General features: G+C 42.5%; 2 protein-coding genes and 1 pseudogene across 2 annotated transcripts; 1 reads left to right on the top strand and 2 right to left on the bottom strand.

Annotated features, from left to right (window-relative positions):
* Positions 1-12,564: 12,564 nt before the first annotated feature.
* On the bottom strand, positions 12,565-13,458 carry LOC127218655 (small integral membrane protein 10-like protein 2A). Its single transcript, XM_051179671.1, has 2 exons — positions 12,882-13,458; positions 12,565-12,615 (listed from the first exon to the last, which is right to left on the bottom strand). Exon 1 carries the CDS (start codon positions 13,456-13,458, stop codon positions 13,222-13,224), a length of 237 nt encoding a protein of 78 aa, XP_051035628.1. The 3' UTR covers positions 12,565-12,615; positions 12,882-13,221.
* Positions 13,459-25,587: 12,129 nt separating this feature from the next.
* Positions 25,588-41,112, bottom strand: Znf449 (zinc finger protein 449). Its single transcript, XM_051179670.1, has 5 exons — positions 40,904-41,112; positions 39,242-39,687; positions 37,279-37,483; positions 26,935-27,048; positions 25,588-26,767 (listed from the first exon to the last, which is right to left on the bottom strand). Exons 2-5 carry the CDS (start codon positions 39,593-39,595, stop codon positions 25,884-25,886), a joined length of 1,557 nt encoding a protein of 518 aa, XP_051035627.1. The 5' UTR covers positions 39,596-39,687; positions 40,904-41,112; the 3' UTR covers positions 25,588-25,883.
* Positions 41,113-56,448: 15,336 nt separating this feature from the next.
* LOC127218657 (60S ribosomal protein L21-like) lies at positions 56,449-56,910 on the top strand (annotated as a pseudogene).
* The last annotated feature ends 641 nt before the right edge of the window (positions 56,911-57,551 follow it).

The following is a 57,551-nucleotide window of genomic DNA, read 5'->3' as shown; positions in this document are numbered from 1 at the left end:
GAGACTTCTTCCAAGCAGTAATGGAACCAGGCTTCCTACTGCTTTCTTGGGCTTCCTGGCCTAGGAAGCAGACAATCCAGGAAAATGAAAGGCAAGTGAGACTCTGACCGTTCCAGACATCTGTAAAACCATCATCCATTAGCTGTTCAACACGTGTCATTCACAGACAAGGCTACTCAGAGTGGAACATGAACTCCTCCATACTGAATGCATATAGTCAGGAGCAGTTTGGGTGTGGTCAGTTCCTTCAGACGTGATCCGGGCACCTCCACTGCTTGCTGTAGAAATCTTTCCTAGATTAAAGGAGTATCTTCAAGCCTTTGAAACATAGTAGTTATGGGTTATGTCAATTGTTTTCATCTTGTAAATAGAACACCCAGAACCCATCTGCTTTATTTAAGAACAATCCCAACCCAGCTATGCTTTGAACATTTCTTTGTTTCTGGCATATGCTGATTCTGAGATTCTTTGCAGAGGCAGGTGGATCTCTGAGTTCAAGGTCAGCCTGGTCTACAGACCAAGTTTCAGGACAGCCAGAAACCCTGTCTCAACTCCCCTCACACCCCCCACCATAAAAAAAACAAGAAAAAAAAGGATTGTGTCTGGCCCTCTGCACCCAGGGTCTGTGTTGATGTCTGAGGCTCCTGTTTCCATCAAAGACTGTGGAGACCCCTGAGGTCTGTGGCCATGCTGCTGTTCAAGGGCCACACTATGGCTGGGGCATGATCTGAGAAACATGCACTGCCACATGGGACAATGGTGACATCCAGACTAGGCTGACTGATGCTGAGGACTAGGTCTGGGTCTGTGCTGAAGTCTGAGTCCTGTATTGCCACCAAAGCTCACTTAGAAGCCCAGGTCTGGGGCCACAACCTGAGGTCTTGGTGGTGTCCGGGGACCATGCTGCTACCAGAACCATCCTGACCTGAGTGGCCAGTGCTTCCACCCAGAGACAGGATGTCATATGAGTCCATGTGTGGGTCCTTGGTCCAGTTGCAGCTCAGGTCTGTGTTGTCTGTTTGTGGCTGATGCCCCCTCAGGGGACCATAGGAACAATGCAAGATGAAATCAGAGGGCCATGCTGAGCCAGCCAGCCCCGCCCATGGATAGCTGGCCTTACCTTTTGCTAGACACTGCAATAAGAGAGCTGGCCCCAACTCTCATGGGAGAGATTGTTCCACCCCTCACCACAGTCGAAGATGAACTGACCCTAATGGCATGGGCATAGGGGAGCTGGCCCCGCCCTTCGCCTGAGGAGGGTGGCCAGATGGCCTGGGCTGACCAGCTCAACTCCCACCCAGGCCCACAGCGAGGCCTGGGGTGGGCCCACTCTGATATCTGCCCCATTTAGGACCTGCTGGAGCTTGTGAAGGGACTCGTCCTGTGGAATGATAACAGCAGTATCTCCATGGCTCAGGGCAGCCACAGGATATCCAGGAGGAGTTTGGGTGAGGGTCCAGTGATGACAGGGTACCAGAAATCAGACATCTTGCAGCAGACCAGTGACTCCTTGTAATGAACATTTGCTAGTAAGGCTGAATGGAGGGAAGGGTACAGTGTGTGCCACACCTCAGCTCCCAATGCCAGCAGGACAAACGAGGTGTTGGAGAGGCAGGAAAGGAGAAGCAAAGAGTGTTTTTGTTTTGTTTTTATTCTTTTTTGTGTGTGGGGGGGAGAGTCTTGTTTTTGTTCTTCCTCTGCTTGCTTTGTTTTGGTTTGATGTTTTGAATTTTCTTTTGTGCGGGTTGCAGTGGTGAGGGGGAGGATATGGGGGACTGGGAGGTGAGCAGAATTGGGGTGTATGATGTGAAACTCCCAAAAGAATCAATGCAGAAGTTAAATTTTCAAAATATAAAAACAAAATTGTGAGCCTGTTCTCCCTTCCAAGATCTCTTGCATGAAGATTTTGTTTTACTTGTTTCATACATGCCTCTAACATGTAATGCTATCCATTTTGAGTTCTCATCAGCATCTACTGCTGGCACCAGGCTCTTTTTTTGCATTTATTTATTTATCCACATACATACACATAAGTAACAATAACAAAGAAACAGAGGGCATTAATTTGAGGTGGGATTGTGAGGAGGCATGAGAGGGGTTGGAGGAAGGAGAGGAAGAATAATGTAATTATATTTTAATTAAACTTTCAGAAGAAAGGAAAAAATTGGGAGAATTCAGGAGTCGACAGACAGTAGAAAACATGGTATGCCAAAATATTTGAATGTATGTCTTCTGTGATGAATGAAATAGTGTAGCTTGGCATCCTTTTATCAGGTTAAGACAAAACAAGAGCAAATACTGAGCTGGAATTGTTACATTTGCCTGTCAGTCAGCATATCCTGGGCAGTTTGTACTAGCCTTCAAGTTAGCATCTCTGCTCCTCCCGACTGCCAAGGTCTTTGGCTTTTTAGAGAGACTTAAATTTTGGAAACATCTCCCAAACAATCTTCCAGGTAAGAAGGGTAGCCAATTTGGTGAGTAAGTATGTCACCATGCTTCTGCCAAGCTTGGTAGTGAAGCCTCAGATGCAAGCCTAAGGCTTCTTCCTCTGCTTTCGAACACTTTGCAATGCCCACCAGACAGGCTTTCCTACAGTTTGAAGTTTTCATTCCAAAGGGTTATGAGTCTGTTGTGGTAAAGCAGCATGGAAGCAAGCAGCAGACATGTTGGGTGAAGCAGAGGCTGAGTGCTCACAAAAGGGAGAAATCTGGGCATCATGAAGAAATGTTGGACCAAAACAAGACAGACACTCAGCAGGGCAAACACCAACCCCCGTAGGTCCATGTGTGATGTCAGAGGGCTTAGATGGCTACAGCTCTTTAGCTTTGTTGCCTATAATGCCGTTCTCTTGTGATGGCACCCCTTTTATGTGGCAAATACCCCATAGTTCTGGTACCTGTAGCATCTTGTGATCTCCAACAAAGTCAAGTTTCATTTTCACAGCTTCTAGCAATGGCTTCTCAGGGCCTCTGATTCTCTCAGAACCTTCATGCAGGGACTGCCTTGCCACACATCTCCTAGCTTCAATGGCTCCCCTTAACTGAGGAGGAAGATTTCACACCCCCATTCCTTTCCAACCATTCATGATTCCAAAGCCAGAACCATATGGACAATACTTCCAAGTTTGGCCGCCAGATTTCGACTAGCTTTTGTTTGTTTTTGTTTTGAGGCAGGATCTCTCTACATAGCCCTAGGTACCCAGGAATTCACTATGTATAATTAGGATAGCCTTGAACTCACAGAGATCTAAGTGCCTCTGCCTCCTAAGTGTTGAGATTAAAGGCATGTGCCACTCTGCCTTGCTCAAAATGTGTAGCTCAGGCTGTCCTGGAACTCTTGATTCTCCTGTCTTCTACTAGTGTGCTCTACCACAACCAGCTTGGTGCTTTTAACATGAAAAAAAAAAAACTCAAACAAAGTAAAAAACTCTTTAGGTCTTTTCCCTTTACAAAGTTTTCCTTTACAAATTCCCTTGTCAAATCTCTGTCTCTGTCAGCCCAGACCTTGCTCCAACATTCAATTCTTGGTGTCTTTTTTTCTCCTTAAGCTGCACATCTTGTATTTATTGCCCTACTTGCTGTTTTTTTTTTTTTTTTTTTTTTCCTTTCGGACTTCCATAAGAGTGATTACAAAAAACCATGCAACAGAATTGGGATGTCAACACTGGGCAGTGTTTAAATCACCCCCACTCAGGGAACCATGCAGGTATCCAGGTAGGGAAGCAACCTTGAAGAGATGGAAACTCATCCCAGGTGGTTTATTCTCAACGAATTTAAACCCAGTACAATTCATTTAGTACAATCTCTGGTGCACAAGGAAACATAATTACATAGTAACTTGACTCGGGGTACATGCCATTTCTTCCAAGAAGATAGGTTCTAGAGATAGGCTGCCCGTACTAGCTTAAGGGCCTAGGGAAGGTCTGGTCTGGTTTTGGTCATACAGATAACTTAGAGATAATTTAGGCTATTAGCAACATCTGGTTCTGGTTGAGGGAACTTGTGGGAGCTTGGGGAGCCTCTGGCTATACAGATAATCTAAGGGTTATTTAGACTATTAGGTATCTCTGGTCCTGGTTGTGGGGGCTTGGCCCAACAGATAACGCAAATCACTAGGCTATTATTAATCACTGCCAGTTCCAAGCTTTCTTTCTGGATGGAAAAACAGGTTTTTGTTGTTGTTGTTGTTGTTGTAGTAGTTGTTTTGTTTTTGTTTTTGTTTTGTTTTGTTTTTACATCTTTTCCATTGCAAAGACAATCCTATATGCTTAACATTCCTGGTTTCCCTGGTGGTCTGTAGGCACAAGGACCTTCATGTAGTGCTCCAAATACCCATCAAAGAAATTAGTGTTACTTTTCAATTTAACCTCAGGGAAATTTTTTTTTCTTTTTTTTCTTTCTTTTTTTCTTTTTTGGCACCAGGCTTTTGGAACTCCAAAACCATGAGTCAAACTCTCTGGGCTCACAAAGTCACTCTAGCCCATATCTGGCCTTCAGGAAGTTGCTTTACCTCTCCTAGTCTCAGTTACTTTAACTTCAGAGAGGGATTCTGCACTATATCTTGGAGCCCTTCTACTATACTGTCTAGTGTATGAGATGTGTTTAGAGGAGTACCTGACATAAAACAAGTTCTAAAGCTGTTAAGCATTATTTGTCACCGTCTTTGTGTACTAATGTCACGTGTTGAAGTTTTAAGCCTTTATAAAATGTGGTATTAGTATACTTTAATTGTACAGATTGTGATATTTTCATACATATGTAGAAGATGCTTTGGTCATATTCACTATCTCAAATACCTTATCATCTGTCTCTCTACATTTATCTGAACTCCTTTCTTTCTTCTATGTAAGTCTCAATCATTCCATCTTCGTGAGCTTTTTCCTAGACTTCACATATGTGGGAGAAAACACTTGACACTCTGAATCCTCCTGCCTGCATGCACCACCACCATCCGGCTTGAACAACATTCTTACAAGTACTTTTCCATATTTTTAAATGTATATATTTATTAATTCTTTGAGAAATTCATATAATATATCTCGGTCACATTCATCTTCCACTCCTCTCCCAGAGCATCTCAGGTCCACACTACTTCCTTACCTCCTCTGAATTTTTTGACTTAAGAAGGAAAGAAAGAAAGAAAGAATGAATGAATGAATGAACGAACCTAGTCTGATCTGTGCTTACTAGATACTCCCAGGTTTGGCAACCATCCACTGGAATATTGGTGACTTACCAGGGATCACACCCTTAAACTAGCTCCTTTTCCTCTCTAGAAGCCATCAACTGTGAATACCTCCTCAGTTAAGGGTGGGGGCTCATGAGCCATTCCTTTTCCAAGGTTTGGTCTCTAAAACACTTTTTAATTATTTTATAAGTATACTTGTTTTGTCTGGCTGTATATCTCTTCACCATGTGTGAGAAATGCCAGAGAAAGCAAGGGTGTCAGATCCCCTGGAGGTACAGACAAGCTGTGCATCACCCTGTGGGTGCTGGGAGAGCAGCCAGTGCTCTTAACTGCTGAGCCATCTCTCCAGCCCCAAGGTTTGATTTTTCTTAATGGTTATTTTATTTTTAATTATGGGGAGGCGAAGGATAATATACCCATGAGTGAAGATACCAGCAGAAGCCAAAAGAGGAGCTTGGATTCTGTGGGTCTAGAATTTCAGGCAGTTTTAAGATGCTCAACATGTGTGCTGGAAACAACCTTGGGTTCTGTACAAGAACAACGTGCACCCTTAACTACTGAGCCATCTCTCTAGCTCCTTAAGTTTGGTCTTTTTAGTCATGGCCCAGAACTCTTGAATAGTTTGTAAGTGAGAAAGAAAACCGTGTGTGTGTGTGTGTGTGTGTGTGTGTGTGTGTGTGTGTGTGTGTGTGTGTTTCAAGACAGGGTTTCTCTGTGTAACAGTCTTGGCTGTCCTGAAATTCACTCTGTAGACCAGGCTGGCCTTGAGTGAGATCTGACTGCCTCTGCCTCCTGAGTGCTGGGGCTAAAGGTGTGTGCCACCACTCCCAACCCAAGAAAGAAAATGTTAATGAGAAAATACTGTCTCCATTGTAGTGTTTGTGTTTCAGTGGGTATTCACTGCCCCTGACACTCCATTTCTGTTTGTGTCTTCTTGGGCTGTGTACCCATGGAGAGAACAATTGGGAAGATAAGTGTTTGGGGATGAAAGCTCATTCAGATGGTTGCAGTTTCCATGCATGCTTTTACGAGGCAGCATGGAATCAAAGTTCCCCAAGCTGCAGTTCATTCCAGCCAGATTAACTCCCTGATGCCACAGAGCTCATCTGATAGCCTTGCTACACATCTGACTTTCAGGCATCCACCCAAGCCCACATTGAGGGCGAGGCAAAAAGTTGTTCTAGGTACAGAACAGCAGTTCCTGCACTTCCATCATCTGTCACTAGAGACTTCCAAATCCAAGTATGCCTAGTCAGTCTCCTGCTAGCACCACTAGTAATAAAGCGAAGTGAGTTCTATTCTTGTCTGTGTTTCTGACTCAAATCCCACAGCATATAATTTTCAGTGAACTTGCTTCAGTGGAATACTGTTAGGTCCTTATTGAGCCATAGCTATGTGCAGTCAAGCTTGCTGAGAGTCCCATGGACAAGAAAAATGCAAGGAATTGATGTTTCTCAAGGTAGAGTTTGAGTAGACCATTTAGAATGGCTGTCCTCATGGTATCACAGTTTTGTGTTGAGAAACACAGAGTCATTTTCAGGCACTGGCCTGCTCTGAAGGTCTGGGGTTAACTAAGTTCACACTGCCTTTGTGTTCTGCATTTGTTTCTGTGTTGGTTTTGCTTACCACATCATCCTCTCCTTTTTCTTATCTATCTTATTTGCCAGGTTCCCACACCACCTCAGGCTCCATGCTCTTTGCTGATCTCTGATTCTATGACCAGACTCTTCAGGTTCTCCAAATCCACCCATCCATCCATCCACCCATCCATCCATCCCTGATGTTCAGCACAGTCAGTCACCTACCTCACTGATTTTTTCTTTGCCTGTCTTGATTCTGAGTCATGAAAATCTAGAAAGTTCTAATCTACTATTTTGGCTCCACCTAAAACCTTTTTTAGTGGGTATTTACTTGCTATTTTTGTAACTCTTCCTCTGGGGTTTCTTGTTCTTACTGCTAACACATTAAGACTTAATGGATAGTAAATTCCTAAGCTCTTACATTTACTTGTCAGGTGTTCATCTCAAAGCCATGTAGGAACCCTATGTTAACAAAATGTTTCTCCTGGAGATTGAATCTTGATGGTGAGTCTGTTTCAAGCCACAGTTTGGACACGGCATTAACTTTCCTGAGTCACAAGTGAGCAAGTCAAGGTATCCTGGTTCCCGTTCATGACAGGTAGTCCCTTGGAGTTTCAGAGTCCATATAAATCACACAGTTGCAGCCTCCACCCCCACCCTCATCCTGTAAAGTGTGCCTGTTTGTTGCTGGCTGGCTTTCCCGGCCTCTCAGACCTGCTTTAAGGCCTAACTTCCAAGGCCTGGACAGCATTCTATTCCACGAATCATGCTATATGCCTGCCGATTTTTCTGTTTCACTTTTGAGAGCAGCTAGTGCTTCTAAATGATGACACTCATTCTTACCATGTGTTAGTAGAGAAGGTGGCATACAGAATGAGCTGGACTTGTCTATGGAGCACATTCAGGCTGACATCCTGGCCTGAAATTATTTTCCACTAGTCAATGTTAGAAAATAACACCTCATTTCCTCTTTTTAAAAACGTACTGCTTCTGTTTGAAAAGAGAATTACAAGTGGCCAATAGATATATGAACACATACTGCCCTTATATGTATTCAAAGGAATCTAAAATGATGTCTTATAGACAATGGATCAAGTTCTCTTTCCACAGAGACTAGGAGACCAGACTCATTATCTTTGGCCGTGAATGGTGGGGGGGGGGAAGATTTTAGGAAAATAATGAGTTCAGGTTAATATACTGGTCTTACAGAGTGAAAACTGCATCCAGCTTGAGGCAATGAAAGACTGTAGCATTCTTAAAGAGCTGTCGTACCCCAGAATGGTGACACTCTCCTCAAAAAATACTCTCATCCCTGGTTGAGCTGAGGAAAGTATGCTGATATCACAAGCCTAGAACTGAACAAAAGCCTCAAACCATGCCTACCATTTCACCCACATCTAAAAGAGTAGCTTTAGAAAATGATTATGAATATGCCACATATTTATCCTCAATGACAGCTGCCATTTCATCACCTATAAAATTGTATAACAACAAACGAAAATCCCAGCAAACAGAAAAACTATGAACAGCAATGAGGGGTTTGACAACACGCTGAGAAATGCGAAATGCCTTCATACAAGAGGCCGAGCCGGCTTCGAATGCAGAAAAAAAAATCAATACGGAATGAGAAGAAGTGGGAGGAATGAGGAGTAGGGGTCAATACAACTCCATTTCACATTCCGCTCCCGCACACCCACACACACAGTCATCCCAGACTCAGCAGCCTTTGCTGGGTGTACGGCAGGGTGTCAGGGCCATGAGTGTTCGCTTGTGACTCATTCTTCTCACTTTATACATTTTGCTCTGTTTATCCTACAACTGCCTGATTCTGCTCTCCTCTGACTCATCACTTAGATTGGAAGTTTCTGGGGGTAGCATGGAGAAAAGGTAGCCCATCTCTGCAGGGTCCCAGCTACTCCCATAAGCAGCTCCATTTGGAGCACGTCTGTTCCCCAAAGCCTGGGCTTTCTCATCTGAGTCCTGGACCCCACACAGAACAGACATTTTTCCCTTTGCTAGTCCACCGTTTTCCCGCCTATCTTTCTATTCCTACACAAGGACAGGGGTCCAGGAAATGTGCTTCTAATTCATGGTCCATTTTAGACTCTGCCTCTTTTGTGGACACAGGACAAGGGTGTGGGACTATGCTGACATTCAGAATGCACAGCATGTGTCACAGTGCAACCACCCAGCAGAATCTCCTTGGAAGTCAGTTTGCATCACTTGGTTCCCTTTCCTCCCAGTAACTAAGCTGCTCCATGACCTGCTAACAAATGTTGATCAGCTTTTACACCATTGGGTGCCTACAAGCACATGAAGGTCATTTAACAAACCAATGCATGTTGTGCTCTACCACTGTACCAGGGATCGCGCAGAACTAAGTCGGAGAACCTGGACACCACCTATCACCATTGCAGGCCAAGCCTGCCTGCATCCTCTGCTTTGCTGGACCATGTGATCTGAGAGTGCAGCCTAAGGAGGTGAGCAGGATAGAGTAGGCTCAGATGCCACAGTGACTCACATCAGCGCTACTAGGAGTGCTGTCCTTATCAGTGTTCTCTGACCTTAGGGGGCCCTTGGAGACATGCAATGAGTGTAACCTGAGCCCCTAAACTCAGGCTCTACTCCTCAGCTGGAGCATGCCTATTGAGTGTATGGTGGACACTCCTCCCACAAGCTTATGCAAAGGCTTCTGTCCTTTTCCAGAGGGACACCAGCCTTGATCTCACCCTCCAGTCTCCCATATTGCTCTCTAGCCCACCCTCTCCTTGAGCCCTACTCCCTCTATTTTTAGTCTTGCCCAACTTCTTTTGGTGGGGGAGTTCTTCAAGACAGGGTTTCCCTGTGTACCCCTGGAACTCTGTAGTTCAGGCATCAGAGATCCCATTCCCTATGCCTCCCAAGAATGCCATCACCACCTGGCTTTCTCAAATTCTTAATCTCACCTATAGTGTTTTTGTTTTGTTTCTCCGAGACAGGGTTTCTTTATATAACAGCCCTGGCTGTCCTGGAACTCACTCTGTGGACCAGGCTGTCCTGGAACTCACAGAGATCAGCCGGCCTCTGACTCCCGAGTGCTGGGATTAGAGGCTTCATCTAGTTTTTTGACTGCCAAAAGCCTTCTCATCTCAACTCTACCAGTCTTGCTTTCTCTGGGGAGCCCAGGTGGGAGTGTTACACTGAATGGACACACTGGATCCTAAGGCCAAGAGAAAGCAGGCATATACCACCTCTGCCTAATGGGTGATTTTTCTTTTCAGGAATCTCTGACCAGCAGAAAACCACAATTACACTTGCCTTTACCCTGGAAGTTCACATTCAGTTAAGCATTTCTGCCACCAGCAAAGAGAAGACTTATGTTTCTAGACCAGCTGGAACATTCTGGGCCTGGTTCGACCATTCCCCACTTGTTGCAGGGGAGCACAGGGTGGTTGATGGTCCTGTCAAAGGGGCTCTAGAAGGAGGCTCTGATGATGCGGTTTCCCTGTTCAGCTCTGGATGGAGCTTGCTGTCCCGAACCACAACCACTACCCCACCCAGGGAATGGCATGGCACCCAAGAAAAACCGGACGCATCCAGGCAGTATTTGGTGTACTGAACTCAAGGGGTTTCTTTTAACTGTGGGAGACAATGAGTGACAACATCAGACACTGCATCTGTGACCAGTCAGCGCTGGCAGTGCAGTTCGTCACACATGGAAATAAATGTACGCGCATCCAGGTCAGGTCTCTGAATTGCTTGAAGCTCTGCTGCCTGCAATACAGACTGCAAGTGAATAAAGTGCATCACGACCCCATCACACAGCCAGGGCACCACGGAGGGGCAAAAGTAGCCAAGGCGGCAGGGAAAGCAGACGCTCACAGACTACTGAGGGCCAGAATGGGTCAGGAACACAAAGCCGATCCTAGCTCCTGGCTGACACTCAGGGTCCCGGGGGCCAGCCCCAAAGCCAGTGCCTCTGACCTCACAGCATAGCCCATGCCTGGGCGTGGGCAGGGAGGGCTTCCCTGGAGCGGGAGGGCTATGAAGGCCCGGCCTCAGACTCCATACTCATTTCTCCCCGTAGGTGTAGGTCAAGGTCCTCCTTCTACAGCAAGGGCAGAACACCTGTGAAGCTCCTCCTCAGCTGTGCCATCCCCAACACAAACATGTTCACACACAAGTATTTATACATACACAGACCACTCAGTGCAACCTGGCAGAAGCAAGAAAGTTATCAGTCCTGGGCTATTCCAAAGAGCAGAGATCACGTGGAAGCCACTTTTCAGCTTGTGACCTTCAGCCGAGACAGACTGACATCTTCATTTGGGTCCCTGACTCCAAAGAGAGAGTTGGGCAACTGTCCCCAGAGATGGCAGGCATACTCAAGGTTTCCGGATCAAGAATGGAATGCATGGACCTTGAGATACCAGTGCCAGAGAAGCTGGGGAGTGCGGGTTAAGTAGTAAACGTATGCCTTGGGACACCCTTCCTTGGGCATTTGGGGACTCTAGCCTATACAGGGCCTCCTGGACAGGCTGTCCTAGGCCTGTCTGGACGAGATTTCCCCATGTGATGGGGCTGCAAGTCTGGGAACAGAGAAACGGGCCACTCCATGGGTCTCTGCCAGCAGCTCGCCACCCTCCCATGAACCACCATGCCATCATGGCAGTCCACTGTCAGACAACTGCCAGGGAGCCCATTGTCAAGCACCAGAGAGTTGAGGAGGACTAGACATTTCAGGAAGTTCATGGACCTTCTCTGTTCACAAGCTGAACGATTCACCTGTCTTCTAGGAAAGGAAAGACGGATGCCCAGCCTCCGTATCCCACGGTCTCGCTTTCTCCCTCGGTGCCCTGGCAACTCTGCTCCCTCCCGACATCAGTGTCCTGTCAGGTCGGGAAGAAGCCTGCAGGGGTGGGGGATGCAGGCCCAGGGCAGGTGAGCCCCTCTCTCCTCTGGGTGTAACAAGGACAAATCCCAGGCCCTTCCTTGAGCGCCATTGAGCACTTGAGGTGGGAGAGTCCTCTCCCTCACAGTGTTGCTAGGAGACATCATACCCAGGGTACACTGGCATGGTTTGTATGGTGGGGCCAAAAGACCTGAGCCTCCCCACCCCTCTAGGCCTCTTCCAGAAAGACCCCTTCCTCTTCTTGGTGGGCTCTTCACTCAGCTGCTCCCTGGGCTGCTGCAGAAACAATGGTAGGCATCTCTACCTAGGGATCCATCTTGCAATGACCAGGGAAGGGTGAGCCATCCTTCACCTAGAAGGCCAAGGCCTGGAAACAAGAGGGAGACTTCAGTTGTCCTGCAGTGCACTCCCCACCCTCCCCCCCCTTCTGACAGCAGAGGCCTGCTCCTGTAGCCCTTCCCACTTCCCCAGACCCTGTTCACACAGCTGCCAGGCTGCTCGTGGCTGGTGGATGGGCTTCTGGGTCTTACCACTGTCATGGCAGGTGCTGCCAGGAGCCTGGGCAGACAGGGAGGATGGAGGACGCAGGCTGTGGGGGAAAGAGAGGACTGTAACCAACCGTTTCAGTTCTTTCAGGTCTGCAGATGCAGAGCCTCAGGAATGCCCCAGACCCGGTTATGGGAGCAAGAGGGAGAGCAGGAGGAGCAGGCAGAGAGGACAGTCCCCTGCCCCCTCCCCACAGTGCACGAGGCTGTCTGCAGAAGGGCGCGCAGACCTGCAGAGACTACCTTTGGGCCTCCAAGCAAAGAAGGGGCAGACTTGCCGTCCGGGTCAGAAAAGAACTCATTTTTTTTTCTGACCACCAGACACGGGACAAATCCTTACTCTTGTAGGACCTCCCTGCTGGCTCACTGCCCATTTCTCCCAGTCAGGGTTCAGGTGACATCTCAGGAAGCTCTACAAAACAAATAGGGACTTGAGGTCTGGAGGGTGGGTAGGAGGGGCTCTGTATGTGTGTGTGTTGGCGGTGAAGTGACCCTCCATGTCACCATGGCCGACCAATGCCCTATCATCTAACCACCACCAGGGAACATGGGAGGGCCTCGCCTACCTTTGCAGTTTCCCAGCGTGGCTAAGCAGCAGGTGTGTGTGTCATGGTGTATTCCCTATTCCCACAAACGAGTCCAGCCCACCACCCTCCTTTCCAACCTGTCTGCGCCTACCTTCCTGCACAGGGCCTGGTGAATCCTGCGGTAGCATCCCCTCTTTCGGGCTTCCCCCCTTTCTGCCAAGGGGAGGCAACAGGTTTGCCAGGCTCGGGTGATTCTCTGGATGCAGCGGTGGAAAAGGACGGGGCTGTGAAGGTTTTTTGCGGTATGGGATGCGGTACCTTGTGCCCCCAGAGGAGGCCTAAAACGGAGGGGCCCGGGCCGTCCCGCCTGCGCCCCCCGCCGCGGTCTCGGGGCACCGCGCGGCCACCCACGGTCCTTCATGCGGCCCTGGCGCGGGTGACACGGGTGGCGCGGACGGTGCCGAGGGCCCGCGGCGGTGGCGGGCGAAGGCTCACTCGATCCGCACCTGCAGGCGGACGTTGAGCATCACCGAGGCCACCATGTAGAAGTAGGGGAAGTTCACCCGCAGCCGCCAGGCCAGGTCGAAGAAGGTGAGCAGCGTGCGCGTGAGCCCCTTGCAGAAGGCGCCATAGGAGCCGCGCGTCGCAGCCCAACGCGAAAGTCGCATTGCCAGGCCGGATAGGGCTGCTGCCGCCGCTGCAGCTGACAGGGCCATTGTCACCGCCATCTGCCTGGTTCGCCCGCTGCAAAGCCCGCTCAGTGCGCTGCGCCGTGCTGCACGGAGCCACGCTTCCCCACGCTGTCCGCAGCCCCGCCCTCGGGCTCTTGGGTCCGGGCAGACTCCCGTGCTCCACCCACCAGGCCGCCTCGGTTGCTCTCTGCCTTGGCAGACCTGAGGCTGCTCAGCTCCGCCCTACTTGCTGCAGGCTCTGGGCAGAAGACCTCCCCCTAGTTCAGCAGGTATCCTTGTTTCATCCAGACTCCTGCTTCTGCAGAGTGGCCTCAGTGCCTGGACCAGGCTTGTTTAGCCTCAGTGCCACAACCCCACGGATGGGAACCCTCTCTCCATGAAGTTTCGCACCTCCCAAGTGCCTGTCCCACCTGTTCAGCTTGCTATTCTTACTAGAGTGCACAAATACTGAGTGGCATGATTGGTGTGCTCCTAGGATTCTTTCTTGGGGAATACTCTAGAATGGAGTGGATTGAGTACTAGCCCTTCTGGACCACTTTTGCTAATTCTATATGAAACCATATCCAGAAGTTCTCTCCTATGCACGCCAATACCCTTCTTCCATCATCTCCCAGGCCAAAGTACTCATTGCAGCTTTCATTATTCGCATAGTGCACTTAACTGTCCAACGGAGAGCCATCTAATCAGTGGTGCATACATTTTTCCTTTTCTCTTGTATCTGCTGCTTGCCCTTTCATGTTAACATCTAATCTTTATATCAATAGGTTCAACCAAATCCAACCCAAAGCCAGATCATCTCTGGCAATGCCAGGCAGTGTTCAGTCACCTCTGCAATAGTGCGGGGAAAACAGACAAGATTCCACGTTTCAGCGTGTTGCTCAGCTACTGTGTTCAGTGGGTTAGGTGCAGTTCATCTTAGAATATTTTCAATTTAAAATTGATTTATCCAGTTATAACCTCAGTGTAAATCAAAGATCATCTGTATGTATTAATATGGAGTATAGCGATTCCTCTATGTTCAATTTTTATTTTACAGTACATCCCTAGTAATTCTAGAGGCTGTGCATATCCATATAATTTTAGAATGAAATTGTGAGTACAAAAGTCATTGCTCAAAATTGTGTTAAATATACCTATTTGGGGGAACTGGTACCATTTCTATGCTGATAGTTTCAAGTCGTGAACATAATCTGTCTGCGTTTTTTTTTTCTTTTATTGAAATGTTTGGCATGTAGCTCCTTTAAATATTTGTTATAGGTACTCTAAAATACTACTTTTCTTTGAAAGCATTAGAAATGACTTTGGACTTTTGGTCTCAGCTTCAGCTTCCATATACTGTTCATTATTTCTATATAGAAATGGATCTTTGTGTGTATGTATATGTGCATGCATGTGTCTGTATTCCTGTGTGGATACACACACAAGTATAGGTGTTCATGCACTTTTGTGTATGAAGGACACACGTGGAACACTTCACTTTAGTTTTTGGACTGTCTCCTAATGGCTAAAGAGCTCTCCAAGTAGACCAGAAGGGCCCTTGAGCTCCAGGGATTTGCTTGTCTCTGCCTTCCCAAGGTCTGGGATTCAAAACATGTGCTGCCACCAGGTATGATCGCACATATCTTTGATCCCAAGCACCGTGAAGGCAGAGGCAGGCAGACCTCTGCAAGTTCGAGGCCAGCCTGGTCTACCTAACAAGTCTCAGACCAGTCAAGCCTGGCTTTTTACCTGTGTTCTAGGGATTTAACCTTTGTGCTTTACTTTGTGAGCCATCCTCCTACCCTGTAAATACACATTTCTATGCATTCATCTTGTGTCCAGTGAAGAAGTTAAACTCTTTGTTTCTAGGGATCTTTTTGTCAAGACTGTGAAACTTGGTACAAATTAGTGCAGTTATTTATTTATTTTTTGTCCTTTCCAATCTTTATATCCGTACCCTGTCTCATTGCAGTGAATAGAATTCAGTGCTGGGCTGTGTCGGGCACACGAGCTAGTCAAAGATGGCACTGAGGGGAAGTCAAGAGGGTGAGTCCTGAGTTACTTACAAAATAAAAGATGATTGCCTAGATTGAACCAGATTAGGTCACTGAATGAACAGCGCATGATCACTAGGCATGTGATAATAGACTGACCTTTAAAACCATTCACTGGCTGTTTTCCGCCCCCCCCCCCGCGTTTTTTTCCTTTAAAAGATGTTTGCTATGGGACAATAAACAAGCTCCTACTTGACTAGACTCCCTGCTGAGTCTGCCTCCAAGAATCTTGGAGGCTAAGGAATGTCCAGCCGGCAGCAAGCCTATCTTTCCTTGGACCTAGCTCAGCTTGCCATGGCTGGGCTAAGACCCCTGCAGAGCTGAATGAAGGGAGTTGGATACCCTAAAGTGTGGGTATCAGCAAATGCATTTTCTAAGCCACTGATGTTGAATATATTTAAAAAGTATTACTATATCTATATATATTTTAAAAAGTCAGTCAGTGGTGGTACACACTTTTAATTTCAAACCTCAGAGGCAGAGGCAGGTGGATCTCTGTGAATTCAAGACCAGCCTGGTCTACACAGAGAGTGCCAGGACAGGCTCCAAAGCTACACAGAAAAACATGTCTCGAAAAACCTAAAAATAAAAATATTATTATAATGTCAGGCATGCTGGTGCACATCTTTAATCCCAGCACTTGGGAGGCAGAGACAGGTAGCTCTCTGAGTGTGAAGCCAGCCTGGAACACAAAGAGAGTTCAAAGATAGCTAGGGTTACACAGAGAAACCCTGTCTGGAAAAACCAAAACAGTATTATTATAAACTTTCATATATCTAACTTTTTGATTCAGTCTCAATCTGTAGCCATATTTGTCTGGAGCTCACTATGTAGCCTGGGCTGTCCTTACATTTTTGTTACTATTGTAATTATATTTGAAATAAACAATGGTTCTTTTTTGTTGTTGTTGTTTCTGAAGCAGGTCTCTCTTTAGCTTTGGAGCCTGTCCTGGAACTCGCCCTGTAGACCAGGCTGGCCTCAAACTCACAGAGATCCATCTGCCTCTGCCTCCTGAGTGCTGGGATTAAAGGCGTGAGCTACCACTGCCAGCACCACTGCCAGGCTGAACAAAAACGTGTCTATGTATGTGCATGCTTGCAGGGGCCTGTATGTATGTGTGTGTGTGTGTGTGTGTGTGTGTGTGTGTGTGTGTGCGCGCGCACATGCAGATGCATATGCTTGCACATGCAGAGGCCAGAAGAAGTTGCCTATCTCAGCACTAGAGTTACTTATAGGTATTTGCTACATACCTGGAATATTATGTAGTCGTGGGAGCTGAACTCCATTTTTCATTATTGATGTCTTCATGATTGTACATCAGTTGTTCTTAACTGCTAAGCCAGCTCTCCAGTCCCTAGTGAAAGAATTCTTTCAAGTAGTATTGCATATGAACTACAACTTTACTTCAATTATTTTCAGTCATAGTTCTAGACTTTTCAGTCTACATAGCGCCTAAGCATGAAAATAGAAAACACCAGAAGATACATGAATTTGTGTCATGATTGTAGTTAAAAAAAAAAAAAAAAAACTTCAAACAAGCCTTAATTTTTAAAGGAGGTAAATAGAAAAAATAAGCATGGTAGTATATGCTTACTATCCTGGAACTTGGGAGGCTGAGGCAGGATGAAGCTCAACGTGACCTACATAGTGAGTTCAAGTCCATCCTGGAGCACATAGCAAGAACTTGCCTAAATATCTGCGGGTTAGATCGCTAACAAAGGTATTTATTAAGTTCTTCAAAGTAGTTTCTTTTGAGTGTTATCAATCAGCTCTTAGAGTATGATATTAGTTAACTGATATATAAATAATAAATATCTTTATCTTTCTAGATCAGCACCTTTATTATAAAACCTCCTTTCTATAATCCTATTGAGATAAAGTTTTCTACTGAGAGACTGCAAAGTTTGGTTCAATATAACCCTCCTTATACTCGGGGTCTCCCATGGACTTACTGAACAGATCAAATGATAATTACCTGAGAGAATTAAGCTTTATGTAAGTTCCTTCTGCATTTGACAGTTCTGGTGACAGTCAGGCTAATGTTTTCACCTTGAATATGGGCTGTTAGTTCCTCCAACTATGTCAGAAGTAAAGACTGGGAACCGGAAGGAAGACAAGTAGAAACGCCACAAACACTGCCTGTTTTCTCAGCTTCTCTCAACCATTTCCTGACAAACAGAAGCATTTGACTTATTTTTATTGCCCTAAAAATGCTGGTTGAAATGATTTGCCAATAGTTTTACTGATATTTTTGAGGAGAGAATTATATGTGGCTTTTACTTTGTCATTTTTAGCTTGTCAGGTTTTGATGAAAAAAATGGACATTAAAAGAATACGGTAGCGATTTTAGACATCAATCCCTCTTGTGTTTATTGTTCTTGTTGCTTAATTATTTCTTGAGTTAATTGACTAGATTATTTTATCACTGTTATTTTCCTTGTAACTTGGAGAATTTTGAGCAACAATGAGTAAATACTTTATAAAATGTTAGATCAATTTAGTAATTATATGATATTGGAAAGTATATGTATATTATATTACTATATAATTGAATATTGGATATATATGATTTTTGGAAAAGTAACATACAAGTAACATTATATAGACTAAGATTTTACACACACACAAACACTTTCTAAATTATTTTCTATTTAAATCTCAGGTCTGTCTTTTGTTGACATTATTCAGTTTGATCATTTTTTTAAAATCCACTAAGGGGACCTAGAGAGATGGCTCAGCAGTTAAGAGCACTGCTTAGTCTTCTAAAGGACGCAGGTTTGATTCCCAGCAATCACTTGGTCACTCACAACTCCAGTCCTAAGAGATCTGATGCTCTTTTCTGGACTCTGTGGGCACTGCACACATGTGGTGTACAGACATGTATGCAGGTAAAACACCCAAAAAGAAAAAAAAATCACTGGGCGTTAGTGGCAAATGCCTTTAATCCCAGCATTTGGGAGGCAGAGGCAGGTGGATCTCTGTGAGTTCGAGGCCAGCCTGGTCTACAGAACCTGTTCCAGGACAGGCTCCAAAACAATACAGAAAAACACTGTCTCAAAAAAAACAAAAATAAATGAATAAAGAAAGAAAGAAAAAGAGAAAGAAAGAAAGAAAAAGGAAAAAGGAAAAAAAATCAATTCATGCAACTAGGGTTTGGGAAAAGGCTCAGTGGTTAAAAGCTCCTCAAGACAGCCAATGCGTAGCTTCACTGGGGCCTTTCCCCTTTTCCAGCATACTTTGCAAGTAGTGTTTAAGTTTTAGCTGCTAGCTGTCTTTGTTAAGTAAAAATTGTGTGTCATGGGATAACATCAATCTTTACACACACTTTTACAGAAAGAGAATCTTGTATTTGTTTTCTAAACATTGTGTAGATTATTACATCATAAGTAGGTCACTGAGGACAAAACTTTCCAAGCTTGTATAAATTAAAAGTATATGTGTAATAAATTAGATTTAAAACATTTGATAGGAAACTGTAGAGATCAATATCTTCAGGGATTTCAAGATATGTATAAAATGAGATCTTACACAAGGGCTGTTGAGAGAAAAGAGAGGCATTGTAATACCTATATGTGCCATTAATCCATGCTAAAAAATTTTATAATTTTATATTACTATTCCAGAAATGCATTGGCTAAGATATTTTAAGTGTTTAAACAAAACTGCTTATATGACACAGTTTTCATATCAGTTTGACTATAGTATTCAGAACAAAAATACTAAAACTGTAACTCACAAATATATTTTTTTTACAGTGGTGGGAGAAACTTTGGGAAAGTTTAGTCTCATTTCATGATACATGATACATGTATCCTAGACAGTGACCTTCTTTACATTTTTCTAATTTATATGCATATATACACCTGCTGTATGCACACATACACAGGCTCAGGTCAGTTTCTTGATTCCAAATGTTTTTATGACTATGAAGCATTTGATTAAAAACAAAACAAAAAAGCTCTTCAAGAAGACCCAGGTTTGAGTTCCAGTATCCACGGGTCGTATGGCCTTCTCAGGCAACAGGCATGCACTTGCTTCTCAGAATATACACGCAGGCAAAAGTCATTAACATAAACTTAAAACTTTTTAATTAATGTGACTACTAATAACACAGGATGTACAGTGTCCATTTTGCTCTTTTCTGTGTTTGATATCTTCTGTGTCTTACATCCTCAATGTTTTATTGCCTTTTATTTCAAGTAGATGTTTTTCTGGCACACAATTTCACTTTATTTTGAGTGTACGTGTACGTGTGTGTGTGTGTGTGTGTGTGTGTGTGTGTGTGTGTGTTTGCTTGCCTGTATGTGTGTATGTGGAGGCTATAGATTGACACGGGGTATCTTCCTCTATAGCCTTCCCTTTAGTATTTTTTTTTTTTTAGAAAAGGTCCCACAGCTCACTATTTTCTAATCAGCTACTAGGATCCACTTGTCTCCACCCACTGTCCCCTGCTGTTTACATGGGTGTTGGAGATCAGAGCTCATGTCTTCATGCTTGTACAGAATGCTTTACTCACTCAGCCACCTCCTCAGCCCATACCTTATGTTTGGAAACTGGGTCACTCATTTATGAAAGCTCACTGAATAGGATAGGCTGCCTTGCTAGTGAGCCCCAGAGATTATCCTGTCTGCCTTCCCAGTGCTGACACCATCAGCATGCGCCTGAGTCAGGCTTTTTACAATGGTTCTAGGGATTCAATCCATTGTCTCATGCCTGAGCAGCAAACACTTTACTAAATGAGCTATTTTCCTGCTCCTGTGGTATTTTCTTTTGTTTTTTTAAAAGGGTCTCACTATGTAGTACACACACACACACACACACACACACACACACCATTACCTATTGAGTTCATTTAGTGTTGCATGTATGTACATGTGTTTGGGGTTGACCATCTTGGGATTGATTTAAGAGAGCTTGTCCCTGGAGAAAAATGTTCGTTTCTTTCAACGGCCCTTGATTGCCGGCAGCTCTTCATCTAGGAGTGAGACCTTGTGAAATTCCTGCCATCTGTGTTGGCATGCAACTGGTGTTGTCATTATGCAGGTCTTTGTTGAGATCCCGTATTGGTTCAGCTTCTCTGTCATGTCTGGAAGCTGCTAGCAGCAGGTACCCTGGTCCTCTGTGACTTTTAAAATTCTTTTCACCCCCTCTTCTGTGATGTTCCCTGAGCCTTAGGTTTATCAGTTGCATTGGCAATGTAGTAACTGGGCTTGGACTCAAGACTGTCACTCATTCTTTGTATTTTGATGAGATAAAGGTTTTTAAAAACTGTAGTTTTAGGCCAGTTTCTCAGTGCCTACCCTGGTGATTACAATTAATGTCTTAATTTAAAACAGCAGTCTAATTTGTATCCTAACTTCAGGATTATAATAAATAAATTTTTATTACTTTATAGCTCCGAGAGATTGTATGTGTCCCCTTCATAATGGTAGCTTGGGATCCAAGTGTTTCTAGTGAACAAGTGGGTAAAACTGTAATGTCTCATGGCCTCATCTCAGAATACGGTGTCACATCAGCCACATTCCTTTTATAGCGATCTCAAACGTGCCCAAAATCAAAGGCAAGGGACATAAACCGTATGTGTTTGCAAAAATGTTTTCTAACTGTCACAACAGGTTAAGAAACCGAGCCTTGGAGCTTTTGCCAAGGTCATTTGTTTGGCAAACATTGGACATCTCAGTACTGATCAGAGCATTTCTTTGTTTGAAAAGTGGAGGAATTGGAATAAGAAGTACAGATTTCCTTTTCTCCCCGTCCCCCCCCACTGTGAGCGCGTGTGTGCTTACATGCGTGCGTGCAAGCTTGTGTGTGTGTGTGTGTGTGTGTGTGTGTGTGTGTGTGTGTGTGTATCACTATGTAAACAGCATCTTAAGGCTAGGGATTCCAACTTTCTCAGGATAAGTTGTCTCTACAGAGTGCAAATCAAGATGAAGGGCCTAGATTTCTGCTACTTTTACACTTACATAGGGAGGGAACTCGGTAGACTAGGCTGGCTTCCAACTCACAGAGATTCACCTGCCTCTGCCTCCCACATACGGGGATTAAAGATGTATGTCACCACTGTCTGGTTATAGACTGTGTTTTAAAAACAAGGGTAAATAGCTTTCTTCTGGGCCAACAGGTATGTTTTGATTAGAACAGAAGAACTTGAAATTTCGAAGAACTCTCCAGTACTTCATACATTGTTATTACTATGCTAGGGACATAAAGAAGTGCATGTAGCTCAGGGTTGAGTAGCTGCTTCTCTTCCAAGGACCCAGGTTTGATCTCTAGCATCCATACAGGAGTTCACAATTGCCTGTAATACCAGTTCCAGGAGATCCACTGCCTCTTTGGATATCTATGATTTCATGCAAACAAACATGGTATACATATACACTTAGGCACACACATAAAATAAATATTCTTTAAAGAAATGTATTCAAATGATGTGACAGACTTTGATGATTCCCCCGTAGGCGGCCTCACCCTCCCTGAGGAGTGTATGGGGGTGGGATGGGGATATGGGGGACATGGGACAATGGGAGGGAGAGGGAACTGGAATGGTATGTAAAATAAGATTGCTTTAATTTAAATTAAAGTTAAAAAGAAATGTATTACATACAAGTATTTTGAAATATTGTAATGTTTTAATGTCTTAGTATAGTTAGGAACTGCGAATTTACTTTTGTCTACATCCTTGAGAAGCCCCACCTAACAATGTAAGCTGGGAAGGACTTGATAAAAGGTAACCTATTTTGCTGAGTGGAGAAAGGAATCTAGTCCCTTGCGGAAATTGCAGTGGTTAAGTGCCTGCATTGGGGGACTGAGAAAACCGATTATCAAGGTTGAAAGACTGAGGTGAATTATTTTTCCATCACGTTACACATGTGCTACAGATGACTGTAGAAGAAGGGGCAGGTCTGGGCTGGAAAGCCAGGAGACAAGCACTGACAGAGGATAAAGGGGTGCAATCTGTGCCATTTCTGGAAGAGCCCAGCACGGCTGTGGGGACTGCAGGTGCAAGCGGGGGCAGTGTGTAATGCCTTCCTTGCACCTCCTTGTGGTGAGCCAGCAGATTTCCATATTTGCAGTCCTTGGGTGAACAATCTTGGCAAGCAATGGAACAAGCCGTGCTGATTAGGAGGCTAGGGTTGTGGAAGACCTTAAAGGGACTCCTGTGGGCTCTGTCTGCTCACAGGAGAGGCGAGGATGGAATCTAGGGGGTAAATGTTGTGAGCCCTCCTTGGAGAGGCCATGCTACTCTGAGTTCATCTGATCTCTGTTTACTCAGACTATTCAAATTGTAACATATATGTATGTATACATATATACATACATACATTCATGTTCACAGGACATTAAAAAAAATCCCCCTTAACCAAGGGAAAGTGGTGTGCATGGAGACAGAGTTAGGAGCAACCCAAACTCTATGTCCCTGTTCCTTCACAAGAATGATGACAAAGATATTAAAACAGTAGAGAGGCCAGGACTCTAAATATTGTGTCCACAAATGAAACCTTTAACTTCTATAGTTTTTAGGATGCCTAACAAATTTTATAAATACAAGTCTTTTAGAAATGAGGTTTAAAAGCTGCAATGGAATGAAACCAATTTTTCAATTGCAATACAGCAAAACAAAAAATGAAAATGAAAATGGCATCACTGTACAGCTAGCTCTTGGGCTAAAAAGGGGGAATTGCAATGAGAACTATCACAAACAATTTTATAAGCAAGAAAATTATGTCTAAAAATTATAGAATGTGACTAAAGCCATACTTAAGAGAAAAATCCATCATCTTAAATGTTTTTATTATTACATTAAAAAGAAATAAAGTACAATATGTCTGATATTTATTAATGCTGATACTGTATAGAACCTGAACAAAATATATTTCATTTAGTCTTCTTAGTACTTATGAGGTGAGTCCCGTTTATTACCCTTTATGATAGGAGGTAGGTCCTGTATATGCCCTAAATAGACACATGCATGCAATATATTAACAATGTAACCTGTTTCCAAGAACTACTTCACATGTTTCTTCATTTAATGTTATGGATGTTTATTAATGGTTATTATTCTATACAGGTCACAGTAATAGCAAAGGGGAGAATACAGATGTTTTCCATCCTGCATAAATCTACTCACGATATAGATGAGGGAATGGATACAGTTCATCTTATGATTGTCACTAATCTGGCTAGCCAACCACAGCACTAGGGTTGTAGTCAGAAAAGTGATTCCAACTTGGGATGGGCATAGAGATATCTATTGGGGTGCTTGTTGCCCCTACTTAGGAAGTAGATCTAAGATGTTCAAATGATTATTTAATTCAAAAGAATCAAAAAGAGCATATATACATTTCTACTTTATTAATATTAAAATAGTGTATAAATACAGAGCAGTTGGGCACATCCATTCTAAGGCACTGTTCTGGTTTGAATGCGATTCCACAAGAGAGAAAGAGAAGCCATTACATTCTGTAATTTTAACCTCTACATTCAGACTCCTCCTATGTTACTGGGGACTAATCTTAACCCCAGAATTATTAGCAGCATCATACAGGGACCTGGATGCCAAGAATTAAAGACACATCCTGGCTCTGGCACTTCATATGATTTGGCACTTAATTACAACCTCTCTTGTATTGTTTTCCATTTGTTTCCCAACTCTTGTTTAACTAGAGATATTATAAACATGAATTATGTTTTGTTACTAGCTTCCATTAAGACTAGTACAGGACAAGTTAGGCACATGATACATACCCGCCAAATACTTATACATCACTTCAAAGAACTCGAATGCAATGAAGAGACATATTTTCCTTAGTTATACTTAAAGATGAATGTGTATCTTCATACAGGGAATATATTTGAATGTCCCACTTCTTGTATCTAATAACAAGGACTAAGCTCAACGAGTATTTTCACATATCGACAGCTTTAATTGATAATGCCTTTCTTCCTTACTATGAGATTTGAGTTGTTACTATGACTACATGAGAACATTTATATAAGTAACAACTCTGTATGTGTATGCATGTGTTTGTGTGTGTGATTATAAGTAAACTTAAAAAAGGTTAACAATCACTAAGAAATTCATAACATGTGAATTAGTGACTTTCACCTCTTAAAATGGTGTGCCTGTGTGTGTGTGTGTGTGTGTAAGTATAATTAAAATTCAGAGTCTGCAAACCACCAAGTAACCCACAAATTATGTGAATTAGTGATCTTAAATGTCCTTGAAATGGTGTGTGTATAATACAAAAAATAAGATGTATATTTTCAAATAATTTTTCATAAAATCCTTGAAACTGGAAATAACTAAGTTTAGAACTATAGGACTACCCTGATAGCTACAGACACTGGTTCAAGGCAGTGTGTTCTAAGGGATACTTGCAGAATATTACTGCCAGTTATTACTATGTGTATATGAAAGATTCTGGGGTCAAATAAGTTTGGAAAGCACTTAGCTACAAGAGGTGCCCTAGCCTCCTTTCCTAAACTAGGGCCTTTCCAAGAGTCTCATCTGCTGACGGGCATAACAAATCTAGGAAGGACAAACAGCTAGAAGCAATTCCCAAAACTATTTGCAGAACATCTTGCAGAACAAAGTATTCTATAACACATACTTAGGGAGACACTGAGTTAGAAAATGGATACAATTTCAAAAGCACTGAAATAAACATGAGAGAGTACCAAAACAGAATGAAAATCCACGGATACTTGTTCTTCAGTCCATCTAAATAAAGATAGATTCTACTTGTACAACTTCAACTGCAAGTAATTTCTGCTAGACCTAGCAAACAGTTACAAGCCTAGTACACCACTTTAATCACCATCACCACAGATGGCCAACTAAGCAGAGCAGGGAATGCCACAAAGTCCAAACTTAAAATCACATTTCTAAGCACAAAACTGTAAATGGAAACAAGTCTGTTCCTTAGGCCAATAACACCCTCTTCCTTCTAATCCTCCTGAAACATTTTGTATTGTTTGACAAAATTTGCTGCCTCATTTCATGCCACACGAGGTATGACTATCTAAATGGCTGCTTTCAAAAGGTTGTCTTTAAAAATTATACAGGAGAACAAGTGTGGTAGTGCTAGAGCAGACGCTATTATTCATCCATTGTATTGGTCCTACCTATAAACAACTGCCACCATTTATATGCTTTGTGCCTATATTTATCAGACGGTTGCCTTGGAACCAAATATTTCCATTGCAATTAAACAACAGAAAAAGACAGAGTGTATTAAATTCAGAAAAAAAAAAAAAACTGTAAGACTAGATACACACTCTTGAATTCCTATACCTTGAAAGATTTTTTTTTTAATAGCACCCCTCAAAGCTGTACTTTGCTCTAAGTTCAGAACAAAGGTTTCTAAGATCAACAGCTACTGCAGGTCCAATGTGAACTATCATAGGACCTGCTTCCCTTGACAGTTCTTAAAGAAGTCCTCTAAAGTGTGTGACCTGATGCATGATCAGGCCTGCTCGCTGCCTGAAGCTTTTAGAACAATGACTACACTTGTATGGCTTTTCCCCTGTGTGGATTCTTAAATGAATTACAAGGCTTGGTCTCTGTCTAAAGCTTTTCCCACAATAACTGCATTTAAAAGGTCTCTCCTCTGTGTGTGTTCTCTGGTGCAAAGTAAGTGCTGTCAGGCGACTAAAACTTTTCCCACAATTATGACATCTATGAGGTTTTTCACCTGTATGAGTTTTCAGATGTCTTTTGAGACTTGATCCATGACAAAAGCTCTTTCCGCACTCCAGACATTTATATGTTTCTTCTTCAGAGTGGGTTCTCTGGTGCCCAATAAGGTGTGAGCGCCGAGTGAATCGCTTTTTACATACAGTACATTCATAGGGTCTCTCTCCTGTGTGAAGTCGTTGATGTCTATAAAGGTCAGAGCTCCGCAGGAACCGTTTTCCACACTCAGGGCATTTGTGAGGTTCCTCTCCTGAATGAATTCTCTGGTGCCCGGTAAGCTGTGACTTCCGAGCGAAACATTTTCCACACTGAGGACATCGATGAGGTTTCTCTCCAGGACTCTTTTTCTTTGGAGGCTTCGGGTTGAGAGGTTCTTCCAAGTTGGAGCTTTCAGGTGTTTCACCTAGAGTGGAGTTCTGAGGCTCTACAAGTTTTGTTAAATCTGTCTGTAAATCCTCTGGGGGTGGCTCCCATTGATTTTCTAATTGCACATAGTCTTTCTGCAGAATAGGACCATGAAGAGCATTCCCTTCTAAAGTTACAACAAATGGGTACATATTTTCCAGTTTCTTCTGTTTTGAAGACTCTTCTTCATTTTTTACTCCCATCTCAAAGCCTGAGGAGAAATAGAAACTGAAGATTGCATTGTGTTGGGAAAAAGGAAAAAGTGGAGGAAAGTAAATGGTGAATGTGGGAATGTCTAGACACACTTCCATGCTCATTGCCCTCATGACTGCTGATTCGTCCCCTTCATCCTGAGACAATAAAGAAACCATTACTTACCAATCTTGGAATCAAGCAACTGCTTCATTTCTTTGGGATCCTCTAACTCTTTTACCCATGGCTCTTCTCTATGATCCAATGGGAAGTTCATGTCAAGCTTTGGTAACTGATAACCTGGTCATAGAAGCAAAAAGGGACAAACATGACAATGTGGTTCATCAAAGGTGTTTCTAGAATATAGACAGATGGCATGGATACACAGGCTTCTTAATCCCCATTTCCTCCACAATTACTGTTCCTTCATCTGGGACTTTTCAAAGAACAAAACAACAATTGAGAAGGCCATCCTTTCGTGCTTCCAGGAGAATGAATTGTGTGCTAAAAGCAATGTAGTAGTTATGTACTGATTTTGATAACTCATTTATTTTTGCTAGAGATAAAATAGGGAAAAAATCTTTATAAAATGTTGGTATAGTAAAAACTTGGAATTACTGCTATTGAGTGCTTACAAAAAGTAGTCTAAACATACATGTCAAAGAGGAGTGCTGTAAAAGAAGAGGGGAATAAAGTACATGTCAGAGGACAGTGGTATAAACATTCGTGCCAAGAAGAGTGGTATAAATATATGTGGCAAAGAAGAGCAGTGTAAATATAGGTGCTAGCAAATAGCTTACTGGAATAAACTCACTTAACACCTTCATAGAAACATTTCCATTTTATTGAACTTAATTGGCAGCAGCAAAACGTAGTTTATATATGTCAACAGACTCAGTAGCTTTTTTTGTTTTTTTTATAAAACAGTATTGAACTTGGCAAGGAAACCCAGCAATGCCATCTATGATACCATCATAGGATCCGGGCAGTGTTGGTGCACTTTAATCCCAACACTTGGGAGGCAGAGGCAGGCGGATCTCTGCCAGCCTGGTCTATAAGAGCGAGTTCCAAGATATCTAGAGCTACACAGAGAAGCCCTTTCTCAAAATAAATAAATAAATAAATAAATAAATAAATAGAATACTAGGAATAGGGGCTGGAGAAATGGCTTAAGCAGCAGTTCCATGCACTTAATATCAAGAAGCATACAGCTGCTTGTAACTCCAGGTCAGGGGCACCTGATAACTTTTTGTGGCCTCTGCAAGCACTGTATTCATGTCTACCAATGCACACATAATTTTTAAAAAAATATTTTAAGTACCTAGGAATAAACCAAACCAAGAATGTAAAATTCCTCTATAATGAAAAGTACAAACCATGTACAAAAGAAATTGAGGAATATGCTAGAAGACTGAGCAATTTCCATGTTCATAAATTAGCAGAATTAAAATTGGAAAAATGGTACTATTACCCAAAGTGGTCGCTGGTTAAATGTAATCTTCAAAATTCAAATTATGTTCTTGACAGAACTACAAATCAACCCTAAAGTTTCATATACAAGCACAAAAGATAAAAATAGTGAAAGCAATCCTGAGTAAAAAGAATGTTGGAGGTATCATAATACCTGACTTCAAATTATACTACAGAATCACAGAAACAAAGTGGCCAAAACTATAACTTGGAGGAAAAAAAAAATCATCTCTTCAATAAATGATACCTGGAAGACAGAATATCCACATGCAAATGCTACTTTTTTGGTTTTGTTTTGTTTTTCAAGACAGGGTTTCTCTATGTAACAGGACTAGCTGTCCTATAATTTGCTTTGGAGATGAAGCTGACCTCAAACTCAGAGAGTTCCACCTGCCTCTGCCTTCTGAGTGCTGAGATTAAAAGCCTGTGCCACCATCACCCAGTTTTCACATGTAAATGATTAAGACTTTATCCCTACCCACCTCTCATGCTACTGAAAATTAATTTTAGTGGACTAAAGAAGTCAGGCAGTGGTGTCACATTCATTTAATCCCAGTGTTCCAGGACAGCCATGGGTACACAAAGAAACCCTGTCTTGAACGAAAGAGACAGAGAGAGAGAGAGAGAGAGAGAGAGAGAGAGAGAGAGAGAGAGAGGATCAAAGACTTTATGTTAGATCTGATACATTTAAACTACTAGAAGGAAACATGGTAAGTATGCCCTGATATATGGATATCAGTAAAACCTTTCTGAACATAATGCCAATATCTTGGAAAATAATACTAATAATTGGCCAGTGGGATCCTATTAAGGAAAAAAATCTTAACAAATAGTATTGGAAACAATTAACAGAATAATGAAGTAGCTTAAAGAATTTGTAAAAATAAAGCTTTGCATTAATGTGAGGGGGTTACTATACAGTTTATATATAAAGAACCAAAAAAACGGGTGGGGGAAGGAAAGAAACAGTAAAGAATAAATGATCAGTAATAAGCAATCAGTAAATGGACAGGTGAACTGAAGAGATAGTTTTAAAAGTATGCAGTAAAAATGACCAACCAGGTGTGGTGGATCATGACTGTAATTGCAGCACCTGGGAGTCTGAGGCAGGAAGACTGCCATTTGTTAGAAGCTATGTAGTGAGTCACAGGTCACCCTGAGCTACATTGCACGTTGAAGTATGTGTCTAATTTTCTATTCACATGGACATCTTATACTGTTAAGGAAATGGCATTTTAAATGATATACTGTAATAACTGTAACTCGAATGTGTAGCTGTTGTGCAGCACTTTCCTCTAAAATTGAATACTCCATCCTTCAGAGAAGCCTTTAAGACAGAAGGTAAACAACTCAAAGTAGCTCCAGGAAGTCACTGAAACTGACCAGATTCACTCTGCCCCTTCTATCCCGGAGTAACCCGGAATAAACAAGCCAAGCTATAAAGAAGATTTTCAGATAAAACAAGCCACAAAGACCCTGAGAGCAAACCTGTTGCTGGAGTTTCTTTCTTTTCCTGCCATATCCCACTGTCCTTTGGCCCCAAACAAGTACACAAGATGCTATATTAATTATAAAACTGTTGGCCAATGGCTAGGGTTCCTTATTGGCTACCTTGATCTTAATTATTAACCCATAACTAATAATCTATGTATTTCTACATGGCCTTATTTTACTAGAGAACATGTTGAGTGTACTATTCCCCTCCCCCCCATGTTCCCATGGTGTCTCTTTTCGCACCTTTCCCAGAATTCTCCTTGTCTCCTAATCCCACCTATCTTTATGCCTCTATTGACCAAAGAGTATTTTATTCATCAACCAGTAAGAGAAACATATATACAGAAGGACTTCCCCCATGGCAGACCAGCTGCCTGGAAGAAGCAGAACTGTCTGAGGCACCTGGAAAGGACACTCTCCTGCAGGCAGTGCACTGTGCTCTAGATTTCCAGCTGTGTGAGCTGTCACGTGGGGTGGACTTTGCTGATGCAGCTGTCTTTCAGTCATTTCTGATTCTCTAAGTCACCCCTCATCCATATTCCTGTAACTAACCTCCATAATAGTCAGTGGATAAATGCAAGGGCAGTGAGAGGGATGGAGGCAGAGACAGAGGGAGAGAGAGGGGGAGACAGGGAGAAACAGGGAGAGACAGAGACAGAGGGAGAGGGAGGGAGGGAGGGAGGAAAAGGGGGAGGCAGAGTGAGAGACCGAGGGAGGGAGAGAGGAGAAAGAGGGAGAGGGGAAAAGGGAGAGAGAGTGAGGGAAATGGAGGGAGAGAAGGGAAGGGGGAGAGGGAGGGGCAGAGAAACACAGAGAGGAGGAGAGGGAGTGAAGGAAAGAGAGGACACAGGATGGAGGAAGAGAGGGAGGGAGGGAAAGAGAGGAAAAATAGGGGGGAGAGAAAGAGAAACAGGGAGAATCACACAAAGAGAATGTGTATGTGTGTAAGCTTGGAAATCAGAAGAGTGATCCACCAATTATAAGTGAACTCCTATTTAGGCAGATATTAAATCTTATTAAATTAAAGTTAATAGAGGGGCTACTATAAGGGCTCAGAAGGTAAAGGCCCCTGCTGGCAAGCTAGATTACCTAAATTCAATTATTGGGATACATGTCCAGGAATTTTTTACATAGACATATAAATAAATGAATGTGATAAAAGTTTTAAAGTTAGTAGCAAGCAAATTTACCAAGACATTAAACCTCAAATTAGTTAGAGATTTAATTATACCAATTCAGTTTGAGATGAAACTCTTTGAGTTCTCATTAGAAGCAAGGGAGGCTAAGATACAGTGGGATGATACAGTCAAAATGCTTTAGAAAAATGAAAACTGTTAAGTAAGAATCCTACATTCAGGCTGGAGAGATGGCTCAGAGGTTAAAAACATTTATTGCTCTTCCAGAGGACCCAGGTTCAATTCCCAGCACCTATATGGCAGCTCACAACTGTCTGTAACCCTAGTTCCAGGGGATTCCTGACACCCTCACACAGACAGACATGTAGACAAATCATCAATACACACAGAGCATAAATAAATAAACCAAACATCATTGATAGCCAACTTGCCTGAAAACAGTTATATAATGTTAAAAATAGTAAGGATAGACCCTTGGTCTGAAAGTGAGAGACTCTGAGATTGTAACTTGAAACCACATGAAAAAATAGTATAAATGAAAGTAGCATATAATTAGAAAAGGCGTTATAAATCAAGGGTCTACACCTTTTGTCACAAAACATTTAAGTTAGCAAATTCTGTGCCTGCAGAAAGGTAATATATTTGTTAATAACAGCTTATATGAGGCAAGTGAGAGAAAAATCTGTACACAGTTAAGGAATGACTAGTTGCCTATTCATATCCATTCATAAATGATAAATAATGTTTAAAAAAGCTGTAATATATTTCTCTTCCTTTCCCCCTTTTGTTTCTTTTAAAATCCTTAAAACTATGTATAGTAATAATTACAGCAATGAACTGTGAGGCTTACACCAGGTTTGCTATAATATCACAATGCAGAAGCAATGAATACAGACCTGCCAGGTGGTGGCATACAACTTTAATCCCAGCACTCAGTAGGCAGAGGCAGCTGGATCTCTCTGAGTTCAATGGCAACCTGATCTACACAGCAAGTTCCAGGACAGGTTCCATAGCTACTGACAACAACAACAACAAGAAAAGAAAAGGAATATAGACATATAAGGGATTAATATTTCTGTATTTTAATGACATTGCTAATACAACACTGAACTGATGATTAAGTTAAAGCATAAAAGGTGAACTGTAATCACCCAGTTAAGAATTAAATTTACAAACAGTGAAAGTTCATAAAGCACTTAACACAAAAGAAAGCAGCAAGAGAGGGGTAACAAAAGATTCATGACACATGAGACTAAGTAAATGGCTTATATAATTTTAACTATGTACTAATCAGACTAAAAATATGAGTGGACTAAATAAGTCAATAGGAAGGCAAAGTTAAGATTGCAGTTTTGCATTCCTATTTGTTTGGTTTCTTTTTTTGTTTTTTGTTTTTGTTTTTTAAGACAGGATATCACTATGTAGCCCTGGCTGACCTCTTAGAATTCACTCTGTAGACCAGGCTGGCCTTTAAGTCAGAGATCTGCCTGCCTCTGCCTCCATGATGGAAAAGGGAATATTCTATTAGACAACTCAGAATAAAACCAAAAAGTTACTATTTATAAGGTGAGTAAAAGAACAATTCATTAATAAGATATTTCCAAAAATACTGCTACCTAGATTTAAAAAAACTTGAAATAGGAATAGAAAGATTATCTCCTCAACTTGATATATGCTATCTATGAGAGACCCACAGCTATTAATCAAAGTAATGATGAAAGAACAAATACAAATGTCCCGAGACCTGGAGCAAGACAAGGATGTCCTTTTTCTACTTCTGTTTAATAATGTTCTAAAGGAAAACTACACAACAAAAAGATATAACACTATTACATTTCATAGGTGGCATCATTTTATATAATACATACATATATATATATATATATATATATATATATATGGAACACTACAGAATAATAAGCAAAGTAAGTATGTTTGTAGGTTATATGATCAATACACAAAAATCAACAGTTATTCTCTATACTTTCAAAGGATAAGCCAAAATGCACTGAATAAGATAGTTCCATTCATGATAACATTAATAAGACTAAAATAATTTAAGAACAAATTTAATAATTGGTATAAAATGTATACTTTGAAAAGTAAAAAATACTGTTGGAAACACCTGAGAAAGTCCAAGTAAATAGAACTGGTGTCAGGTTCAGGTATTACAAAATGTAATACCATTAATATAGCAGTACTTTCCTACCTAACTTCAGACTTAACACAACCCCTAATAGTGAGCCAACTGACTCTACAATGTAGTAAAACCAACAACAATCAATACCATGTGAATGTAGTCCTTTCTTGAGAGTAGATGTCCAACAAAATAATCTTTGGACTTTTGGTCATAAGAACTTTAAATGCTAAGTGGACAGGGTTTTTTACTTTTAGGCTTATCATGACATCACATGGTGACATTTGGATAACTACACACAAGGCTTCCCACCCTCACATATTATTAAGTCATTGTTGAAAATGAATCCAATTTTTAAATGTAAGAAAGAATGGCTAAATGGTTGTTTTAAAATAAGCCCCCATCCCTACCCCAAATAACTTGACAGACTTTGATGATCCCCCATGGAAGGCCTCACTCTCCCGGGGAGTGGATGGGGGATGGGATGGGGTTGGTTGGGGGGCATGGGAGGAAGAAGGAACTGGGATTGATATGTAAAATAAGAAAAAATATTAAATAATAAAAAATCAGCTCCCAAGAGTTATTTTACAGTCTTCCCTTCATCAAGTGACATTTCCTTTTCCCCCTTAGTATGGGTTAGATCTGTGACTTTGCTCTAATGAGGATATTGCAGAAGTGATGGTGTGTGACTGGGTTACCAACAACATTGTGGCTTTCTTTTCGATCATCGGCTATGAGAGAAGCCTGCTGCCTGTCCTGAGGACATGCATATGGAGAAGTCCTCTTAGCTAGGAATTGAGTGTTCTGCTAGCTTGCAGAGACCGAGCCAGGAACATTATAAACCTCCTGGAAATTCCTGGCTCATAGAAATTGTATTTTTTGAAAGCACCCCCTCTTTTCATTTTCTCCTTTAAGCTGCTAACCCTCAGAGCTCATTTATAAATGTAGAATATGGTGCAAAAGAAATAACACATTGGTATGTGATATAAAGAATTAAAAAGCGGAGGTAAACAAATAGGTACTTCAATAATGTCCTCATACTATGTTCAGTGAATCATTCTACTAAGCCTCACTTAGCAGACTTCATGTCACAAAGGCTCTCTGTGTCATTCCTATAGCTGGGCATTAGATATTGCTTATATCAACATTTAATGTAACAGGAAATTCTGAAGAAATTGAAGTGACAATAACCTCAGCTAGTGAGACAGCTTATCAGGTTTGCCCTGAAGTATGAAGATCTAAGTTTGACACTAGGAGCTCACATGGTAGGAGAAAATTGACTCCTGCAATTTTTCTTCTGACATTCACACACGCACAGACATGAACACATGCACACACAAAAAGTAATAAATAGAAACTGATTTTTTAAAAAAGCCCTTCTTAGGCTAGAGAGAAAGCTCAGTGGTGAACAGCGTGCACAGTTCTTCCAAAGGTTCTGGGTTTCTTTCACAGCACTCACATCACATGTTCACAACCATCTGTGACTTCAGCTGTGGGGAAACCAATACCCTCCTCTGGCTCCCATGGGAACCTGTGCTCACATGCACATATCCACACACAGACAAACACATGTACATCTATCTTTTTTTCTTTTTAAAGTAAGCTGGGCGGTGGTTGTGCACATCTTTAATCCCAGCATTCAGGAGGCAAGGCAGGGGGATCTGTGTGAGTTCAAGGATAGCCTGGTGTACAAAGCGAGTTCCAGGACAGCCAGGGCTACACAGAAAAACCCTGTCTCAAAAAACCAAAAAATAAATAAACTTCTGATGCTTTCCAGATGACATGAATTTACATTTTCCTTGAAAATTTCATCTGTCAAATCCTTCATTGCACCAGAGGGGTGTGTTCTTTGACATCTTTCATGTACTCAAAGTGAAATCTCATTCACTGAATCAAAAAATCCAAAGTTTAGGCAATTGAGGCACTAATATGGAGCCCACATTTTCAAAGTTATAGTTTGTATAATACAATTTAAGCTCTCAAGTGTAGTGTCTGAGTACAGATGGTCTACAGTATCCTAAACTTCTAGGATGTCAGGAATAAAGTTAAGTGGGGGAACTATTTTTTGCATACTTAGTTTATTTGTATGTGTGTACACCCGAGTGTATGAATGTGTGTTGTGTGTGCAGGAAGTTCTGCATGCCAGAAGAGGGTGCTGCACTACATGGAACTAGAGTTATACACAGTTGTGAACCACTATGTGGGTGCTGGGAATCAAACCTGGTTTTTTGCAAGAGCAGTAAGCTCTTAAGCACTCAGCCATCTCTCAGTCCCAAATGGGGTGACTTTTTGTTTTTTGGTTTTGTTTTTGAGACAGGGTTTCTCTGTGTATCTCTGGTTGTCTTAGAACTCAGTCTGTAGACCAGGCTGGCCTGAAACTCACAGAGATCCACCTGTGTCTGCCTCCTGAGTGCTGGGATTAAAGGTGTGTGTCACTACTACATGGCTACATTTATACTTCTTAACAAAATATGAAATGAAGGCACTATAAAGACTAGAATATAAATGACAATATTATATAGTACTGTTACAACCAATATGTATAACTATGGACTTTCGGATTTTTTTTTTCATTTTACCATCATTTAAAAATATTCTGGCCTGGTGTGCTCATACCTTAAGCTTACCTTGCTCTAGGAAAGCCAGTCTTCCTGTAAGTTCTCGATGGCAGTGACTGATACTGCCATCTACCCAGGTCACCAGCCAGAGACCTAGGCAGCATCCTTCACCTTTCTTGTTTATTACTCAATAACTAGTCAGTCAACCACAAGTTCTAGGTTTCAAATATGCTAATTATTTTGGAATTGCCATTTCCTCTCTATGGTCACCATCTTGGCTCATCTGCTCCTGTCGGCCCCTCACAGTGCAAATGCAGGAGTTCCTTCTGTCCCTAGAGTTTCTGTACATGGTGCTCCATCTGCTTAAGATTTCCCTCCCCTCTTCATTTGCATTGCTTGTTCAGCCAGCCCATTCTGGTCTCTTTCCACAGGTATTCCCCCTAATCCCCTCCTCCTGGAGTCACTCCTCTTAGCTTATGGTAAGGTGACTCTCGTATGTGCTTTATTATCATCCTATATCCTCTAGGATTACTTCCATATCATATCTGGAATGCATCAACTGCCCCCAAACTTTGAGCTCCAGGATGGCTAAGGCTGTGTTTCTGCTTTGTGTTGCAACAAATCCCCAGTATCTGGCTTGCCTTTTCACAAGTGCTCCTAATGCTGGCTGAATTCATATGAAATTGTAAAAAGGAATTCTAGGCCTTAAAGGGTTGTACTAGCTATTTATGCATCAGGCACTTCTATTTTGTAATTTGGGTTGTTCTCACCAATTTACATTTTGTTGTTTTCTTTTTGTTGTCTCAGTATTATACAGTTTACTAAATGTCAACATGTCCCAGATGTACCCATAGGAGTAAGGGTTCCAGCCACACTTGAGCCAAATACTTTACGGGAGGGAAGAAATGGTGTGAAAGAAATCCAAAGGCAGGGGAAACACAAGAGCACACAAGCTACATGGCCCAACTGCTTTTCTCCACCGCACCTAGCTCCTTCTACAACTCACCCTGTTATGCCAGAACCAGTGGGTTTCAAACACTGAGTGTATAACACTTCTGTGGCATAACCTGATGCAAGAGGCCTCCTCACCACATTCTAAAAATACTATTCTAGTTTTCGATTTTATGAAATTGATATATATATATTTTGGTTTTCTGAGAGAGGATTTCTCTGTGTATACTCCTGGCTGTCCTGGAACTTGCTCCGAACTTGAATTCAGAGATCCACCTGCCTCTGCCTCCCGAGTGCTGGGAAGAAAGATGGGTGCCACCACAACTTGGTGAAACTGACATTTTTCACCTGCTATAGGTGACTAAACCCCTTTTAAGGATCTGAACAGAGTACATTACAAAGTACTCTACTCGAATAGGGCTTTCCATTCCATAAAAGCAACTGGCCCTTTGGCTCTCACATCAAAGGCTCAAAATCTGGTGTACAGCTGTGTTTTCACCAGAGGATCTGAACAACCTCAAGAGGGTTTCCCAGATAACATTCTTGGTGGAAAGGCCCTTGGGCAAGACCATCACTACAACCAGCTCCCAAGGACATTCTATCCAATATACATCACTCCCTGTTGTTCCTAGAAAGATTTTCTCCTCCTGTTCTCAGCCCTCCACTTCTTTATGTCAGTGGTTCAGGGCTACTGGGGGCTTAGCATCTCTAACTCAAACAGAAACCTCTAAGGTCTTTACCTCACAAACAGTAACTCAGAACTAAAGGAAAACCCTTGCCTTACCAGGGTCGAGAAAGGACTGGCATTCACCATCAGCACTGTAGTTCAGATCCTGTGGTCCTGCTTGTGAAATCCAGGCTTCCGGCACTGGGGGCTCCTGGACAGGTTCCATTACTTGGAGCTCAGGTGCCTCCAGGTGCAAGTTGGGTGGCATGGGTACTGTTCCAACTGGTGCCAGTTCTTCCAAGAGCATGTCATCCATGTCAATCTGAGAGAGAGGCCAAAAACATCACTCCAAAGTCTAGACTCCACTGGAAATAAAGCAACTTTACCACTATCTAAGTCAGCCATTGCTCACCAACAGTACCATGAACCACACACATAGCTTTAAAGTCTCCAGGGATTCCAGGAGGCAATGCATTAAAAAAAAAAAAACAAAAACAAAAACAAAAAGACAGTCAACCAAACAAACAAAAATAGGTGAGTTGACTGTACCAGCATGTACTTATTACAACATGTACAAACTATCAGTAACCCAACACAAATAATTACTATTGAGTTATTCCACCTGCTCCTTCCTTCATACAAAGTCTGTGGGGAGTGTGCATTTCACACAGCTGCTCCAGCTGCACTGTAAATGCATTTAAGTGATCAAGTGCCAGGAGTGCCTTATAACTACAGAAATGTGGAGGGGATGCCCAGACCTCCCAAAGACAAAAGTCTTCTCTTTTTACCCAAACCTGGAAGCTATGGAAAGTAAGGAAAACTACTCCCCCCATGCTACCCTAGGGATACAGGGACCCTGGTGACTTCCTATGCAAGCTAATATTTGTGGTGAAGCCAAGTGATCTAGTACCCCTGTCTGAGCCACAGAGATTGCGAATGTCAGACGCTCTTGCTATTTCCTTCTGGGAAGTGTGCCCTATGTTCAGTCTGCCCTGTGCTCACCTATGCCTTCCCTGAACAGAAGCTTTAAGAGGGGGTTCTGAACAGAAGGCAAATGCAGGCAGGTGGTGCTAATAGAATTTAATGGGCCAGAGATGGGCACATCCATTACAATGCAGAGCTCTTCCTACACTCTCCAAACATGGGAAAATTAAAATGCATGTGCCACACTATAGATACAGCATTCCTTCTTCAAACCTTCACATAGATGAAAAGAACCTAGCAAGAACCACATCCTGCTGATCAGGTAGAAACCAAGTAACTTTTGCATATTATTTTTAGCACTTTTGCACAAACCAGAGAAAACCACAGAATTTATTTCCCTTTACCAAGAACATTTTTGGCCACTTTGTAAAATCACATCACTAGGGACAACACTGCTCATAGCACTGGAACCTTGGTCAGAATTCCTGGCTGTCTCACCACAGTAATTGAAAGCAGAGGAGCTGGCATGTGACCATTTCATGATGTCTTCCCATGCAGTGAAGAACACTTACACTGTCGAAATGTGTATTAGTTTACACTAAGCTATGCTGCCTTCCTCTGCATTCTCTCTAGACTACTTGACTCAATGTCAGCCAGATCATTCTGGAAAGAAACAGATAGTAAATAGTTTAGAATGTGTGGGTCACATTTACCCTACCCTCTCTGTTTTGAAAAGAAATTCATTAACAAAGTAAAAACCACTAAAAAATCAAAAAAAATTAAAAAATGAAAAAAAATAACACTAGAAATGTAGAGGTCACAATCAATCATACCATGGCAGGATCTGGCTAGCAAGCCATAGAGTCAAGTACTGATAACTGTAATTGATGTTTCTAGATAAGCTATGCAGCCTGGAAATTTCCTTTAATAATAGCAAATGGGGGCATTCTCACATGTGTACCCTAGAGAGGGCATGGGGTCAGGAACAGTGAAGAACCTCAGACCCATATGCTGATTCTAGGAGAAGACACCATTGGAAAAGCCTCTGGAATAGTCTTGAGACTGTGGAATCAGAGTCAAAATGATGGATACAGACCCAACATCCTGGGTACCTCTTTTGTTCCCCTAAGAACAGAGACTCCATGTTTTTTCTCACCTGTGGTTCTGGTATCTCAAGCTCTCTCTGTAAGTCTTCAATGAGTGACACAACTCTTTCTCTATTGTCTGGGCACTGTTCCCTCACCCAGGTCTCTATTTCTGTGGGCAGAATAGTTAGGAATTGCTCTAGCACAAGCAGTTCCAGGATTTGTTCCTTAGAACGCATCTTTGGCTTCAGCCACTGACAGCAAAGCTCCCAGAGTTTGTTGAATGCTTCATGAGGCCCAGCAGCTTCTGTGTACTGGAACTGCCTGAACCGTTGTCGGAAGACTTCACAGTCAGTGTCATACTCTTGCAGCACAGAGCCCTGATTCAAGGAGGCCTGGATTGCACAACCCAGGGCCACAGCCATCACCTCTTCTAGAATTTTACAGTTAATCTGGGGTCTATGTCTCAGATTCCAGGTATTTCCTCTCTGTAATAATCTGAGGGAGCCACCTACAGCTGAAGACAGGAAAACACGAAAAGGAGAAAAAGCAATGGTTACAAGATGGCATACTCACCGTCTTTAACTTACTTAGCTTTGCAATCTGTGAGGTCACAGGGTTGGTCATATACATGCTTACACAGGGCTCAGGGTCTGCACAAGCAGATATACTATGGATCTCCACCCTGCCTCCCCTCCCCGCTCTGCTTTTGCTGAGGCGGTTTCAAGTATATGCCTTCTTTAAGATTTCTCTAGAGATTCAAGGAAAAAAAATAGTCCTGATTCTCTTCCAATTCAGGCAACTGAACCAAAACTTACTGCATATCACCCGTTACTGTGACCGTAACCTGAACATCTGTGCCAAGATTTAGACATAATTTACTGTGTAATCCTCACACCCAAATGCCCCTGTCTGCAATATGCACACAGTGATAGCATCAACTTCATAAAAATATCCTTCGAGGACCAAATGGCCCAGAAAGTGAATAGCAGCGTGCCTGGCACAATGTAAGGACTCAAGGGAAGTTTATTGCTGGTCAAGACTCCTTCCTAGGAAGCTTCTAGTTTCCTGAGCCCAGGCATGTAACCGTTGCTGGAGGACATCCAAGGATCTGCAGTCTTTTGGCTGTGGACCCACTAGTTAATCTTCTCCAGCCTCACAGCTGGCTAGCTTTCCCCTAGCTGACCCAAAACCTTCCACCACGTCTACCAGGGAAGTGACCCTCTAGGTTTCCTGTCCTGGGCCCTACCTAGTAAAAACTTCAATAAGGAACCGTTTTTTTTTTTTTTTTTTTCTTTCTTTCTTTCTTTCTCAAACCTCCCCTCAGTGAATCCACCCTCACAGGGCCTACCCATAAAGCAATGTAAGAAAAGAGGGCACTGGGGGGAAACGGCAGGCGTGACATGTCCCTGAAAAGCATAAAAGCTGGTTTAAAATCCGATGCCAATGTTAGGGACGTGTTTCCCCAAAGCTCCTGGATGACGATGTCCGACCACCCAGATGGGCACTCCCAGTCCCGGAGGACTCCCAGCAAGGCCTGGCCGGGTCGCAGGGAGCGGCGGCGGGGTCCCTGAACGAATAGGGGCCCGCCGCTCCTCGTTGCTCCTGGGGTCTGGCGCCCAGGGCACATACGAAATTTGCCAGTTTGCGTGGCCCCAGCCTGCGAAAGGAGCCCCGTTACCCGCGCCCGCGCCCCAGGGACAGCCACGCCCTCTGGCCGCTCCGGGACTCACCGCCTCTGCGCCCACGGCTCTCCCAAGCTCACCGGCAACTGCTCAGGGCGCAAGCGCCGATCCGCTTTGAGTACTACATCTCCCGGCAGGCTCCGCGCAGCCCGCTCTTATAGCCCACAAGGATGCTGACGTGGGAATGGCTGGGATTCTCCCAGTCTTCCACCTAGCTTCAAGCTGCTTTGGAAGAGCTCCTATTTCCGGTCTTAAAGCTTCTTTTTCCTAGGGGAGTGGGTGGGACGAGGCCCGAGTCCTGAGTCAAGTAAGGACTTCTTCCCAACAGCTTTAGAGTAATGGGCGCAAGTGGAGAAACAACTTTGTTTAAAACAGCCTTGCCCTGCTCAGTGATTTTTCTGGCCTCAAAGGGGAGGTTCTTGGGAAAGCATTTTTAAAATTCAAACCTCTGGGCCCCACCCCACACCCTGATGCCCTGGAGAGGGAAAGGCCTTGGAGCTTAGAGGTTCGCATTTTAATAAGTTTTCTGGCATGCTGATTTTGAAGTATCTTGTCTGTGTATCACAGTTGCCTTGAGTATGCTTCTTAGTTTTTTTTCTATTGAAGACTTTGAGCTTCCATCTAGTGAAATCCTCCTATTCCTCCCCACCTTCATTGTCCACCAGTGGTCTCTGGAGTTTTAGGATTAGCCCACTGGCACTACTTCAAGTCTTCCAATTGGTCCCCCGCTGTTCCCGCCCCTGGAAGCAAAATTCCCCTTCTCAGGATTGGCTGAGTTGTGGTGAGACAGTCCAGTGGCCACTAGATACAACGGTGCTAACTGGAAAACCGTACTCTTATTGGGGCCAAGCTGGGGCTATTTGTCTGTGGCTGCCAGAGTTTTAGTGCTAGGACTTCTTTTCTTCCTGAGAATCTGTGGGCCCTAGATAGTGAGGAAAAAGCATCCTGTTCTTCTGCCTCCTAGAGGATCTGTTGGGAAGCAAGGCAGACATGGGAGGGGTGAGTGGGCTTGTTGATAGGCACTCAAGACAGTTGTTTTCATCAGCTGAGGGCTGGAGCCCCTGACTCCAGGTCCTGAGAAGCCACTGTTACTCTCTTGAAAACACGAGTAGCTGCTCTCGACCAAAGTGGTTTGGGAGCCTGATGATTTTCTTTTGGTCTGAACGCCAAATGGAAAGGGTGATCACAAACCTGCATATGCTTTTGTGAATTCTGTTCCCAAGAAACTTTATTTTATTTTTTTCCGAAAAACCCTTGGGCATTACCTGAAGCACTGTCATGGGTGAATTCACCCTAAGACGTGCATCAAGGAGTAGGGTTTAGGGATGCTGATAGCAGAGCAGTTAGTTCTTGACCGTCCTGTTCTAGGAAATCCACACCTGAGTTCAGGTGCTTGCTGCACTCAAAGAGCTGTGAAAAAAGCTACAACTGTTTTGGTTGTTGTTTGGTTGTTTTTTGTTTGTTTGTTTGTTTTCTTTGTGTGTGTGTGTGTGTGTGTGTGTGTGATTTGTTTAGAGAGCACTTGGAAGGCTTGGAGAACACGTTAAAAGGGGAGATTTCTTAGCTTTGGAGTTGGCCCAAGGTCTGAGACAGTTCTGTTTGTTGTCTAAGTTCTGTTCTGTTTTGTTTGTTTGTTTTATTTTTTGTTTGTTTTGTGAATTTGTGCTGGGAATAAAACCTAAGAACTCATGCTCTCTAGGTAAGCATTCTACCACTGAGCTACATTTCCAGCCTTTTCCTTTTTTTTTTTTTTTTAAATTATTCTTTGGAAATTTGATGACTTTATGCACTGCATTTGTATATTACCCACCTACCTTTTGTTTTTTTTTAAACATAATTCTTTATTGATTCTTTGGAAATTTCACATCATGCACCCCAATTCCATTCACCTCCCAGTCCCTCCATGCCTGCTCCCACCCCTGCAGTATGTACCCCAAAATTAATTAAAAAACAAAACAACAAAAAACCCATGTCACCCCTCCATCTTTCCAAGACCTCTTCTTTCATCCTAGTAGCATTAGGGGCTGTAGTGTATCCTCATGCAGTATACCCCTTTTGTCTAGCCAGCCCCATAGACAAAATGTTCATTGCAATGAGTCATTGGTCTGGTTCAAGGCCTCTAGTTTCTAGTAAACCATCATCACTGGGCCCTCATAGAAATTTCTCTCAGATATCCTGTTGTCCCAAGTCATGGAGAACATTTGATTATCATTCCACAGGACCAGTCCCTTCCCACACTCCAGCAGGTCATGGATGGGGCAGCTGTTAGGGTGGGCCAGCACAAGACCAGGATGTGGATCTGGCTGGTAGCTGAGCTGGTCAGTCTGGGCTATTGGGCTCACCCCTCAGATGAGGGTCAGAGCCAGCTATCCTAGGCCCATGCCACGTGGCCACCTCTCCCACACCTGTGGGGTAGATGTAATAGTTTAGCAGCAGAAGGCAACTTTGGCAGGTTGGTGCCAAGGGGCACCAGAAAGTCACACCGTGTATCAGAGCTCACCATGGGAGGTTTATTTCGGGGAGTTGCAAAGCTGATCTCTGACTGACAGTAGAAGGGTAGAGAGAGGGGCTAGAAGGGCTGGCCTTTTATAAGGGGATATAGCACGCTAACATAGGGAGAGTGCTCTACTTATTGACTGTACTACCTATAGTGTCACATCTTGGCTGTTGCTGCTGTGTCCTGCTAAGTCCCTAAGAGCAGGCCAGTGTGGATACCTGGATGCTACGCCTGGCAGTAGTGGTGCAAGCCTTTAATCCCAGCACTCAGGAGGCAGGTGGATCACTATGAGTTTGAGGCCAGCCTGGTCTACACAGCGAGTTCCAGGACAGGCTCCAAAGCTACAGAGAAACCCTGCCTCGAACAAAACAAAAAAACCTGAATGCTAACATTCTTCGCTTTTGTTTCTTATAAAAGGGTGAGGAAGGAAATAGGAAGGAGTAGCTGGTGATGTGTTAATGGGGCATGGGCTGCCTTATTCTCTAGAGTAGGGACATTGGCATCTTTGGGAGACCTGAGAAAGCTAGGATGCTGGCCAAGTCCTGGAATAGCTGGCTGCTTCACTGATCTTCAGGTTTTGTGGGATCATGTGGCACCAGGAAAGTTCAGGTCTAGTTGAAGCAATCTTTGAGGTTGGACCCCTTGGGGCTAGACACTTTGAAACTGACCTGGATGTAGACTTTCAGCAGACCTGGCAGGATGCTGGCAAAGCAGAAGATAAAGGGGAATTTTTTCCTTAGATCCTGGTAATTAAGGGAGAGGAATCCCAAGACCAGGGGAAGGTGGGTGAGAGTCCACACTTAGGCACCGGCAGTAGGTTAGGAAACTTTGGCTGTTGATTGACAGTACTTATCTGGAGTGCAGCTGACAGAGCATCTGACCTGTCTGAAGGGGATCAAAGTCGACTCCTAGGAGCTCACAAACAGTTTTAGACACATTAGCGTTCCCACTGTTTGTAATCTGTACTGAGAGCCACATTGTATGAAAGGCAGTAGACTCATGCCTTTGAATCATAGGGGACCCAAAAATGATTCTTGTTGAAAATATTAGCACTCTTTCCTCTATCCAGAAAGTTGGATGTATATATGTTAGATAGATGTTTTTAGCACAGTGAGAAGCACTTTTAAATCCATACTTAAGAAACAACCAATGGGAATTTAAAATCCTGGGCTTGTGCCTATGATAATAGTAGTGGTTCTCTGCCAGAGCTAGATTGAGAGCTTATCAGAATTCCATTGATTAATGTTAACACTATGAAATTTTGGAGTCTTCATATACCAGTAACATAGGGAGAGAAAGAAACCTGAAACATCTCATTCTCTTACATACCTCAAATAATTTTCTACTTATCGCCATATATTTTCATCCTCAGATCTTTGTAACTTGCATTTACACATTTTAAAACACCTTCTAAGACCCTAAAATGTTAGATCCCCAACTTAAGATTTCATAGCTCCCCATAGACTCTGCACGTTAAAACACTTTCTATCTAATTCACCAGGAGATATATAGGTGGTTGATTACTGAGAGCAGTTGCTTTTAATAAAGGAATAGTAAAAAGTTACATTAAAATCTGTTCTGTGAGTTGACCTCTTTTCTGAGTGTGGTAACAAGCTAAATGTGTCTAGACCTACTAGTAGCTCTAGGAGAGACCTGTGGACTGAAGTTTTTTTTTTTTTTTTTTTTTTTTTTTTTTGAGACAGGATTTCTCTGTGGCTTTGGAGGATGTCCTGGAACTCAAGGCTGGTCTTGAACTCACAGAGATCTGTCTGCCTCTGCCTCCAGAGTGCTGGGAGAAAAGGTGTGCAACACCAACACTCGGCATATGGACTGAATTTTACACAAAGAAAGCTGAGAAGGAACTGAAGCCTTGATTGTTGCTGTTAAACTGGCAGAGCCATCATTAGCCTAGTTGTCAATCATCATCAGAGTTCTGAGAAGGATAAATTTTACCTGAGTAAGTGGAAATGTAGAACAAGCAGCCTCCAAATCTATTAAAAATGACAGAAACTTACTTACTGGCTACCTAGACAGCCACCCCAGGATCCTCCATTGGAGGTAGAGGTCTCAGGGAAGCATCAGTCTTCAGCTTCCAGGCCCAGAAGAATGGACAGACTTTCCTGTGGAGGATCTTGCTGGGGGAGATGGGGAGGACGAAATCAATTCCGAAGTATCCTGTTGTTCACAGCCTGGGCAGGCTCTTAGTAACAGTTAAGATGAAAAGCAGTTTTTCTTCCTGGCACTCTCTCTCTCTCTCTCTCTCTCTCTCTCTATATATATATATATATATATATATATATATATATATATATATATTCATTCTTATGTATGTATGTATCTATCTATCTATCTATATATATATATATATATATATATTCCTTATTTTACATAGCGATCCCAGTTCCCTCTTCCTCCCTCCCATTCCCCCTGACCCCCTACTATCCCATCCCCCCCCACTACACAGAGAGGGTGAGGCCTTCCAGGAGGGGTCATCTAAATCTGTCAAGTCATTTGGAGTAGGGACTAGGCTCTCCCTCCTGTCTCTAGGTTAAGGGAGTATCCCTCCATGGGGGATGTGCTTCCAAAGTCCTTTTGTGCACCAGGGATTCATCCTGGTTCCACTGTCAGAGGTCCCTTAGACTGCCCAGGCCTCTAACTGAGACTCATATGCTGGGGGTCTGAGTCAGTCCAATGCTGGATTCCAAGCTATCAGTCTGGGGTCTATGAGCTCCTCCTTCTTCAGGTCAGTTGTCTCTGTGGGTTTCTATATTTTAGTCTTGACCCCTTTTCTTATCACTCCTCCCTCCCTGCAACTGAATTCAAGGAGTTTGGCTCAGTGTTTAGCTGTGGGTGTCTGCTTCTGTTTCTATCAGCTACTAGATGAGGGCTCTAGGATGGCTTATAAGTTAGTCATCAATCTCATTATCAGGGAAAGGCATTTAAGGTAGCCTTTCCACTGTAGCTCAGATTGTTAGTTGGGATCATCCTTGTAGGTCTCTGGACATTTCTCTAGAGTCAGTTTTCTCTTCAAACCTATAATGGCTCCCTCTATTATGGTATCTTTTTTTTTTTTTTTTTTTTTTTTTTTTGCTCTTGTCAATTTATCCTCCAACTCAGTCTTCCTGGTCCCACGTGCTTTCCTCTCCTCCCCTTCTCTTTCTCCTAGCTCCCTCTCCACTCACTGCCCCCCCCCACTCCCAATATGCTCAGGAGATTTTGTCCCTTTCCCCTTCTGTGAGGGACCTTATGTGAATCTCTTAGACTCCTCCTTGTATCCTAGTTTCTCTGGTGGTGTGAATTTAGGTGTATCCTTTACTTATGTCTAAAATCCATATATGAGTGAGTTCATACCATGTTCCTATTTTTGTGACTGGGTCACCTCACTCTGGATGGTTTCTTCAAGTTCCATCCACTTGCCTGGGAATTTTCAAGATTCCATTTTTTTTTTTTTTTCTTTCCCTGCAGAGTAGTATATTTCATTGTGTAAATGTGCTACATCATTTTTATCCATTCTTCAGTTAAGGGGCATCTAGATTTCTTCCAGGTTCTTGCTATTACAAATAATGCTGTTGTGAACATAGTTGAACAGATGTCTTTGTTGCATGGATGTGAATCCTTTGGGTATATGCCCAAGGGGGATTGCCGGGTCCTGTGGTAGACTGATTCCCATTTTCCTGAGGAACCACCATACTGATCTCCAAAATGACTGTATGAGTTTGCACTCCCACCATCAGTGGAGGAGTGTTCCCCTTTCTCCACATCCTCTCCAGCATAAACTGTCATTGGTGTTTCTAATTTTAGCCGTTCTGACAGGAGTACGATGGTATCTCAGAGTTGTTTTGATTTGCATTTCCCTGATGGATGTTGAGCACATTCTTAAGTGTCTTTCAATCATTTTGGATTTCTCTATTGAGAATTCTCTCTTCAGTCTGTACCCCCTTTTTTAATAGGGTTATTTGGTGTTTTGTTAACTAGTTTCTTGAGTTCTTTGTATATTTTGGAGATCAGCCCTCTGTCAGATGTGGGGTTGGTGAAGATCTTTTCCCATTTTGTGAGCTGCCATTTTGTCTTGTTGACTGTGTCCTTTGCCTTACAGAGACTTCTCAGTTTCAGGAGGTCCCATTATTAATTGTCGATCTCAGTGTCTGTGCTCCTGGAGTTATGTTCAGGAAGTGGTCTCCTGTACCAATTTGTTCAAGGGTACCTCCCACTTTCTCTTCTAAGAGGTTCAGTATGGCTAGATTGATGTTGAGGTCTTTGATCCATTTGGACTTGATTTTGTGCATGGCAATAGACATGGGTCTATCTGCAGTCTTCTACACACCGTCATCCAATTGTGCCAGCACCATTTGTTGAAGATGCTTTCCTCCCCCCATTGTATATTTTTAGCTGTTTTGTCAAAAATCAGGTGTTCATACGTGTGTGGGTTAATATCAGGATTTTTTATTTGATTCCATTGGTCTACCTGTATATCTTTGTGCCAATACCAGGCTGTTTTCAGGATTATATCTCTATAGTAGAGCTTGAAGTCGGGGATGGTGATGCCTCCTGAAGTTCCTTTATTGTACAGGGTTGTTTTGGCTATCCTGTATCTTTTGTTTTTCCATATAAAGTTGAGTATTATTCTTTCAAGGTCAGTGAAGAATTGTGTTGGTATTTTGATGGGGATTGCATTGATGGCAGCAGTAATATCAAAGTTGATTACCCTGGGCTAGGGGTCCTGGGAGGCCTGTATGGGCACGTATGTACCCCACAAATGCAGGGTGTATCCTCTGCCAGATAAGATGTTGAAGCATAACTAGAAGAGAATGAACTTCAGAGATGGAAATGACATATGGAGAAGTTTCTAATGGCTTTACAATATTAGCAACATAAATGCTATCAGTATATAGATTAAAAGGTTCTTCATCAAACAACTGAAAAGCCATTATGCAAGCAACCAATTCAGCAGCCTGGGCAGACATTTGCTCTAGTGGTGTCTTCTTTTGCATTTGACCAGAAACTACTACAGCAAAACCCTCGAGGAGCCATCCGTAAACACTGAGCGCACTCCTTGAAGGGGGGCCTCCTTTATAATCTTAGGAAAAATTATAGGGGGCTGTCTAAAAAAGACAGCAAGGGGCTATTTGGGTAGTGGTTGTTAAATTTAGCTCCTGTAGATGTGATAAAGAGCGTCCATCCATCATGAGAGGTCTGTAAATGCTCAACCTCTTCCTTGTCGTAGGGGAGAATGATCATATCAGGGGGCTTTCCAAAGGTTTGGATGCTAAATTTATGTGCTTTCCATAACAATTGTAATATCAAATCAAAATAGGAGGACACCACCTTCTTAGGGGTGGCTGACAAATGAATCCAATATATAGGGACATTTTGCCAAAAAAAAAAAAAAAAAAAAAAAAAAAAAAAAAAAGGTGGGTGAAAAACTGGAGGAAATTACAACCACAAGGGGTTGTCCATAATCTAGGCGGCAAAGATGGGCTTTTTCAATGCTTTTTAATAGCAATTGGATGGCCTCCTTGGCCTCCGGTGTGATTTGTCTGGGAGAGGTTGGAGCTGGATCCCTGGAAGAATATCATATATTTGTCTAAGCTCCCTTGTTTTAATAGGAAGTGGGGGGCGGATCTATTGAACATCTCCCCAAAACTTTTGTCAATCATGAAGAGTTTTTAAATTTGAAAATCAATTTGGAGCCTTTGAGGCTGGAGGCAGGTCTGTTGAATTTGATGGCCTTGATAGGTGTATGGAGGTTTCTTTTGAACCTTCTCTGGGGCCAAAATAAATCCACCAGCCTCCAGGAGCTCCTGTAATTTAACAAACGCTTCAAGACATCTCTCCTCAGCAGGCACTGCCAGCAGAATATCATCCATATAATGGATAATGTAAAGATCAGAAAACGTGTGCCTGATAGGATCCAGGTAAGCAGCCACATAAGTCTGGCATATTGTAGGACTACTAGCCATCTCCTCCGGGAGCACAACCCATTGAAAGCGAAGGGGGGGGGTTCCCAAAAATTAATCAAAGGAAGGCTAAATGCAAACCTGGGGCTATCTTGGGAGTACAGCAGAATGGAAAAGAAGCAATCCTTTAAATCAATAACAATTAGATGCCAATCTTTAGGGATAGCTATGGGTGAGGGCAAGCCAGGCTGAAGAGTTCCCATAGGCTGCATTGTTGCATTAACGGCCCTCAAATCCTGGAGCAATCTCCATTTTCCTGAGGCCTTTTTAATCACAAATATAGGGGAACTCCAGGGGGAGGTGGAGGGGATCACATGTCCTGCCTCCAATTGTTCTTGAACTAGCTGGAAAGCTGCCAGATGTTTTTCTGAGGTTAAGGGCCACTCTCCCACCCACACTGGATAGTCAGAAAGCCATATAATGGGTAAGGGGGCTAGCAGCACAACACGGACCTTCATTAAATTAAAAATGGCCAAATCCTTATCTATCGCCTGGAGCCTGGGTGTCTAATGGCAGAGTGGCCACAGGGCAAACTTCTCCTTGTTCCAGCTTACCTATCCCTTGTCCTTTGTCCCAGCCCATTTTACCCATCATCCAGAGAGCTTTGTGTATTGGCGGAGCACCTTGGGCCAGGGTTTGAGTAATAAGTTTAACTCCCATCTCTTGTAAGAGATTCTGTCCCCACAAATTAGTGGGGAGGCCGGCTAGGATATAAGGCTGGAAGTACCTGAATGGCCCTCAGAGTCTTTCTAGTTAAACCAAACTGTTTTCTTAGACTATTACTGTTTTGATGATGAATGCTGTGTGACTGCTGAGCTAGTTCTACCTGAGATAAAGCGACCATTTTTGTTGTCTATCAGCTGACTCATTACCTTTAGCCAGTGGGCCGGGAAGGTTTGAATGAGCTGTTATATGACCCACAAAGCACGGTGCCTTTCTTTAATGAATGACATTTAGAATTTTCTCAAACAGTAACTTAACTTGATTATTACTAGTTCCAATGTATGGAACTATCTCTATAACTTGAAGAGCTCTGAAAACATAATGACTATCAGTATACGAGTTAAATGAATCCTTCATTAGAAGCTGAAAAACTATTGCAACAACTCGTAGTTCAACTTTTTGAGCTGAAGCTGGATCTTTCTGTACTAAATATTCTTTTCCATCAATAACATAAGCTGCTTTTCCATCAGAAGAACCATCAGTAAAAACTTAGCATTTTTAACAGGATTACTCCTTACAATTTTAGGGAACACAAAAAGATGTATTAACGCAAATTGCAACAGCCTATGAGCTGGAAACTCATTATCAATTTTTCCCAAAAACTGAGTAAAAGCAATTGTGCATGAATCACTGTTTTGAAATAATCAATCAACTTGCTGTTTGGTATAGAGAACATGTATTACATTTGGTTCCCTGCCAAAGTATCTCCTAGACTCCATATGGCATTTTTGTACAACATGAGCTACTGCTTCAAAATGAGGATTTAACACTTTGGCTGGGGAAACAGGTAAATGCAATCATAACAATGGTCCCCCTTGCCATAAGACAGAAGTCAGACTATGCTGTGTGGGAAGCACATAAACCTCCCATGGTTTTGCATAGTCAATATAGCATATCTGCTGATGCTGGAATGCATTCTCTGATTGCAAGAGAACTTGTCTACTCTCTTCAGTTAGCTGTCTAGGTGAATTGGGATCACTATCTCCTTTCAGGATATGGCTTAAAGGTTTCAAATCACCAGTAGGTGCTTTTTAAAAAAGGACATAACCATTGGAATATTTCCTAATAACTTCTGAAAATCATTCAATGATCATAAGATATCTTTTCTAATTTCTAATTTTTGAGGCCTAATTTCTTTAGGAAGTAACATAAGTCCCAAATACTTTTGAAAACTTTTTCTGACCTGTAAAGCTTTCATTAGCTGACCTGGTATCATTTACATCTTCACTGACACCTTTCTAGGTGGGGGCGGGGGGGGGGTTAACAAGGCCTTCAGTTCCCTGAGGCTTTTTCTCAATAGCTTTTTTCAAATCTTATGTTAACTTCAATTCTTTCTCTTTCTTTTTTAACCACCAAAATTTAGAAACATTTCTGTATTCTCTCTTCTACTAAACTCTTTTGAACCATCCATACAGCATTCTCTGGCTCTCAGGTCATTCTGGCTTTGACAGTTTTCTGCTGTTTCACTCTGCAAGACAGCCATTGGAGACACAGATCTCCAACCCTTTCAATTAAGACAGTGATCTGATGTCTCTCTCTCTCTCTCTCTCTTTTTTTTTTTTACTATATCCCAAGCAAATCAAGTAGTACCTATTGTTGGGATTCACACATTCACATCACACTTCAGACATGCACATGTGTGGCCACACCATACACAAAGAACATACATACATCTTTCAGCTCTCCTTTTTTCTAGACCAAGATTATTTTGTTGAAATAAAACATCTTTAATTGAAATCTCTTGTAATGCAGTTGTTGAAGCTAAACCTTGAAATATGAGCATCCAAAATCTGAACAAATCCCAATACCCGAGAAGGCAAGAAAAAGATTCCCAGGGTGAAATGGGATCAGGAGAAAAGGGTGCCTGTGCCCTGGGGTGGGGCCTATCAGCAGGGACTGAGAGAGACCAGAGGCTAGCACTGCCCTTGACAAGTCATGGAACCCCTGTCTAAAAGGCCAACAGTGGGCAAAGGACTCTCTCTGGAGCCCAGAAACTTCATTATAAAATATATATCTTATTATCGAATATCTTATTTATCAAAGACATGTTTCCACTTATCTAAATTCCCTAGAAGCTTGGTGTTGAGCATTTGACAAGGACATAAGTACTTAGGTATAAATCTCTAAATTTTGTTTCTTTGTGTAACAGCCCTGGTTGTCCTGGAACTCACTCTGTAGACTAGGCTGATCTCAAACTCATAGAGCTCCACCTGACTCTGTCTCCTGAGTGCCAGACTCAAAGGCGTGCGCCACCACACTGGCATAACCTTAAACTTTTAGCTCCACATAGAGTGTATTGTAAATCAGATTGAATCACATATATAGTATTTTGTTACAAATCTAATGTTATATTTTGAATCATCATACAAAGGTCCATACTAGTCCAAAATATTTGAGACTTGTTGCTTTCTAGTATAAAAGGACATATAATGAACAGAGAGCTCATTAGGACTAAGAAGTGTCATATAATTGTACTCTTTTTTTGAGACAGGGTTTCTCTGTGTGGCTTTGGAGCCTGTCCTGGAACAAGCTTTTGTAGACCAGGCTGGTCTCCAGCTCACGGAGATCCCCCTGCCTCTGCCTCCTGAGTGCTAGGAAAGGTGTATGACACCACCACCCAGCATGAATGTACTCTTTAAGCTTGTAAAAGATGGCAGCTATGTGACTGCCTGCATCATGATGAAGTCACCAGCAAAGATGGAGGAGAGCCATATGGTTGCTATTTAAAACATGTTTTCCTAAACATTAGTTACATGCACATATAAGCAGAGTTGAATCCAAGGTACATGTTCAGATTTAAATCCAGCTTACATTCACACATACAGAATTAAATGCAAGTCACACATCTACACACACACACACACACACACACACACACACACACACACACACATATTAACAGTGATTAATAAATAGGAAGAAAGGGAGAGCCACTGTGGGTTGAGCAAGGTGAAGCTGGCCTCTCTGTCTCTGACTCCCATGTGCAGCAAACAGGACATTTAGAGAGGGAGAAGAGATAGACAAATGCATTATTGAATCAGCTTTTCTGGATTACTCTAAGGAGAACTATCTCTCTACTTGTGATGCTTTATAACTTGGTCTGGAAGATTCCTCCCAAATCCCAAGTCTAGTGAGCAGTGTGGTATTGCTTTTGGCTTCCATAGGAAGACAGAATTACTTCAATAAAAATATTAATTGTGTCCTTAGATCAAAATGTGCTTCCAATTTTTGCCTTCTGCTTACTATCTGCATGATATTAACTATTTCTCCAAGCTTCACTTTGTCTAGATGGAAAACTATAGTAAAGAAATCCTCAAAATATTCTGGGGTCATTCGGATAGATGGCATAATGTACATGTTGATCACTCTACTGAAACAGTTAGGGCTTAAACGACCAGTTACTAAAGTCAGGATTGACAGTCTGCTTTTCTTCGTGCAGAGAGGAGTTAATTATGAACTTGAAAAAAAAATCATTTTCAGTGGGGCTTGGAGGTCATTGTATTCACAACACTCAAATTAGCTTTTCTAGTTAGTGGTCAGGAATAGGCTTGATTCTGTTGGAGGAAGGTAGAACAAAGGGGGAAAGGTACATGCTGATTAGGGGCCCACTCCCCAAATGCTCTACATGAACCACACTTTTCTTTTGTTGGACCCAGAGAGTCAGAGTAATTGTGTTGAAACTTTGTTGTCAGCTTCCTGTAAACAGGTCCCTTTTATGTTGAACCCCCCATGGTGATGATGGGTGAGTTTATGTTGCTACTGAAAAAACAAACAACAAGCTATGAGCTAGCAACAGGAAAGCTTTTGGAACCTTTCACCTCAGGCAGCAGAATGATAGTCATTGTGTTTTCAAGTAGAAATGAAGGATACTGAGAAAAACACTGCAATATTAAGCAGTTGCTACTTTTTGTTCTTATAGCCCAGTCAGCATGCCATAAGTGTAAGAGACTAAATGGAACCTAGTGGAAGGGAGATGTGATAGAGACTTTTGTAAAGCCACTGAGACTCAGGGACCATTACAGAAGAAGAGATGTGCAGATTGTGATAGTCAGAGGTTGAGAAGTACTGGGGGGAAGCCCTGTCTCCTGGATATGGCAGGTCTGCTACACACATGAACTCACAGCAGCTGTGCTTGCCTACCCCAAGAGCTGCATGACGTCAAGCCAGGGAAAAAAGTTACAGCATGGAAGGCGGAAGCCTATCCCTAACTGAAGAGCTATGAACAGTTGATGGTTCCTGGGGAGGAGGAAGTCGGTTTTTTTTTTTTTTTTTTTTTTTACCAGTGTGGCCCCTGGTAGGAAAACCATCCTCCAGTGGATGTCCTCACACCCCCGAATATAAGGGCAGCACAAACTGGATTTGACAGGTTATTAAATAAAGAGGACATTTTTATGTGCACAAAAGTTGTGTGGGTAGGAGTGACTCTTAGAGGAGTTAGGGAGAGTGATTGGGGGTGAATATGATCAAAATATATTGTATGTATGTTTGAAAATTTCAAAGAATTAAAAAACATGTTATTCAGCTGGACAAAACAGCCCTACAGACTACAGCCAGGATATCTGAATCTTCTTCGAATCCCCCAAGACAGTGCCCCTTACCAGCAGGAAGTAGTTTGGAAAGAACGACGCCCAAATTCCCAAATATTGTGTATATATTGTGTATAAATGTTTGTTTTCATTTAATTGGACTGTTATATAAAATTAAATAAAATTAAAAAACATGTTATTAAAAATTAATTTTGTGAAGTAATTATGACATAGACCAGAGAGCTGAAAAAGCTCTGTGGTAAGACATTGACCATGAATTGCTAGTCTTGCCATCTAAAAGCAAACTGCTACTTGTAGTCTTTATTAACAATTACTGAGAGAGTATGTAACAGATCAAGAGCTGCATACCAAGTTCTAGTGGTGTCTTAACTTGTTAATAATCAATGAAATCACTTCTGAAACAACATCTACTATTGGCATTGCCACCTAATTAAATTTATAACAATCCACTACTGTCTTCCAAAATCTACCTGTCTTCTACGTAGGCCACATAGGCAAGTTGAAAGAGACGGTGATTGGCATCACCACCTCTTTATGTTTAAACCCCTTAATGTGGGACCAATCACCATAATATTCTTTCAGGGATGGAGTACTGCTGTTGATTTACCACTTTACCATGTAAAGGTGGTACTAAAGGTTTCCACACATTGCATTAGTTCTCATTCTACAGGTGATTGTAAGGTTATCGGAATTCTGACAAATGCTGAGTGTATCTATTCCAATTACCCATTTGTGAAGTGGGGAAGTACCTGTGGGGTGGATTCAGAGACCCATCTGACCCACTGGGAGAATGGAGCTGCACTAAAACTCCATTAATCACCTCACCTCGCTAATCCTCCACTCTAACCTGATAGATAATAGTGATGCTTTAGGTCTCCTGGAATCAATGTCCCTGAAATGCCTGATTGTTTCATTTTCCCTATAATCCAATAAAAGGCCTTAATTCCTTATGGCAGACTATGTTTTTGAGACTGCAGTAGGAAGGCCACCTGTCCTTTCTCAAGAGGCTGTAAGTACATAAATGGCTTACATCCGAAAAGAGGATGAGACTTGGATGCTTGCAGTTAGTTGCCCATGAATTTGTCTAGACCTTGTTTGGTCACATATATCCAGTAATTAGACTGGTCACCTTTTTCTCTTCAAGGGACATTATGAACAACTAAGTCAATGCCAAAAGTCTCTAAGTATCTTGACTTGATCCATGCCACCTTAGTGTGCAGGCGCCACTATCACTTTATGTGAACAGGTTCATGGGGAGCAATTGCCACTGAAATTGTTGATCTGCAGAGTAAAACAATCAGAGAATTCCTAAAGGCTTTGGTGGGAGGGCTTCTCTCACATACTTACAGTTCATAGTCACTAATGTGTATTTTTTCAATCTGTATGATAAGTGGATCTTTAGCATTCTAATCTTCCAAACACTCAGTTTACAGAGTACCAAGGCAGTTCAGTTATTTCATTTCTATCCAACACAAACCACACTTTGGCTCATAGGCCACTTTCTATACCCCATGTACCTTTTATAATGTTTTTGCAGCAATCCTCACTCCACAAACGAGTGAAATGATGTCCTGGCTGTTGATCCCAGGGTCTTGCACATGACAGTCAGTGCCTCTACTAAGCTAATGTCTCCAGCTGTGTCTAGCATCCAGACTTTCAGCATCAAACTCAGAATCATTGCATACTGACCCAACTTGATCCAACTTTAGCTTTCTCCAACAGTGTCTCAATTTTTTTTTTTTGAACTGTTAAGTTCTGGGTTTGTAAAAATCGTTTCTTGTAATAAAAAATTAAAGAAAAAAAGAGGCTATAAAATTGAATGAAAGCATCCTTTTGGCCACGGCAGCCATCTTCCAGTAACTGGCCAAAATGGCAAACACGAAGAGAAAGAGGAAAGACACTCGCTCCATGTTCTCTCGGCCTTTTAGGAAGCATGGAGTTGCTCCTTTGGCCACGTATATGCGAATCTACAAGAAGGGTGTTCGAAGGTGTTCAAAAAGGAATGCCCACAAGTGTTACCATGGCAAAACAGAAAGAGTCTACAATGTCACCCAGCATGCAGTGGGCATCATGGTCAACAAGCAAGTTAAGGGCAAGATTCTGGCCAAGAGGATTAACGTGCGGACTGAGCACCTCAAGCACTCTAAGAGCAGGGACAGCTTCCTGACGAGGGTGAAGGAGACCGACCAGAAGGAATAGGAAGCCAGGGAGAAGGACACCTGGGTTCGGCTCAAGCGCCAGCCTGCGCCACCCAGAGAAGCACACTTTGGGAGGACAAAAGGGAAGGAGCCTGAGCTGCTGGAGCCCATCCCATATGAATTCATGGTCTAGTGTACAAAAAGAAATCAAGACCTGGACTGAAAAGGGTTTTTCTTAAAAAAAAAAAAAATTGAATGAAAGCAAAGAAAGAAGGGGTATGTGGGATGATTTGGTTGGGGGAAAGGGTGAAGGAGAAATGATGTAATTATAATCACCCTATTTCTTTAGAGTTTTTTTCTTTCTTTCTTTCTTTCTTTTTTTTTTTTTTGTGTGTGTGTGTGTTAAGTGTTTTGCCTGCATGTGCCTGTCTACCATATGCATGCCTATTGTCCGAGAAGGCCAGAAGAGGGTAGCAAATCACATGGAATGGGAGTTAGGCATGCTTATGAGTCACCATGTGAATTCAGAGAGCCAGGAAGAGCAGCACATGCTCTTAACTGTTGGGCCATCTCTCCAGGCCCCATCTCACACTTTCAACATCCATTCACAGTGTCCAAATTTGTGTTTTCATGAATTGAAAAACAAACTGATCTTTAGCTGTAGCATACTTCCTCCTTATACCTCACCTTTTGAGGCCAGCTAGAATTTAGGACTAGTTAATTTTCTGTCTAGAGATAAAAAGGGTGTTTATGAAGGAAATCCCGAGGCAAATCATCATTCTCTTGCAAAGCAACTACCTAAAGGAAGTCATTAAATTTTCTTCAGTGTTTATC

Source organism: Phodopus roborovskii, unplaced genomic scaffold, assembly GCF_943737965.1.
Source record: "Phodopus roborovskii unplaced genomic scaffold, PHOROB, whole genome shotgun sequence".
Lineage (NCBI taxonomy): Eukaryota > Metazoa > Chordata > Mammalia > Rodentia > Cricetidae > Phodopus > Phodopus roborovskii.
Note: the sequence above shows the minus strand (reverse complement) of the source record. Positions and strands in the feature narration are given on the sequence as shown.

What these genes read in the sequence shown, in the direction of transcription:
- Znf449 (XM_051179670.1), bottom strand. Translation starts at nt 39,595, where the DNA reads ATGGCTGTGGCCCTGGGTTGTGCAATCCAGGCCTCCTTGAATCAGGGC. An exon ending in TTGAGATACCAGAACCACAG is followed by an intron (nt 37,484 to 39,241) that starts GTGAGAAAAAAC and finishes CCTCTCTCTCAG; the next exon opens with ATTGACATGGATGACATGCT. An exon ending in CCAGTCCTTTCTCGACCCTG is followed by an intron (nt 27,049 to 37,278) that starts GTAAGGCAAGGG and finishes TTCTATGACCAG; the next exon opens with GTTATCAGTTACCAAAGCTT.
- LOC127218655 (XM_051179671.1), bottom strand. Translation starts at nt 13,458, where the DNA reads ATGGCGGTGACAATGGCCCTGTCAGCTGCAGCGGCGGCAGCAGCCCTA.